Below are 72,089 nucleotides of genomic sequence, written 5' to 3'. Positions count from 1 at the left end.
CATGTAGGGTAATCAAAGGAATGGAATGCCCTTTCGTTTGGGCAAAAAGTTTTTACCATGTGATAGTAAAAAAGAGAGGTAGTATTTTGTATTGTACCCTCATGGATCCCCCGAGCGACCTAGGCTAAAAGTGTTTAGGCTGGGGTGCTTTTATAGGAGAAAGTGTTGAATAAAAGCGATAAGACCGAATTAATGGGAAAACGACGTAGTTGATCAATGTTCCAAGTGTTGGTGAGAACGTTGTCGTTGTCGTCCTTCAGTCGGTAGGCACCCGGTCGGATCACTTCGGTCACTATATAGGGACCTTCCCATGTTGGAGAGAGTTTGTGTTTCTCCTTCATTGATTAGGTCCTCCAGAGTACAAGATCACCGACTTCGAGGATCCTCCCCCTGATCTTCCTTTTGTGGTACCTATGGAGAGTTTGCTGGTAGTGAGTGGAGTGGATGACGGTCGTCTCATGGGCCTCATCGAGTAGGTTGACTGCATCTTGCTAAGCCTCCGTGGCTCAGTCAATGTCGAAAGCCTTCACTCTTGGGGCACCGTGGTCGAGGTCGGAGGGCAGAACTGCTTTAGCTCCATAGGCCAAGAAGAAGGGTGTGAACCCTATTGATCGGTTCAGGGTCGTTCTCAAGCTCTAAAGGATCGCTACGACCTCTGCAACCCATCTCCCAACGTACTTGTTGAGTCGGTCGAAGATGCATGGCTTAAGTCCTTAGAGGACCATGCCATTGGCGCGCTCGACCTGACCATTAGTATGTGGATGTCCGACTAAGGCCTAGTCGATCCTGATGTCATATCCATCACTAAAGTCCAGGAACTTCTTCTCGGTGAAGTTATTCCCGTGGTCAGTGATGATACAGTTAAGAATGCCGAACCGATAGATGATGTCGAGGAAGAATTTGACCACCTCTTCCAAGCAGATGTTGGTGATGGGTTTGGCCTCTATCCACTTGGTGAACTTGTCGATCACTACGAGCAGGTGAGTGAAGCCTCCCGGGCCCTTTTTGAGGCGACCTACCATGTCGAGGCCCTAGACTGCAAACGGCTAGGTGATGGGGATGGTTTGAAGCTCTTGTGCCAGTAAGTGAGTTTGTCAAGCATAGAATTGGCATCCCTCACACCTACGGATGACCTCCTCTGCATCTCATAGTGCGGTGGGCTAGAAAAAACCTTGGCGAAAGGCTTTTCCAACCAGCGACCTCGGGGCCACATGGTATCTGTAGATCCTAGCCTAGACCTTGAGGAGGAGCTGCTTCCCCTAGTTGGTAGGGATGCACTTCATGAGAACCCCCGATGGACTCTGTTTGTAGAGTTCATCACCAAGCATGACAAAGGTCTTAGCGCATCGAGCGATCCATTGAGCTTCAGTCCTTTTGGGTGGGAGAACCTCCTCGAGGAGGTAGGCGAGTAGCGGTGCTCGCTAGTTGGTTTGATCGAGTGCCAACACGGCGACGTCGGTAGGTGACATCGTCATGGAGGCACTAGGGTCAGAGCCCCCGAGCACCGGCTTGGCGTTGGTGTCGAAGCCCTCAGGCACTGGCTTGGTGTAGGGGTGTGTCTGGATCGGACCTTCTAGGACATAGGCGGATGGCTCATGGAGATCATTGATGAAGATCCCGCTCGAAGATGGCTCCCGCCTGGTGCCCAATTTTGCGAGAAAATCAGCGGTATCGTTGTCCTTTTGAGGGACGTGATGTAGTTCGATCCCCTAGAATTTGTCCTCGAGCTTGCGTACCTCCTGACAGTACGCTGCCATGAGGGGGTTTTTGCAGGAGGACTCCTTCATGACTTGATCAACGACCAACTCCGAACTGCTACGGACGTAGAGTTGCGTAGCACCGAGCTCGATAGTGATGTGCAGCCCATTGATAAGGGCCTCATATTCTGTGGCATTGTTTGAGGCTAAGAAATGGAGGCGGATGGTGTAGCGGAGCCTACTCCCATCCGGGGAGATCAGAACCACTCTAGCCCCCAAGTCGGGCGCCATTATAGACCCATCGAAGTACATTGTCTAGTACTCATGGATGACGTCTAAGGTCAGTAGTTGGACCTCCATCCATTCAACGACAAAGTCCATGAGAGCCTGAGACTTAATAGCTGTATGGGGGATATACCTGATGTCGTGGCCCATGAGTTCAAGTGCCCACTTGGAGATCCATCCCATGGCATCGCTGTTGAGGATGATGTCTCCGAGCGGGTATGAAGTAACAACCATGACTTCATGGTCGGTGAAGTAGTGCAGGAGCTTCTGGGTTGCCATCAACATGGCGTATATGAGTTTTTGCACCTAGGGGTACTAGACCTTGGGGTCGGTGAGTACCTCCCTGATGAAGTATATGGGTCGCTGGACCTTATGGTGGTGTCCTGGCTCCTCCATTTCGACAACCAGAGTGGTGCTCACCACATGGTTGCTCGCCGCGATGTAGAGGAGGAGGGGTTCTCCCCATTCAGGAGTGACGAGGATTGGGGCGATGTTAGTGATGCTTTGAGACTCTCTAGAGCCCATTGAGCTTCCTTAGTCTAGATGAAGGCATCTGTCTTTTTGAGGAGCTTGTAGAGTGGCATCCCCCGTTCGCCGAGCCAGGAGATGAATTAGCTCAGGGTAGCCAGATAGTCGATGAGCCTTTGTACTCCCTTGACATTGCGTATAGGGCCCATGTTGGAGATGGTCATGAACTTTTCAGGGTTGGCCTCGATGCCGCACTCGGACACAATGTATCCAAGCAGCTTCCCCTTCGAAACACCGAAAACACATTTCTCAGGATTCAATCTGATGTTGAACCTTCGGAGGTTCACGAAAATTATGGCCAAGTTTGTGATCAGGTCACAAGCTTGAGCCGTTTTGACCACTATGTCATCAACATAGACGGTGATTGTTAGTTTTGGCCGCTCGGCTTTCGGCCGCTCGGCTTGATCAGGCTAATCGAGCAGGTCGATTTGGTCGGTGAAGCATTGCTGCATATACCTTTGGTAGGTGGCGCCAGCATTCTTTAGACCAAGAAGGCATGGTTACATAATAGTACGAACCATACGGGGTGATGAACAAGGTTGCGAGTTGATCAGACTCTTTCATCGCAATCTGGTGATAGCCTGAGTAGGCATCTAGAAAGGAGAGGATCTCACATCCTGAGGTGGAGTCGACTATCTAGTCTACACATAGCAAAGGAAAGTGATCCTTTGGACATGCTTTGTTGAGGCTAGTATAATCAATGCACATTCTTCATTTACCGGCCTTCTTTTTAACAAGGATAGGATTGGCAAGCCTGTCGGAGTGGAATACCTCTTTGATGAATCCGGCTGCTAGGAGTTTGGCAATCTCTTCACCTATGGCCCTACGTCTCTTGTCGTCAAAGCGACGCAGGTGCTGCTTGGCGGGTTTTGAGCCTAGGATGAGGCACAGCGCGTGCTCGGTGACCTCCCGTGGTATGCCCAGCATGTCAAAAGGCTTCCATGCGAAGACATCATGATTGGCGTGTAGGAAGTCGATGAGCTCGCATTCCTATTTGGCCTGGAGCTAGGTCCTGATCCGCACCATCTTGGTTGGGTCAGTGGGGTTGATCCCCACTGCTTTGGTTTCCTTGAGTGGGTGGAAGGTCGTCAAGGGGGTTGGTTTGTTACAGTCTAGGACTGCGGGGGTCAATGACTTCCTGAGCCGTAGGAGCTCGAACGAGCTGATGACCGCGGTGGCGAGCTTGAAATGCTCGTGGTAGCATGTGAAGGCGTGTGAGAAGCCACTGCCCACAGTGATGATGCCGTTTGGTCCCAGCATCTTTAGCTTGAGGTAGGTGTAGTTGGGGATCACCATGAATTTGGCGTAGCATGGCTGCCCTAGGATGGCATGGTAGGACTCTAGGAAGTCCACCACTTCGAAGGTGAGGACCTCTGAGTGGAAGTTGGCTCAGTTGCCAAATGTGACGGGTAGGTCGATCTGCCCGAGCGGGTACACCTGCGCTCCTAGGATCATGCCGTGGAAGGGAGAGTCCGCTGGGTGGAGTTTCGACCAGGGGATGCGCATGTTATCAAGGGTGTCGACGTAGAGGATGTTGAGGCCGCTGCCTCCATCCATCAGCACCTTGGTGAGGCGCTTCTTGCGGACGATGAGGTCGATGATGAGTGGGTAGCATCCCAATCTAGCGATGTGGGAGGGATGGTCCCTCTGATCAAAGGTGATCGAAGATTCCAACTAGCTTAGGAAGGAGGGGACGGCCATCTCAGCGACGCATGCCTCCCTGTAGCGTACCTTGTGCTAGCACTTGGAGCAAATGGCGTCAAATCCCTCAAAGATCATGATGCATTTCTTGGGGTTGAGGAAGCTATCCCCATCCTTGCTAGTTGCACCTCCTTTCTTGGCTGCCGCCTCTTTGCCGTCTCCTTATTCTGGCCCACCGACAGTCCTTATAGAGGTGTTTGACGGGGTAGGCGTGGTTGGTGCACGAGCTATCCATGAGCTTGTTGAAGTATTTAGGTAGGCCCTGTTGGGGCTACGTGCCCACGCGATCAGCTGCGGCGACCAACGTGGTGTCGACCGGTCGGCGCCGATCCTTTTTGTTCTTCTTGCCCATCTAGGTGGAGGGGCCCTCGTCTTGGTTCTCGCGATTGGCCTTGCCTTTGTCCTGGCCTCTGTTGAAGATTTCTCCAACCACCTCCTCACCGGAGGCGTGGTTAGTGGTGACGTCGAGCAAGTCACGGGTGGTATAGGGCTTCAGGCAGCCAAGCTTGTGAATCAAGGACTCGCAGGTTGTCCTAGAGAGGAATGCGCTGATGATGTCCATGCCGACGACATTAGGGAGGGAGTTGCATCATTGGGAGAACCTATGGATGTAATCCTATAGGGACTCGCTGGGCTCCAGCTGGTAGCTCTTGAGGTCCCAGGAGTTACCAGGGCAGACATATGTCCCCTAGAAATTTCCAGCGAAGACCCTCTTGAGGTCCGCCCAGTCGCGGATGCTGTTGTGTGGGAGGAATTCAAGCCACACTCGAACATGTTCCCCCACGTAGATGGGGAGATATTGAATGATGAAATGGTCATCATCCACCCCTCCGGCTCGGCAGGCGAGCTAGAAATCTTCGAGCCAAATACCGGGGTTTGTCTTCTCAGTGTACTTGGCGATGTTGACGGGTGGTCAGAAGCGCTGTGGGAATGGTGCTCTATGGATGCACCGACCAAAGGCCCATGGTCCTAGGCCATCCTGGCTGGGACTCTGATCGTTTGGCCAGCGACCATGACTAGGGGGTGTTTCACCACTCCCCTCGATGGTCCGGCTGGGGCCTGTGTCGCCTGCCCTCGCCATCGCCCGATGGACATCATCATCATGCTGAGCCTAATGCCAGTTGCTAATGACGCTACGAGCGTCTTGGTGTGGACTAATCCATTCACATACCAGCGGTCAGTGTGGAGCAGGCGCTAGGTCAGACCACGGCGTAGCTACGGCCTCCTGTGCTGCGCTTGGTGGCTGTAGCAGTGAGCGGATAGAGCGATCCGTCTAGTGTGTCCCCACTCCCCTAGTGGGGAGAGAGGGCATGAGCCAGAGTCACGATGTGGAGCTTTTCACCTGTTGAATGGTGGCGGCTTCCACCAGCGCCTAGAGGTTCCGGTGGACTGCCCGCTCCTAGGGATCGACGGGCTCAAGAACACCGCGTAGAAGCATTGCCGCAGCGGCGATGTTCTAGCTATTACAAGCGAACTATGGGGGTCGTTCCCCTCGTTCATGATGTCGTGCTGGACCGAGCGGGCATGGCCTCGGGCGCTGCTCACCGGGTCATGCGCATGGGGTGCAATGTGCTACATTGAGCGCGCCGACATAGGCGGCGGCTGGTTCTGCCATCGTTGTCGTAGCTCCTTAGTGTGTTCTTGTGCGAGCGCGAGGGCCCCATATGAGGGTTTGGAGGGGTGTGAGTCTGTAAGGACTCTGCTACCACTGGCGGCTGTCCTAGAGCATCCACCATAGCGCACTCCTAGGACGGCCATTGGCTAGTGCCACGTCGCCGATGCTGGAGCCGTCGCTCTCAACCTTGTCATCGAGGAGTTCATGGAAAGTGGTGGGAGCATAGCTCGCCATTCCCACGAATTTGAATGTGAGAGGGGGTGGTGCCAGCGCCCTTTGGAGCCCCCAAGCGTACGCATCCATGGGGGACATGAGGCCATAGGGGAACTGGTCGTACGGTGGTTGCGGTGCAGGCAATGCGGTCCCTCCGGATAATCTGCGGGAGATAGTAAATAGTGAGTAAATAACAGCATGTACATTACTCATAACAGGGTTTGAGCAGAGAGTTTGCTTAGATTGAAGCGCAGGCACCTCATCGTCGAAGTTGTCATGTGTCCTAGAGCCGATGGAGGGCACCCCTCCAACGGGCGCCGAAACAAGTGCCTCCTCACGGATGTGTAGTACGCCGAGTTGTCGGCGACGAAGTCTAGGCTTCCGAAGAGGAAGGCCTAGGATAGCTCGAAGATGGGTGGAACCCACATCCCAACAGGTGGGAGTATGGGAAACTCCAGTGAGCCAAAGCGAGTCAAATCGTTTGAGCTCGCCATGGCGAAGGTGGTGGAAAAGCAGGCCATCCGATGACCAAAAGTGTGAACGTACAGCATCTTCCCCATGGACAGCGCCAACTATCGGTGTAGAAAGTGACCAACATGTAAATATTTGTAGTTTTGCTGTATGTTGTGATCAGAGATGGCCAAGCACTCAATGACATAGGGTTTATACTGGTTTAGGCAACGTGCCCTACGTCCAGTTTGAGTCGGTCGGTGACTTTATTCTTGAACCCAGGTGCTCAAAGTTTGGTATGGGGTTACAAATGGAAGGAAGAAAGATAGGAGGTACAAGAGGTCCAGTCGAACTCTGGTCTAAAGGGCCAAGAGTGACGGGAGCTCTGCTATGCGCTAAGTGTTCGAGCGTGTGCTCGTGGTTTGCACCTAGTGGTTCAATTGTGGTGTGCGAGTGAACTGATTCGATCTATTTGTTGGGAGAGAGCGCGTCCCTTTTTATAGGTGAAGGGGATGGCCTTACAAGCGAGAGAAAGAGAGAGTATGCATGCTACTAAGTCTTGTCGCCCATGCCATCGGGTACAAGATGATTATAGGCACCCATAACACTATTAAATGTTAGATGCATGTGGGAGGTTGCGTCGTCTTCTTTCGATATGGTAGACATCGGTGCCTGTCATACTGTTGATGCCCAGAGGCATGTAGGGGGTTTTACCATGTTCGCCTAGTATGGTAAATGCTGACGCCCACAACACTGTTGATGCCTACAGACATGTGGGGGGAGCCTTACCACGTCTGTCTAGTATGGGAGTTGATGGCGCCCACAACACTATAGGGCAAATGTCGGCACCCACAACACTACTTGGGTTCTGTCACGCTAGGTAGGTCGCATGGTACCCTTCTGACATGCCCTATTGGTACTGTCCTGTAGGTGTATAGGGTACGGTCCTCGGTATTGCGATTGACTTGAGTGCCCTACCTTACTTTCTCTGTCCACTTCCTGGTCCTCACCGAGCGGGTGTCCCTGGTCGGTTGGTCCCAGTCGGCTCTGATTGCGCTAGTCAGAGAGGAGCTATAAGCAGGGGCTCGGCATATCCCCGGTCGGAGACGTGGGTTGGAGTCGGAGGTGGTTTTGGCCAGGCCTTCAGGATAGAGAGGCCGTCTAGAGGTGGGCTGGGGTCAAAAGCGAGTGTTGTTCCTCTTTAGCGAGGCCTTCCAATTGGAGAGGCGGGCTGGAGTCGAAAGCAGGCGCCGTTCCTCCTCGGCCAGGCCAATCGGCGATTGGATCGCCCTTCTGGCCTGTCGTTTAGGTATTTTGGGCCAGCCCATCAGTTGTGCGTCGTTCACAACGTCGTCTGCTGGGCTAAGCCTTTTGCTGGGAAACTGGTCAATGAGAGACCCTGGGTTTATGAACCCGACAATATATGTCAAGAATATATTAGTTTGTAGCAACTAAATGATAGATGATGCAGTATGACTCTGTTGTTTGGTCTACTTGTATAGTTTTGGTTAAGCAATTAATTTCATGGTGATAATGAGGATTTATGTGGATGTGGTGAATACAACAGTTGTAGATAATTTCCTTATCTTGGTTGTCCTAAAATTTCATGATTTTAGACTTGATGGTTTAGGAGTTATAGATTTTAGAAGTTTGCTGTCAGGTTTTGTATGTCCTATGGATAGATCTTAATGATTATATTGTTTGGCTTATATAAACATGGAATCATGTATTGGTGATAATATGAGAGTTGTAGTTCTTTTCCTAATCTTTCTAAAATGTCTAAGATCACTATTTCTGGTGGTCTAGACCTCTAGTGATTGCTATTCAAAGTGGAATGGCAGATTCTGTCCAAATCTGTACAGAGATGCCTTCTTGATGTTGTTTAACCTTGCTAGCTATAGAGTCATCTTAATATGATAATAATAAAGCTATAGATAACTTATAAATCTTTCTATAAAGTTAAGGATCATGCTTGTTGGATGGATATAACTTGAGATATGCATTTTTGAAGTTACTATCAGTTTTCTGTCCTTAGTTGTACAAGCTCTTCTTCATGATGTATTTTGACCTTGTCATTTGTTGAATCAGCTTTTGGTGTTAATAACAAAGTTTTAGATAATTTTATTATCTTCCCAAAAAGTCTAGTATCACACTTTTTGCATGCCTAGAACTCTGGGTATGGTTAAAACAACTGACTATGTTGCTATTGTTCAGAATCTGTGTTTATACCTAAAATTGTTTCCTTCACCTTGCTTTGCTTTGTGTGTTGCTAAGTGTGGCTCATGCCTGTGATGGTGCTAAGTTAATATACCTAAAACCTTGTGAAACTTGTGTTATGCTTGGTGATGCCTTCCTTGCTATCCTAGCATGATAGTTTGTGTGATGCTTAATTAAGTAACATGGAGTGCTTATATATGTTCGGTGTAACCTTGTGCTCATCTTGAATACTTTTATGTGAGGCATCTCATATTGCCATTCTTCGTATTCATGCACTTGCATTGTTGCATCTCATCTAGGTATGCTAGATGCACCACGTGAAGGACATGATGTTGGAGCTGAACCCAAAGATGGAGTTTGGTGAATTCATCCAGAAGACGGAAGGACTAAGCAAGCACCAAGATGGGAGATGCTCGCCAAGCTAGTGTCATCTAAAAAACACTAACCTAGTGTTGGATCCCAGGCATGCCCTGGAGCATTCTAAGCCCCCTATGTTTTTACAAATATCACTTGCGTCCTTTATGTTTGATGCATTAGGTTATAAGAGTTGGTTGGAAAAACTTGATGCATAGAACTACCTTGTCCAAAAATATACCTTGAACCCTATGTAGGTCCAGGATCAAATATATGCTTAGCCATGCTTAGACTGGTAGAAGTCAGGTGATTTCCTATCACCTGCGAGATATAGGTGGATACTAAACCATGGTTGGCTATATTTGCTATCGTGTAAAAGAACCATGGATGTTGTAAATCAAGGCCGGACGGAGTCTATGTTGTAGGTTGACTCATGTGATTCAGTCTACGCCGATTAAGGACCGTACCATTTTTGGTCCTCGGTTATTTTGAACGCATGCCTCTCACTTAGCTGGCCGGATAACTCCCGGATAGTGAGAAACTTGACTGAGCTTCCTTCTATCGTAGTGTTAATGGCAAGTGGAATGGTTCTGAGAATGAAATATTAAATGGCTATGGTTATTATTGTGCTGTCATTAACAATATACTACATGTTTGGCACAGGGTAGTCGCTAATCATGAGATGAATAGCTATAATTAACTTGATGACTGAATTATAAAAGGTATAGTTGAATTAGTGGCTTTTTATGCAAAATGTTGTCAAGCTAGATCCACTCATAAAGCCTTGCATGATCCTTGGTGTCACTTTATTTCTGGTTTATGATGAGTAAGTCTAGCTGAGTACATTCGAGTACTCAGGGTTTATCCCACCATGTTGCAGGTGAAATTCTCAGCCTGAGGAAGATGGTGGCTAACCGCCGGTGGGCTCAGTGACTCTATTTATTTCTCATCTATATGCTTTTATCAGAGGAGGTCACTTATGCTAGCAATGTATTTGGAACTTATATTAATGTAATCATTTGAAAGCTATGTTGTTTCCCTTAACCGATTTTGAAACCTAAACTTGTACTATTATTTGTGAACCCATTTGTAATATTATTTCTGCTATAACTCTGTGTATGTGATGTGTATTTGCTTAATCATGTGATCTTGGTTGTGATGTTGATTTACCGAGGTCCTTCATGACACTCAGTGGACTATTGAGTTTATATAAGTGAACATATGCGCGCGTCAACGCGTTAAACGGGGATAGCCATACTTGATCTTGTATAAATTGGGTGATTTTCTCATAGCTGGTTGTCCCTGATTGTGCGGCGCTGGTCGAACCCGCGAAATGTGGATCTAAATTGTACCAAATGTGACCTAAGGTGACCGTTGATCTGGTCTGCCTTGGTTTGTGTTAGGAATAAATTCTCAGCTAGTTGAAATCGATTTGAATCGTTATCTCTCCCGGACAGTGAGAAACATGGCTAGCTCCAACATTGTAGTAAGTGTATTATGGAATGATGGTTTTGAAGAACATGGAATTACTACACCGACTATGGTTATTATTGTTATGCTACTAAATGATATACCACATGTTTGGCACAGGTTAGTTGCTAATCTAGAGATGAATAGTTATAATTAACTTGATGACCGAATTATAACTGTATACTTGAATTGGTAAGCTTTTTATGCAAAATGTTGTCAAGCTAGCTCCATTTATATAGCCTTGTATAATACTTGGAGTCACTTTATTTTTGGTTTATGATAGGTAAGTCTAGTTGAGTACCTTCTTGTACTCAGGGTTTATTTCCCATTGTTGTAGATAATATGATGTATCATGGTTACTGTAAGAACTGCTTTTGTCCTACCGTGGACAAGGAGTAGGGCCCTAGGCAAGGCATTTCTCGTTAATCCCTCTCTTATGTTTTGTGGAATTGTGATCATGAGTTGGCACCGTATTTGAACAATGATGGAGACGTTGGTTTCAAACTCTATTTGCTTTCGCTACTATTTTATCTGAACTTGGTTTGTAATAACTTTAATCTACTCCAATGTATGGAACTGTATTTGTGAATTTTATGTAATGTGTGACATGCATGTTGAATCATGTACGATATTGGTTGTATGTTGATGGTTAATCGAGACCCTTTGTGGTACTCGATGGACTACCCAGTTTATATGGGCTCAAGTATGATAGTGTGACCGCTTGCGGGCTGCCATTGTACTTGTGCTCTTATAAATTGGACGGTTCTGCTATAGCTGGCATCAGAGCAAGATTCAACATTAATTGCCACATGTGTATTTAAAACAAAGGTTTTTGTTTTCAAAACCTATTTCTAGCAACTTATATATATAGGTGTTTTAAAAAATAAAGTTTGAATCTAGAGTATGCCAGTGATCACTTCCTTTATGCCCAGTTAAGGATTTCAGGTGGCTAATTAAGTACTAACTTGGTGGTTTTTTATTTCTGTCGTCCATACGGTGTGCTATTGTATGGATGCCATTCACTTGAGTGGTAATATATGGATCAAATGCCTCTACGCCCAAGGTAAGATGATGAGTGACATGATCGCAAGATGTGAGCGTGTGGTCTAAGGGGAGAGTTAGCTTTGATACTAAAGTATATATATGTCTCATATATATACAGAGGTATTTAATTGTGGGTTAGCTTTGATACGACTGTATATGCATATTTATATATATATGGGACGTACTTACTTTCGGGTAGCTTTGATACGGAAGTATATATATGGGTGTATATATATATGGAAGTATTTAGCTGGCAACCTAGAGCCCAGATTTTTATTTCTACATATATACTTGTGGGGTTGGGCTAAAATGAAATTCTTGTGCAGGTACATGAACAGTGAAACGTGTAGCCCGACTAGCTATGTTATATATAAGAAAACGCATGTATGCCACCGTGTATGTCGTTAGAAGTTTAATTTTACTAAGTTTGTGAGGACATATGAAACGTACATGCATTATGATCAATCATTCATTACACACTTTCATTGTTCCTCCCCTTATAAGTTTCTTATTCGGTTAAGTAACTCTTTTCTATTATAATGTTGTTCTCACGAGAGTTGCACCATTTTGTTGGAACAGATGGCAGCATCAATTAGGAGTGAGACTTTCCTGGAAATGTTTGGCACCCCTGCCCTACTTTGGAGGGTCCTACATTATGCAGGATATAACGAACTGCCTCTCTATTCCTAGAATAAGGTATACCTGGAAGGATAGCCATGGTATAAGGTGCAGCTAACCATACCAGCTCGTACCCAAGCACCCCTGTGGCAGGAGTGGAAGGCAAAATCTGAAGGAAAAACTCCTTGGGAAGGCGCCCAGGTAATTGCTTTTGAGGTGCTGAGCCAGATATGTCAGCAACACGGGGATGAGCTTACCGGTAGTGTCGCTGGTACTTTTCCTTGGGTGGATCCATCCATAGCAGTTTGGGCATAGCACAACTGTAATGCATTGATCCGAGACTAGGATGAGCAGGCAGATAGTTTTAGTCCCGCTATGAGTGCAATGTTTGTCGTGATGAAGATGTTCTATACTCATCAGGATACCTGGGACTTCTGGCAGGAGTCCTAAACCACTTGCATGGATAGGCTCATGAGGGCCGAAGCTGCACAGCGTAAGCTGAGGAAGTGTGTTCACCAGCACAAAAAGGCAGCAAGTGAGGCTTAATGGGACACTGACCAAGCTTATGTAGCATTGAGAGAACTCCACACTCAGATGGAACAGGTCGATCAACAGAGAGCTGCTGCCCAAGCAACAAGAGCTGATGATCAACTAGTGCTAGCAGGACTATAGGAGCAGCTGGAGGCCTCTCGCGCTGAGGCACTCACAGCTACACACCAATAGATCTAAGCAAACAACCATGCAGCAATGGTAGAAGCAGCACGAAACAATGCTAAAGCCTTAGCCGCGTAGTAGGACTGAGTCGAAAGGGACTTGCGCCAGTAGCTTACACATACCTAGAATGTGGTGGTTGATCTTTAGCATGAGCTGCATTATCTGAACAACCATCTACACCCGCTCCTTGATGAGGAAAAAGATGATTCGGAGATGTTAGTTGAAGATGATGGTTGGGAGGAAGAAGAAGTGGATCTAGAGGATGAGGATGATGTATCTCCGACCTCGACAGCAAGCACGCTGAAGAGTAGAGCCATTTAGTGACTAGTTTGAAGCGCTAGTTGTATCCCTACTACTTATATAACAGACTTGTAGTTTGAACTTCAGTACTCGTGACATAACTTCGGTGTAATATTGGTACTTTGCATGTTAATCCATGATGGGTTGAACTTTGATGAAATTCTAGTTTCGTTTTACTGGTGAAATATGACATGCATGGTTAGCGCGTTGTGAGTATGATAAGTGGTCTAATTGGTGATGTTATGTTGTGAGGATGGATTATTGTGCCTCTATTTAATAGTATGAATTAAGATTCTCTCTAGTAATTTCAGTTTGGCATGATTACACAATTCATCTACAATCTCTTGACATCATCCAATAATCACTTATCGTTGCAACTTTGCAGATGACTTGCACTCACGCTGGAGCAGGCACCAGCCAAGGTGGCAATGATGGTGACTTACCACCACCGCCGTCACCATCTGTGAATGAGTTTTTTGCAAAGTTCCTGGGAAGTCAGAGAGCAATGGAGGATACATTGTGCCTCATTGCGTAGAACACCGCTCAAGCCTGCCAGCAACATCAAGGGCCTAAACCAAATTAGTACAGCTCATTCAAAGACTTCCAAGACACTAAGCCCCTATCTTCAAAGAGGCCGAAGAATCGTGCTAGGCGGATGAGTGGCTTAACATGATAGAGCAGAAAGTTCCATCTATTCATGGTTACTGAGCATCTGAAGGCCGAATATGCATCCCATCAACAGCAGGGACTAGGAGGGATATGGTGGACCCATTTCCTATCCTCTCTACATGCGAACGCACGGGTCACCTAGGAACAGTTCAAGTTAGCTTTTAGGGGACATCACATTCCCCCGGGGCTAATGCGCATGAAATCCACCGAGTTCATGAGGCTTACTCAAGGGACCAAAACCCTTACCGAGTACATGCATGCCTTCAATAATCTTTCCTGATATGCCCCAGAGTTTGTCAACATAGAGGAGAAGAAAATAGAAAGTTTCAAGAGAGGCCTTGGCACTAAGCTAATGAAGACTATGACCAACTCAAGGTGTACCGCATATAATGAGTTTGTTAGGGATGCCTTAACCTAGGAGAACCAGAATAACTTACACGCATCAACAAAGGGCCGCAAAAGAGCAGCTAAGGCAGGTGCCTCAGGATCATCTCAGGCTAGAGCTCTAGTTGTGGCTAGGCCACAATTTCATCCACCAGCGCCTAAGTATAGGCCTCCTCAGCCAAAAGCTCAGGCTTATCGCCCCCAGAAGACATTTTGCAGGGCATTCACCATTGCCATACCTAAGGGCAATGTAGGCCAAGGAAGCTCAACCGAACCAAGGAACAACCAGGCATGCTTCAACTGCAATTAGTTGGGCCACTGGGCCAAGGAGTGTCCCCATCCCAAGAAGAATAGCAATCAAAACCAGGGTAATCAGAAATAGGCAAATCCTAAGGCACGTCCTGGATACATGCATTATACAGCCATGGAAGAAATTCCCGTGGGAGAAGTTGTGACCACCGATATGTTTCTTGTTAAGAAACATCCCACCATTGTTTTATTTGATTCTAGACCTTCTCATTCATTTACGAGCCAAACATTTGCATCTAAGCATCATCAGAAGATAATTGAGGTAGACAAGGGTGGTTGTAGTATAAGTTCAGCTGGGGCCACTATTTCTACTAATCAATTAGTGAGAGATATGCTCATCTCTATACAAGAGAGGGAGTACACTATGGATCTTATAATATTGCTCGAATTAGCCATAGATGTGATCATAGGCATGGGATGGATGAGTGATCATGGAGTTCTCATTGACACATCCACTCGAACAATTATGTAGAGAGAAGTAAAGGGGAGTAATGCTTTTCTAGTACCACTTCCCCGAAGTTTTGATCTCCAAAACTTGTCTTGTGCTATCCAAGCCACTACCCTCTGTGATATTCCAGCGGTTTGCGATTTTCCTAATGTATTTCTAGATGAATTGCGGGTCTACCGCCTAATAGGGATGTGGAATTTAAGATCGAGTTAGTGCTGGGTACGGCACCTATCTCAAGAAGACCTTATAGGTTGCCACCAAATGAGTTAGCCAAACTTAAAATCTAGTTATAGGAACTTTTGGCTAAAGGTCTCATTCAACCTAGTTCGTCTCCATGGGGATGTCTAGCTTTATTTGTAAAGAAGGACAAATTCTTGAGAATGTGTGTGGATTATAGGTCGCTTAATGCTGTGACCATTAAGAATAAGTATCCTTTTCCTCCCATCGATATCATGTTCGATCAACTGGTAAAAGCAAAGGTATTCTCTAAGATTGACTTGAGGTCAGGCTATCATCATATTAAGATCAAGCCAGAAGATATACCTAAAACAGTTTTCTCCACTAGGTATGGCTTGTATGAGTATTTGGTCATGTCTTTTGGACTGACAAATGCTCCTGCCTACTTCATGTATTTGATGAATTCAATATTCATGCCCTGAGCTCAACAAGTTCACGGTCGTGTTTATCGATGATATCTTGATTTACTCGAAGAATGAGGCACATCATGCAGAGCATCTGAGGATCGTCTTATCCAAATTAAGGGAGCATAAATTATATGACAAATTTAGCAAATGTGAATTCTGGTTGAGCAAAGTACCTTTCTTGGGTCACATCTTATCTGAAGATGGAATTTTGGTAGACCCATCCAAAGTATAAGAGGTCATGGATTGGAAGGCCCCGACTTCGGTTCATGAAGTTTGGAGTTTTCTAGGGTTAGTAGGCTACTATCGTCATTCCTGATTTTTCCAAGATAGCTAAGCCCATGACCAGACTACTCTAGAAGGATGAGAAGTTTAATTGGACGCCAGAGTGTGAAACTGCTTTTCACACCCTAAGGACCTTATTAACTACAGCTTTGGTTTTAGCACAACCCGACATTGAAAAGCCTTTCAATGTGTTCTCTGATGCATCAGGTATAGGTTTGGGGTGTTTGCTCATGCAAGAAGGACAAGTTATTGCCTATGCTTCCCAACAATTATGAAAGCAAGAAGTCTACTACCCTACACATGATTTGGGGCTTGCAACAGTTGTTCATGCCTTGAAGATATGGAGACATTACTTGTTGGGAAACGTATGTCACATATACACTGATCACAAGAGTCTCAAATATATCTTTACTCAACCTGAACTGAACATGAGGCAATGTCGATGGTTAGAGCTGATCAAGGACTATAATTTGGAAGTGCACTACCATCCAGAAAAAGCCAATGTTGTAGCAGATGCCTTGAACCAGAAGTATCATTACAATTCTCTATTGGAGGATGGGTTTAATCTGTTACATCCTGTTGTGCTGCACAATATCACCGTCAGTTGTTCACTTGAAAGCAAAATCATCAAACTACAGAAGATAGATGTGGGTGTATTTCACATCAAGAAAAAGATGAAAGAACAGGAAACCAAACATTTTAGGTTGGATGAAAGAGGTGTGTTATGGTTTGAGGATCGACTAGTGGTACTGAAAGACCGAGAACTTATAAATCAAATTTTAGATGAAGCTCATTCATCTAAGTTGTCTATCCATCTAGGTAGTAGCAAAATGTATCAGGATTTGAAAAGCTATTTTTGGTGGACCAAGATGAAGAAGGAAATCACCGCCTATGTCGCTAGGTGTGATAATTGCAGTAGAGTCAAGGCCATTCATTTGAAATCTATTGGATTACTTCAGTCGTTGCCTATTCCAGGCTAGAAATGGGAGGAAATAAGTATGGACTTTATTATAGGCCTCCCGCTGACATAACAAGGTCACGATTCTATATGGGTCATTGTAGATCTCCTTACCAAGTCAGCGCATTTTATACCGGTTAACATGGCTTATCACGTCGGGAAGTATGCTGAGCTGTACGTTTCTCAGATCATGAGACTACATAGAGTACCAAGGGCCATAATTTTAGATCAGGGACCATAGTTTATAGCTCACTTCTGGGAACACTTGCACCAGGCCTTGGGAACTAAATTAATCAGAAGTTTAGCATATCATCCACAAAATTTGGGATAGACCGAGCGAGTGAACCAGATCTTAGAAGATATGTTGAGAGCTTATGTTATATCCTCCAAGGGTTCATGGGAAAAGTGGCTACCTTTAGCCGAGTTTTCCTACAACAATAGTTATCAAGATAGCATCAAAATGGCTCCTTTTGAGGCCTTGTACGGTCGGAAATGTAGAACTCCTTTGAATTGGATTGAGCCTAGAGAAAGAAGATATTATGGCATTGACTTTGTCACAGAAGCTGAAGAGCAAGTAGACGTTATCCAATAGCATATGAAAGCAGCCCAGTCTGGACAAAAGAGTTATGCTAATAAGAGAAGAAGACCATTAACCTTCGAAGTGGGAGACTATGTGTACTTAAAGGTTTTGCCCATGAAAGGAGTGTAGAGATTTGGAGTAAAAAGGAAGCTTGCACCTAGATATGTAGGCCATACCAGATTATTGAATGGAAGGGAAATGTCACCTACAAGTTACAACTTCCTCATGAGATGAGTGCTATATTCAATGTCTTCTATGTTTCCCAAGTTAAAAAGATGTCTTCGCATACCTGATGAAGCTATTGCACCCACCAACATTAAGCTCCAATAAGATTTGACTTATGAAGAGAAGCCAATCCGAGTGCTAGAAGAAACAGAAAGAGTAACATGGAGCAAAGTCATTAAGTTCTACAAGGTGGTGTGGAATAACCACAGTGAACAAGATGCCACTTGGGAATAGGAAGATTATTTGCTGAAGTTTATCCTGCCTTTTATGAAAAATATTAGGTCTTTCAAATCTTGGGGTGAGATTTCTATAAGGGGGAGGGGCTGTAACACCCCAGTGTTAAGTATTGCATTTGGCACTTGCATTTCATGAGCACAAGCATCATCCAAGCATTCATGAACATGAGCATATGAAATTTCATCTCATTCTTATACATTGTCACATGAAATGTTGACTATATATATATGCTTATGCTTGTAATCATGTATGACCAATGTGTGAAATAGTTGAAAGGTCACTACAATACCTTAGACAAATCTAGGATGGTGAATGGAACAACTTTTGTATTCATGACATGAACCAATTTTGCTTCTAAGTGTTGGTTTAATTTGAAATGTCAGTTTCATGATGCTAGTTTGCCCAAAGTTGAATAGTAGCTTAGAGTATTTGCATGGCTATGTGCCCTAAATAAAAGTTGTAGTTCACATCAAGGGTAACAAACTTTATTTAAAGGTCATGAGCTAAATCAATGTCTAACTTAGTCAAACAAAGCTCACAAAAATCAACAAAATGTTGTGTGTAACTTAGAAAATTTTGCTAAGTCCTAAACTGGTTTTCAGTTTCAAAGTACCTTGCATTGGAGCACTGTAGTTTGAAAACCATTGGGAATTAGGCCAAACTCATTTAAGAAATCTTGTAGTACTCATGTAGCTCTACACTTTGTATTAATGAAGTTTTCAAAAATTCGCCATGGTTTGGGAGATGTGTAGGTTCAAAAACATTTTGTAAGTCGGCTCCTTCACCTGTTTGAATCGGTCGGGGCTGCAGCCGTCGTGGCCGACCGGCGTAGGCCGCGTACGCTGCATGGTGGTCGTACACTGACGCTGGCCCCACCCATGAGGCTAGAGCGGGCAGTAAAGAGCACCGCATCACGCACACCCGCTCACACGCACTCACTCTCACTCTCGCCTCCTCTCTCGCCCGTGCGCCGCTCCAAAGCGGAACCACAGCGCCACACCATCACCGCGGACCTCCACCATGCCATTGTCCAATTGATCACGCACACTTCTCCGACATCCCCTCCTCCACCTTCACGAGCCGCTAGCCATACCAATCGTGCTCAAGTAAAGCCGTTGTTTGAGTTCACCACCGCCGCGCCATCACTGGAGCTCCGCCGAGCTTGCGTTCGCCATGGCCGTGCTCCACCGAGCCGTCTCACGCACGCCTTTCTCTTGTTAGGGTTAGCCAAGGGTCAGGTCTAGGTCACGCCGCTGGCCATTGAGCCAACGCTAGCACACCAGCGCTTGAATGCGACTGCGCACAACCGTGCTTTTGCTGCCGCCATGCCACGCACATAGCCAAGCTTCACCATCGCTCCATGGTAGCTCCAACCTAACCCTAGATCTCCGTTGCACCACCAGGACGCTATTACCGAGCTCGCCTAAGCGTGCCATGGCCAGAAATGACGGGTGCACCACCGCAGCGCCGTCACCGTCCACCATTAGCGTCGCCACCATAGCCAACCACCATTAGGGTTTCACCCACTTAGCTCACTAGGTGCGGAACGAGGAGGGGCACACGTCGATGGTGACCTCATCGCCGGTGACCTCGCCGGTGACGAGTTCTCGCCGATCAAAGCCGACGTCCTACCGTTGTCTCATTGGCGTGTGGGACCAAGGTTGACTACGGGACCCACATGTCAGCGCCTGAGGGTGTATAGACCGGGTGCACCTAGCAGTTAGGGTTTAGTTGTTTTTGTTTATTTTTCACAGATTTGAATAGTAACTTGCAAGAATTATATCTAGAGCTAGGAGTATCCAAATGAGGTCAACCAAATTTTGTTGGATTCATCATGAAGAGTACTATTTTATAAAAATATGAAATCTTCTACTTATGGTATTTTTCTGGGAGAATTAAATTGAGCAAGATAAGTGCTTTTAAAGTAGTTTATATCTTGTAAAATACATAACTTGAGCTAGGAAAGTGATAAAATTCTGATTATAATTTTGCTGGTCTTGTGTTGACATGCTCTAGCTAGGAAAAATACTATACCTATAGTAGACATACTTGTAATATGGTGTTCCTATTTAATCTTAATTAATTGCTAGATTCTAGTGAAATTAATTGGGGTAAAAATACATAACATATGATCATACAAATTTTTACACGGTATTCTATTGCTAGGAGAAAAGTAAGAAAAATATTAAATTTGTTGCTTGACACTTTTCACTATGCTAAACTATTTTTGCTAAAATAAGCATATGTAACTTGTCATTTTTGTAGAGGTAGATATACTTATCAAAATGGCATGAAATTTGTACAGTAGACTACTAGCGTCATGTATAGCCTACTATAATTTTCTCGGAACTTATTGAGCAATGGAAATATTTACTCTATAAATCACCTTATTATCTGAGACAATTAATAAATGAATATAAATAAATTAGTCAGGCGTAACCATGATGTTTTATGTGGTGTGTGTGATGCATATAATCTATTGATACTGTTAGTGAGGCTGAGAAGTATTTGTTCATAGCCAACTAGTTAATTATTGCTTTATAATTCAACTAGATGGTTGTATGTGTAGTTTCTATTATGGTGATGATTTCATGATGATAATGATATTTTCTGTAAAGATGGTTAATAATAAAGTTGTAGATAACTTACTCATCTACCTTGTGTTAAATTTTCATAGTCATAGGCCTTATGGTTTGAGAATTATGGTGGTCGGAAGTCTACTATCTGAAATGCTTGCTCTCTAGACAGATCTGAAAGATTGAATTGTTTGACATAGACAACTGCTTAATCACATTAAGATGATTAAAACAAAGTTGTAGAAAATTTCATAACATTTCCATAAAGTCCACAACCATATTAATTAGATATGTATAACTCCTGTTATGGTCAAAACAAGTGGCTGCTGCCTTGCAGTCTAGATAATGATCTACATAAGTGTTTATTTAGTTACTAGAGAAGAGATATGCACCTACTCAGTAAAAGAAAATGTAACTTGTTATCACCTTAAGGCAATGTTGTTGAGAACACTTAGGAGGATGCATTTCATCACACTATATCCTATGCTACTTGTCATTATATATGCATCTATGATATCTTATTTCGTGCTCATGCATATAGGATCGTCCGAAGGGATAACTCTGTTGGAGTTCGAAGAAGAGCCGGAGGAACAATAGGAGGCACCTTAGGCCATAGCTCCAGAAGGAGAGGAGCAAACTCTTGAAGACTTACCCGAGTGCCCAGACCATAGGCCAACTTCTTTTATCAAAGGCAAGCCCCAGAGCATTTTAAGCCTCCCATGTTTTATAAAATATCACTTGAGTCCTTTATGTTTGATGCATTAGGTTATAAGAGTTGAATTGGAAACACTTGATGCATAGAACTACCTTGTCTAGATAAATATACCTTTAACCCTGTGTAGGTATAGGATCAAATATATGCTTAGCAATGCTTAGACTGGTAGAAGTTTGGTGATTTCCTATCACCTACGAGATATAGATGGATACCGAAGCATGGTTGGCTATATTTGCTATCGTGGAACAGAACCATGGGGTAATGTAACTGCCAACTGGAGGCTGGGTGGAGTCTATATATAGGTTGACTCATGTGATTTTGTCTATGCCAGTTAAGGACCGTACCATTGTTGGCACTTCTACCGAGATTGAACACATGCCTCTCACTTAGCTAGCCGGATAACTCGTTCCGACCGCAAAGCCAAGTAGCTCAACTTAGGCCAGGCCCCGTTCTGTAAAAGTGCACACTCTGGATGGTAGTAAGGATGTGTGGGGAGCCAAATGTGAGCCCAAGGGTAGGCCGGGCCTAAACGTCCTGGCAGCTAGTTATCCCTGATTGTGCAGTGCTGGTCGAACCCATGAAATATGGACCTAAGTTGTACCAAAGATGACCTAAGGTGACAATTGATCTGGTTTGCCTGGGTTTGTGTTAGGAATAAATTCCTAGCTAGTTGAAACCGATTCGAATCGCCGTCTCTCCCGGACAGTGAAAAACATGGCTAGCTCCAACATCGTAGTAAGTGTATTATGGAATGATGGTTATGAAGAACATGGAATTACTATACTGGCTATGGTTATTATTGTTATGCTACTAAATGATATACCACATGTTTGGCACAAGTTAGTTGCTAATCTAGAGATGAATAGTTATAATTAACTTGATGACCGAATTATAACTGTATACTTGAATTGGTAAGCTTTTTATGCAAAATGTTGTCAAGCTAGCTCCATTTATATAGCCTTGTATAATACTTGGAGTCACTTTATTTTTGGTTTATGATAGGTAAGTCTAGTTGAGTACCTTCTTATACTCAGGGTTTATTTCCCATTGTTGTAGATAATATGATGTATCATGGTTACTGTAAGAACTGCTTTTGTCCTACCGTGGACAAGGAGTAGGGCCCTAGGCAAGGCGTTTCTCGTTAATCCCTCTCTTATGTTTTGTGGAATTGTGATCATGAGTTGGCACCGTATTTGAACAATGATGGAGACGTTGGTTTCAAACTCTATTTGCTTTCGCTACTATTTTATCTGAACTTGGTTTGTAATAACTTTAATCTACTCCAATGTATGGAACTATATTTGTGGACTTTATGTAACATGTGACATGTTATGTTAAATCAAGTACGATCTTGGTTGTATGTTGATGGTTAATCGAGACCCTTTGTCGTACTCGATGGACTACTGGGTTTATATGGGCTCAAGTATGATAGTGTGACCACTTGTGGGCTACCATTGTACTTGTGCTCTTATAAATTGGACGGTCCTGCTACACGCATATACCATGCAAGATGTGTAGAGACTTTGGACATTTAGGGAACGACTGCCTCAAAACCCAAGTAGATGTGTGGTACAACAACTACAATGGGTTCTGTCCACAAGGAGATCCAGGGTGGAATCAGTCGCACCCACAAAATCAGGAAGGTAACTATGCTCATTCAAATTTTGTAAATCAACCTTCCTTGAAAGAACTTATGTTAGGGCAAGCTAAAATAAACAAAAATCTAATTATGAATCTTGCCTCTAACAATAAATTTTTGGAAAACAATAATTCAAATTTAGAAGGCTCAACCTTTTCCTTCAAAAATCAATTAAGCCATAATAAAATGTTTGAAACCCAACTAGCTCAAATTGCCACTACAATTCCTGCTTATGACTTTGAAAATATCTTGGGGCAACCCAAAATTTCATTTGAAATGTCAATGCGGAAATCACGAGGGATGGTAAGTCCACTTGTGATCTACCATATCCTAACCATGCAGGAAAAGCCAAAAAAAGCACAGGGGTGCAACCCCAGATCTCAGGCTTTGAGCTAGCTGGGGGAGGACCCCCACAAGGTAACTTGTATCTTGCACTCTCACCACTTTCTGTTACCATGCACAAAAATAAATAAATAAAAACTTATGGTTCCATTGTTCACCATTAAATGTTTTCACCACTGTTGGATGATTATTGTTTATCCTTTCATGCTTCCTCTCTCTATATTGACATGTTTTGGTTTGGGAGTATTGGTTATACATCTTTTAAATTAAGCATGGTGCCTAGTTTGAAGCTTGGATGTAATGATCATACTCCTATAGGCTTTTTAATTTAAGTATGGTGCTTAGATTAATTAGCCTACCTTGATCAAATGAGACATGGTGTCTAGTTTAATCATTGAATCGAAAATGCTAGTATAGATTTTGGTTGATCATATGGACTAACCCTTGCAGGAATTTATCAACTTCATGAGAGTAAGTCTTCAAGATGACAACAGAGGTGAAAGCTTGTTTGGTGACCCTTAATAAAAAGAAATAATAATAACAATAGTCATAATAATAACTAAAATAAAATCAACCCATGAGTTTGCCTCTGTCCTATAATAAAAGCAACCAAAGGACCGTAAACTTTGGGCAAGCTTGGGGGAGGACCCCCACAGCGGTAACTTTTACTTCGCATTTATTTATTATTTAGCTTCAAAAAATGAAATATGATAAAACAACAAATAATATTTATTCCACTCCACATATGTGTAGTAAAAATGTTTAGTTCATCCTTGTTGAAATGATGAATAGTTGCTCTATCTTATATTTTGACTGTGTCTAGTTTATAACTTAGCTTTCTCCAAGATTTGAGTTCACTGGCTAAAAATATCTCATCCAAAAAACTTGAAACTTGTGGGTTGCAAATGCTTAATCTAGTCTAAGTTGTTGCGTGGTATGATATGGTGCAATGGAAATTTGCTATAACTTTGTTCTAAGAAAGACTTGACATCCAGAGTATTATTTTCAAAAATGCTAAAAATTAAAAGTTCCTCAATGATTTATATTTCCTAACAAAGCCATATGACATGTTCTACAAATACAAAACCTTAGTCATATGCTGCTTGTTATCATATTGAGCTTTGTCAAATTGTTGTGACCCTTGTTGAGATTCTCATCATGCAACCATGATCAAGACACACGTACACCCACAAATAAAATTGTTGATTCTTACACTGAGAGTTACGCAAAAACATATTTTTCGTCCACCAAATAAATACTCCATTCATATTTTTCATGAGTCTCTCTTTCAAAAAGTTTTCAAATGCCAAAAGTAAGTATGGGTTATGCTAAAAACAAGAAAAAGAAAAAAAATATTCATGCTAAAAAAGCATGAGAGAAAAAAATGCATGCCAAAGAGCATGAAGAAAAAAAGAGAGAAAAGAAAAGAAAGAAATAAGATAGCCCATACTTTCGAATAAAAGGCACCAATCCAAAAAGAGAGTCATGATCAAAGGAGTACAATATATATATATATATATATATTAGCATTAGGAACATTATAAAAATTCCACATACTTGCACGTCTTGATCAAAGTGTATGACTTGCATCTCCTTGGGGTCCGATTTTTGACTTAGCAATATTATGTGAAGCAAGTATGCCTTCTTTTATACCTACCCAAGATCCACATAAGCCATTTAGTTGGTAAGATGAAAAGAAAGGCAAACATAAAAAGCCTTTGGTGAGAATCATAAACTTCTGAGTGACCGAGTGAATCATTTGAGGAACTTAACTTTATTTTTTTTTAAAACTTTCAAAACCTCCAGAAAGAAAGTCAATAAAAGAACAAATGATACGCATTTCTATGAACCATTCTATCTTGCAGCCACTTAAGACTTGGAGAAGGCCAAAAAGCCCCATAGGTAATGAGATAATAAAGGGTGGATAGAATGCCAATTCATTTACATCAAGGAAGAAAACTTTGTTATAGGCATGGCACTTTGAATTGTAATCGCTATTGAAGCAACTCCTGATTAACATCCAATGTTTTAGCTCTTGCTCGGGACAAGCAAAGGGTAAGCTTGGGAGATTTTGTTGGCAGTTCTTATCGACAAAATCTAACCATCAACTATGATCCAAAAAGGAGGAAACTACGTGTTTTTACACACATATACCTTTACTATTGGCATAGTTCCACTTGTATTCGAAGACCAATGTTTTGCAGGACATGTACAAGAATATGGTGGAAATATAGTCCAAATGCACCATCAGAGAAAGCATAACACAGATTCACTCAAAGGAAATAGAAGAATGCCCATCCAACTAATCCAATCGGGCCAAGCACCACCATGGCAAAGACCTAGGACCACCTAGGAACCCACATGCGCAAGGCAGTGGCGAGGTAGGCCAGCAGGTGGTGCACCCGCACCGCCCCTAGCATGGCTTGGCGCACCCTTACTCTAGCGGTTGCATGGCAGCATGCAATGATAGTGCAAGGCGGTTTCCTAATTTATCTACACCCAAACCGACCTCACTCATGTATAAATATAGGGGTGGAGCTCTCACACCACACACACCACAATTGAACTCTCTCTCCCTCCACACTTGTATTCTTTTTACTATTTTTAGTAGTGTTTGGAGCAAGGCAAGCTTCATTGGAGAGCTTGAACCTCTAGGGGCAACCTTGGTATGAATAATATGAAGAATTCCCTTATGTTCTTGTTCTAATTTTATCATTATAGCTATGTTATGAAATTAGAGCAAAGTTCTTATGTTATTCATTTAGCATATGAAACTTTATGCTTAATCTTTCATACAACATGCATATTTAGACCATGACCTATATTGAGGTAGTGAGTTCTACTTTAAGATTAGTTTTGGTCATTATATTCTTGTGGGTTCATCGTCCGTCCCCAAGGCGGATGCTCCAGTAGAGGACTCCTGATAAAAATGGATGTTCCTAGCTGACGCTAGAGTAGTAACTGATACCATAGACATGGTGTCTAAGCTAGAAGTTACCTTTGTTTGCCTCATATCCCCCGGTTGAGGGGAAGGCGGCAGGTGGTGATAGCCCTATCCGTCCTTTGTAATCCCCCATGTTCGGATACGGCGTAGAGCTGTAGGCAGGCATCGCCTGGCAGACCAGGTGCAACCCGACGCTTAAAGCAAGTCTATAGTGACCAAAGCTATCTTAGCTTAGAATCTCTAACCTTAGAAACTCATGTATTTGTATGATCATCTGCTCATCTTAGCATAGCTATACAAGATAAGCCTGCTCTAGTTTAGGTATATTCTTTATTCTTTATTTTATCTTTATCCTTGAGATTGGCTTGAGTGTGTGTGTCACACTATCCAATATTTATCCTAGCTTACCCCATTTATGAACTTTGGTCTATTATATAGTCATGTTATTTTGACCATGTCCCTACTAGAGACTTTTACACCATGCTTTCCTTTGGAAAAATATAAATGAACGATACATGAATACTTTTGGGTGAAATGCTACAACGATATATCCGTACGCTTGCGGATTCCTTCTCCATCCGTTCAGAAATATCGTCAAGGTGTTTCTGGTGCCATTGCTAGGAAACACCAATCCTAGTGGTGATGCTGAGAAACGCCAACAAGCATTTCAGCGTCATTGCTGGGGAAGGCACTTGTTAAAAGAATCTTTTAGGACATGTTCATGATAACATGCTTGTGTAGTAGCCACTGATCATAATAGGATAACTTTGCTTGTTTTCTCCTATTATGGATGAAAATAAGATAGTGTAAGACGATTTCAACTTGCCGACGACCTTCACCAAGAATCCAGAGTCATTCCTAAAGTAGGGCTAGCCGCGTGTCGATCCTCCTTACGCTACTCCACCGGTAAATGAACCCATCACCCTAGTGTTGGTATTCTTAACGCATATATATAAATCTGCAAGCATACAGATACCGCTATAGCTTTCACCCTGAGGTATTCCAAGTATCATATCCATAGGGAAACATGTGAGACTAACTATGGTCTAACTTAACTAAGGGTAGCAACAAGGTTAGGATAAATAGGAGCATAGAGAGGATAACTAAAGTTCTCTAGTTCTGACTTGGGTAAGCTTATGTCTTCTACTATTCAACTAGGGACATTACTAGGGACAGACACCAGCAGAGGATGCTTTCCATCACAACCGCATCCTACGTGCACCTACAGATGGGAGGTGGACTACAAAGGATCAACGAAGCTATATAGTACAGGCTATATAGAACTTATGTCACTCACACGATCTACCACCTTCCGTAATGCAGGGTGCATCCATGATTAACCTAAGTCTAAGCACCATGCTTACACTTATGATTAATACTCTACTCCTCCTAGGAAGAGAATAAAGCACTCAAAAGAGAGTCATGAACCTGAAGAACAATATAAATAAGATGGTTACTTGAATCAAAAGTTGATTACCAGAAAAATCTCAGATGCAAGCTCATATAGAACTTGAATCCGCCAAGGTACAAGCTGTAGAGAGAGCATTGATAGGCCGACACCTCCTCCAAACTCTTCTCTCACTCTCTATCTCACTATTATTTATAAGACTAGATCCTATGGCGGACTAATCTTCTCTTGATAGCTGGCTCTGATCCTCATGGTATGAATTAGGGTTTTAGGATGGCTCTAGGGATGGTGGCGGGGCCTAGTATATATAGGTCAGAGCATCCAACATGAGCCCTTGGATCAAACTAACTTAAAGGACGGCATAGATGCAACATAGGAGGCAGTGGAGAACCGACATAGCAACGAGAGGCTGACATGGGGGGTCCATAGGTTGAGCGGCCTCTAGGTGGGGTCGGCCAGCCCCACATGTCAGACACGGGCTCCACTTCGGTGATTCGCCTTCTAGAGTCTTCTAGAGTCTTTCCACATCGATTAAGCGGTGGAATTCTATAATTTCCTTTGATGAATAGGTCCCCCTTGACGGTTTTCTCGATAAACCCTGCTGAAAACACAGATTCACCAAAACTCATGGAATTTATTAGCTTAAACCCCTATACCTATGTTTGGAGATGGAATTAAGTATAAATACAGGTTATGTTGATGGTTTATAATTGATGTTAGTGACCATCAACAAGTTCCCCCAAGCTTAACCTTTGCTAGTCCCTGAGCAAAGCTAAACTCAGCAATGGATCAGGAGTTGCTATAATGTTTTCACTCCTCAAAAGTACACATGCGTTCAATCAAAAATTCTACTCCTGATTAGAATAAACTGATCTAACTTTAAAACTTACCCTTATTACCTTCAACCATGGGGCTTCTTAACGTTCACTTGGGTCTTGAACAATTGAAAGACAGAACGAGCAAGTCAAGCACTATGTCTCAAGTTCTTTGTTTCACCATTGTTCCGGACTTTTTATAAGTTTTCAAAATAAAACTCAAATATTCCATTGTATGACACTCTCAAGTCTCTCAATATATGTGATATTTGTGGATCCTCACCAAAGGTAGTAAAGATGTTATGATCCGCATGTTAGAGACACGAGCTCTACTTTGGTGATTCGCCTTCTAGAGTCTTCCCACGTCGATTACGCGGCGGAATTCCATAATTTCCTTTGACGAATAGGCCCCCCTTGACAGTTTTATGGATAAACCCTGCTAAAAACATAGATTTACCAAAACTCATGGAATTTATTAGTTTAAACCCCTATACCTATGTTTGGTGATGAAATTAAGTATAAATACAGGTTATGTTGATGGTTTATAATTGATGTTAGTGACCATCAACACCCAGCACCATCTATACCAAACACCATGGCAAACAAGATGTTGCACGAGTACTCCGTCCCCATTGTTGCCAATGTGCCCGTTGGGCCTACCGTTAACATGGGCGACGTGAACTTTGAGCTGAAGACCGGCCTAATCATGATGGTGTAGGCAAATCCATTATGTGGATTGCCTAGCGAGGACGCCAACGCACATCTCCATCACTTCATGGAGCTGTGCGACACCATTGTCATGGAGGGTGTCACATTAGAAGTAATTAGACTCCTCTTGCTCCCATTCTCCCTCCAGGGGAGGGTGAAACAGTGGTTCTACAAGGACCGGGGAGCTATCGACACATGGAACAAGTGTTCCACGGCATTCCTTGCGAAGTTCTTCTTGATGGACAAAACCAATGCCCTTTGTGGAAGAATTTCCAACTTCTAGCAGATAGCATCAGAATCCATCCCAAAAGCATGGGAGAGGCTGCAAGAACACATCCTTGCCTGCCCACACCATGGGATGCACTACTATACTTGCACCTTTCATAGTCGCATCGTAACCCACATCGCAGTCCAATTTTGGCCTCGGCAGTAAGCTATCGGCAGTGATACTCATAGCCATCACCGTCAATATCTAAGACTAACTAGGGTGTACACTACACTACCGTATTGGCTAATCATCCGTCTATGATAAGGTCCTTACTTCGGTCGCATTGAAACACAACCCGCATGTGTGGGTATGCACTAACACCGCCGCAAGGCTTATGATCCGTCCGGGATCAGATCCTTATTCCATCGCATTGGAGCATGACCCGCCTGTGTCAAGGCAAACATCACCATTGCTTCAGCATATGAATCATCTGGTCATAGGGCATGGTCACCGTCATGTTGCAGTATGATCCACCCATGATGAACCTTTAGTCGGTGTTGGGTTACTAAATGATTCGGCGGTGATGCACTATTGACCCCTACCGCATTAGACGAATAGCGGTGGTGATGGCCGTCTACTTCACCAAAGACGAGTGGTACGGCGGTGATGAAACAACAACCAACAGCCCTTACATCCAACAGTGATAGAATTGCATCCGGTTTTCACAATGTATTTACTAATTCATCTGGGCCTTAATAAGCTACTGAACATACACCATATAGATATAATCATTACACATCATTCATCATGTCCACAATGAAGAGTACTTGTTATAATAACAATGCTCGACACTAACATAACAACTGTGTCAACTAATAAATTAACACAAGCGGTATATAGATAGCATAATAAAGGTTCTGCTTCCTACAGACTTACATAAGGTAGATATGCTCTGCTCCTTTAGATTGGCACTCTTTGAGCAACTTGGCAGCCAATGCAGCATGCCCTACTTCCTCCCATAGCCATTGTAGGAAAATTGTTCAAAAGCACTGAGACTCCAAAACCTACACAACGCAAAGCAGCAGAATTAATAATATTCAACATACCATTGGTTTAGTTACCAAGCCAAAATTGAACTATATATAGGCTCAAAACAACTCCCTACCTAAACAAAGACATGTCCTAACAACAAAATACAGCATGTGCACCTTTACTGCTCTACTAATGACTCCACGAACAAGGGAACATAAGGCAGATAGTGAGGTCTGTTCAAATAAATACTCTAGGTGCTTTTAGGAAAGCGGATGACTCGAGCAGGAAGGACATGAACTTTTCTATGGCTCATGTCATATGTCATCAGTGTTCTGTCCTCCCCAACAAGGAAAATCAAATTCCATTCAAGGTGAACTATAATCACTATGTAGTCTGCATTGGCAGCCTCAAAACTGTAGGATCTCTGGTTGGTCTAGAGGGAGGTGAATGGGCCTGTCAAAACAAACACTCAAACTTTTATCAAATTCACCCTATAGCACTGCCACTCTAGAGGGTGGCACTGCCGGACTGCGGCACTGCCGGACCAGAACAGCGGCACTGCCGCACCTACAGACAACTTCGAGTCACAGTTCAAAATCAGTGAACGAAAACTTAGATCGGAGAAATTTCTCAGCCTACTGCAGGTATGATAGTCATAAATCAAGAGCTAGAAGTTGTAGGAACACCACACACAAGTAGATTGACTAGAAACCCTAGAAATCACCTCAACCAACAATATGAAATGCAAGTAATGTAAATCAAGCACAAGTGACACAATGATTTATCCCGTGGTTAGACTCGCCTCCAAGGCTTACCTACCTTCACGTTGTTGAGGTTAGCCACTAAGGCTTAGGGCTTTCCAACCCTTCCTCGTTCTCAAGTCAAGAGACTTAACTCTTGAGATGAGGGGTGAATTTACTAGCTTCAAGAGATGGTTACAAACCTCCCGAGGCTGCCACATAAGTTGGCAAGCTCCATGGGCGACGCTCTAGCCGGCTAGGAGCCAAGCTCCAAGAGTAACAAACACAACCATCGGCCAAAACGTGAACCAAGTGCTCTTTTGAGCTGAGGAATTAATGGAGCTGCTCTCTAATCGAGTTTTGGACCCTTTTCTCTCAAGGATTGTTGGAGAAATCAATGGATTTGCTTGAGGGCTCAAGGTCACTAATGGAGGGAGAGGGAGAGGCTCCTTTCTATTTTGGATGAGCTAGAGTGAGGAAGAAGAGGCAGAGAGACATTCGGGAGGAAGGGGAAGGGTATAAATACCCCCAGCCCCCAACGGTCACTTAACTCGCGGTAGCGCCATGGCTCAAGTGCGGTAGTGCCGCAGTGTGGCAGTGCCTCTCTTCAAGTGTGGTAGTGCCTCACCACGCAAGATAGCAAGGGTAAGAGTGAAGTATAGACTATCTTGGCTGTGAATCTAAGGATGCATGTGTATGTTTGAGCACTTGGTAGCATATATTAGCTTAAGCATTGTGTCTCCCTTTATAATACAGCTTTTCCTATACTCAAATTCAAAATATAAAAGAATTTAAACCTCCTTTCACTTTGAAGCCATCTACATTTGTAATTGGGGGCTCCTCCATTTCGTATAGCATCATCGAACATGAATTCCCTGCTTGTCATCTCGATAAATCTCATTAGTTCTCTAATTACGTGGTCATTATCACCAAAACCCATAATTAGGGCTTGATTACACTTTTAATCTCCCCCTTTTTGGTGATTGATGACAACCCAATTAGAGCTTACAAAAGATATGAAATAAATACTGAGATTTTTGAGCCATGGGTGTAGAGCCTCCCCCTAAGTATGTGAATAGAGAATTGAATTCTCAAATTGGCATAAGAAGCCAAGATTCACATTTTATTAAAAGTGATGGGGCTCCCCCTACATCCATGCTCCTGTGGGGTGCTGCATACTATGTCAGGTATGTAAAACATGATGCAAATGATAGTTTATGTACAACATGGTTTGCTATTGCAGCTTGGTGCGACGCTACCGCACTAGAGTGCGGCACTGCCGCACTTACTGTAATATTATAGATCAGCACAGACACCACACAACATGTGATACATATAAAGATATACATTCTAGCATAATTGTATCACAAGCGACAGCATAGATTAATATATGTCCATATCCCACACATATATAAAGTACTTAAGTAGCATTATTAAATAAATAGAGTTTCTAATGGACTCTTAAACTCTCACCTAACGAAGACTACTCTAAACGGATACGAACGTGACTCTAGCTACAGCAACCTCCTCTCCATGGCATTGAAAAAGTTGTTGACCCCTCTAATTTTCTCTCCCTTTGGTATAAAGCACCAAAAAGAGAAGAAAAGAAGAAAGACCAACACTCACTCCTCATCCTCTTGGATGGTGTCCCAATCGACATCATCCCCACCAGCAACTCCACTAGCACCTGCAATGTCCTCCTCTCCACCATCATCATCATCGTCATCGTTGGAGGAGGAAGAAAAAAACACCACTGCCCTCCCTTGGTGATGAGTGGTCAAAGTGTGGTGCTCACGCTGGTGCTGCTCATGGACTGCAAGGTGGACCTTAAACTCGTGTGAGGATCAAGCTCTAGCTGCTCCTACTCCTCCTCCTCATCCTCTGAATCTGTCTCAGAAAGACAAGGGAGGTCATCAAACCTCGGCGGTGACTGAACTGGAGAAAGAGGTGGTAGCCCTACACACTCTCTAGCCTCTCAGTTGGCTTCATAGTTCTCCAACCGATCCTGATATGTGGTCTTCGCTGCATAGGTGCAAGTGGTGAAGATGGCCTTGATCCATCTTCCAAACTTCTCCATCTTCTTTTCCTTGCGAGGCCTAGATCGGGACGACTCAGGCATGTCGTCAACTGATGGAGAGCGTCTCACTACCCCGCTAGCACCTGCCCCTCGGGTCTTCTCAATTTTGTAGACAGTGTGAAGACCATCTTTCTCAAATATGTAGCCATTGACCCTCTCAATCATAAACATGAGATAGGGGGCATTGGATATCCCCTTTCTCCCATCCTCCATGGCATTCCTCAGCTCATGCCAAATGAAGCGAGGGACATTAAACCTGTCACCTCCAGGAGCAAATCTAGCAAGTACATTCCTAACATAGCCATTAAGATCAGAGGCTACGCAATCCTAGGGATTGATAGTGTGCCTAATCAAATTATTCAGAATGTAATAATAGCTCTTTAGGCCACTAACCTTCCCATCTGCACTTCTCCTATCAATCCACATATAGGCAATATCACGGATCTCAGCTCTAGCCTCATCATGAATGTAAATGAAATCCCCACTCCTCCTCTCCAAAATCAAGGATTCGGCTAAAAGTCACAAAATCAACTCTATAATGACGTCCCTCAGCCATGCAGTGAATATCATCAATGTAGATGCTACAGAAGAAAGTGGAATGGAACTGGGCTAGCACTTCTTCATTCTAATTATATCTAAAGGTCATAATATCAGTGAGGTCAAACAACTCACAAGCCTTGATCACCTTATTGAATTATGGCTCATTCTTTGCCTTCATCTCCTCCCAATCAACATACTACATCTTCACAACCTTGGAATTCTTGGAGTTAAAGTTCACACATGCATAGAAGTTGAAATGAAACTCATTCCAAAACCTATAGTCAATCTCCAAATCCTTTGGTTGTTCATAGGAATTGTTCTCACGTGCTTCTTCCACCATCTTTAGCTTTTTCACATAGTTGAGTACGGGATGAGCACGTGTGTCAACAGGATGCCTCATGACTACATCCTTAGAATACTCTCTGATGTAGCTCCAGTCAAACTCCTCAAGATGAGGTAGAGTATCTGGGCAAGCATTGGAGGAATGACATGGCTAGCCCTCTCCAGGTTCTCATCCTGGATCATCTAATCTCTCCTCCCCCTGTCTCTAGCAACATCTCTACCTGATGCACTGTTGCTGCCCCCTGTGGTCCTACCACGACCATGACTAGGCATCTGCTTATCCCAAGGCTCGATCATCTTCCTCTTCCCCCTTCGATCATCATCACCTCCAGAGGACATCTATGCAAACAAATCTAGGTCCAAATAAGAAATTATACATAAGGGGTATAGAAGAACACTTGTAAAACACTCTGGATAGATGAGATGATTCAAATCTTGAGTTAGGAAAGCACTCTGAACAAATCAGGTCAGAGGGTGCAGCACTGCCGCACCCTAGGAGCGGCACTGCCGCACCTAGTGCTTTACCTCTCCCATGATTCAATTCTTCTCAACTATTTAGACTATTTCTCAAACATTCTCCAAAACCACTAGACAATCTCAGAATGAGTAGACCTAAACAAATACATGGAGATGTCTACAATGTAGATAAAGTGGCTACATATTTAAGATAGAAACAAATCTGGTGCACAAATCCAACCAAAACAGAGAGTCATCGATGGAACAACATCTGCATTTACAAATTCAATCTTTTGAGTGCAGTACTACCGCACCCAACATGCGGCACTGTCGCAAGTACATATGAGGCTCAACCAATGAATCATTGTTTTGATTCAATTCATCCATCAAACTAGTTTTTACCCTAATCATGCAGTCACTAGAAACCATCTTCTAACAAATATAGAACTCCATGGCATAGATCGGGATTAGGTTAGGGTTTCACCTTGATTCATGTGAATTGAGGAGGAAAGGAAGAAAATGGCGCCGCCCATGAGCTACAGCTGTTGTTGGTGATGATGAGCAAGAGCAGCAGCAGGGCGCGACACAGCTAGAGGCGACGGTAGCGCTGGATAGAGGCATGGCGGCTGCATGCGGTGAGAGAAGAGAGAGAGGCATTGGCATCAGGTAAGAGAAGAGGGCTACCCTGGGGACCAGGTGAAATAAGAGGTAAGAAAATGGGCCTCCACAGTAACTACTATCATGGGCCGAATTTTAGTTGAAATTCAAAGTACTGCACTGTCGTAGGGCAGGCGCGGCACAGCCGCACTCCCCAGTACAGCAAATTTAGCTACTAACTAAATACCTCTCTATATATAGGATTGTGACACATATCTCAAGCACACTATGATCAGCAACAAATAATCAATACAAACAACGATCATAATGCACATGTTTCTTATGATAAATATTTTTAGGCACAATATTTAAACTTTTGCAATTCATTTCTCCTATCCACGCTAATTCATCAATCAAGGTGTGCTATAGTTCAAACCATGTTACGAGAATCAAGTATATTTAGCTCATTACACAAAGCACAAAACCTTGACTCATCAAGAGGCTTAGTGATGATATCAGCTAGTTGCTTTTCGGTGCTCACATGGCGAATTTTGATATCTCATTTGGCTTCATGGTCTCTCAAGAAATAATGTCGGATGTCTATGTGCTTAGTTCTTGAGTGGCTTATGAGATTGTTGGCTAACTTTATGGCACTTTTGTTGTCACACAAGAGTGGGATTTTAGTGAAGTGACATCCAAAATCTTAAAGGGTTTGCCTCATCCAAAGTAGTTGAGCACAACATGCACCGGCTGCAACATACTCAGCCTCGACGGTGGAAAGGGCTACACAATTTTGCTTTTTAGAACTCCAAGACACTAGGGACCATCCAAGGAATTGACATGTCCCCGAAGTGTTTTTTTGATCTACTTTGCAACCGGCGTAATCGGCATCCGAATACCCAAGTAGATCAAACCTAGAGCCCATAGGATACCACAAGCCAAGGTTAGGAGTGTATACTAAATATCTCAAGATTCTCTTAATAGACACAAAGTGACACTCTTTTGGGTTAGCTTGAAATCTATCACGCATGCATACACTAAGCATAATATCAGGCCTAGATGCGCACAAATAAAGTAGAGAGCCAATCATGGAGCGATATACCTTAGTATCCATGGCTTTCCCTGCATCATTGAGATCTAGATGTCCATTTGTTGGCATGGAAGTTTTGATAGGTTTGGCATTCACCATGTCAAACTTCTTGAGCATATCATGGGTGTACTTCATTTGGCTAATAAAAGTTCCATCCTTCACTTGCTTGATTTGAAATCCAAGGAAGAACTTCAATTCACCCATCATGGACATCTCACATCTCTTGGTCATGATGCTACTAAATTCCCCACAAAAAGAATGATTAGTACTACCAAATATTATGTCATCAACATATTTGACACACAAATATATCTTTGCCAACTTTGTGAGTGAAAAGGGTAGGATTGGCTTTGCCTATTTCAAAGCCTTGTTTAAGCAAGAATTCCTTAAGGCAGTCATACCATGCTCTTGGTGCTTGCTTAAGCCCATAGAGCGCCTTTTGGAGTTTGTAGCCATGGTTGGGAAACTTGTGATCTTCAAAGCCCGGTGGTTGCTCAACATAAATAAGTTCTTGAATAGGGCCATTGAGAAATGTACTCTTCATATACATTTGATATAGCTTGAAGTTGTGATGAGCGGCATAGGCTAGAAGCATTCGAATTGCTTCAACTCTTGCCACTGGTGCATATGTTTCTTCAAAGTCCAAGCCCTCTACTTGAGTGAAACCTTGAGCAACCAATCTTGCCTTGTTCCTTGTCACCACTCCATTCTCATCTTGCTTGTTGTGGAAGACCCACTTGGTGCTAATGACATTAGTATTGGGTCATTCCACCAAAGTCCACACTTGGTTTCTTTCAAAGTTATTGAGCTCTTCTTGCATGGCCATCACCCAATACGGGTCTCCAAGTGCTGGTTCTACCTTAAGAGTCTCCAAAGAGGAAATAACGAGCAATATTGATAAAAGTTTGCTAAATGTGAACGAGTTGTTACCCCCTTTAGAAAACTCCCAAGGATGTTATCAATGGGATGATCCCGTTGTATTGTTTGCCTTAGCCTTGGATGCTCAATGGCCTCTTGTTCATCTTTAGGATCTTCATCATCATCTTGCTCAAATATGGGTTGTAGGTTTTGTCCACGAGCTGGAGTTGAATCAGCTGCTATTGACTGTGTAGGTGTGGCACTGCCGCCTTCAAGTGTGGCACTGTCATGCTCTAGAGTTGCATCAGGTGTTTGCTGTAGTGTAGCATCAGGTATGTCAGCAGAAATTGGTGCAGCACCAACTTGAGGAACCTGAACTTTAGTGGCTTCATCTTCTTGTGGTCTAATATCACCAAATGTCAATTGCTTGATTGCTTCACATGGTGGATCCTCCTTTCCTACAACACTTGAATCAACTTGCTCTACTTGAGAGTCATTAGATTCATCAAATGTCACGTCTACCACAATCTCAACTCTCTTGAAGGTTTTGTTGAAGACACGGTAGGCATGCTCATTTGATCCATAACCAAGAAGAAAACCTTCATCAACTTTAGGTGCAAACTTAGAGATTTTGGGTCTCTTGTTAAGTATGAAACAGTTGCACCCAAACACTCTAAAATAAGACACCTTAGGCTTGTTACCGGTTAGAAGCTCATATGAAGTTTTCTTCAACTTCTTGTGTAGGTAGAGGCGGTTGATGGCATGACAAGCGGTGTTGATGGTGTCACACCAAAAGATGTCTGGCGTCTTATACTCATCTAGCATTATCCTTGCCATGTCAATGAGTGTATGGTTCTTTCTCTCTACTATACCATTTTGTTGAGGGGTGTATGGAGTTGAAAACTCATGCTTGATACCCTCTTCATCAACAAACTCCTCAACTAGAGTATTCTTGAATTCAGTCCCATTGTCACTTCTCACTTTCTTGATGGGAAGACCAAACTCCTTTTGAGCTCTTCTAACAAATATCTTCACCTTTTCTTGAACTTGGCACTTGTCATGCAAGAAACATACCCAAGTGAAACAAGAATAGTCATCAACAATAATAAGACCATATTTGTTACCCTGATACTTAGGTAGGTGACCAGTCCAAAGAGATCCATATGTATTAGCTCCAATGGTTGCTTGGTGGTCATGATGCTCTTTTGTGGGTGAGGTGCTCCAACTTGCTTTCTGGCTTGACAAGCGCTACAAATACTATCTTTCTCAAAGTGAACATTTGTTAGTCCAAGGATGTGTTCATCTTTTAGAAGTTTGGCTAAGTTCCTCATCCCAACATGGGCTAGTCGGCAATGACAAAGCCAACCCATGCTAGATTTTGCCACTAAACAAGTCTCAAGCTTAGCTTTACTTTTGTTAAAATTAACTAAGTAAAGCTTGTTCTTTAATTGACCTATAAAGACAATAGAGGAATCCTCCCTTCTAAAGACTTCCACACACTTATCCGAAAAGAGACAATTGTAGCCCATCTCACACAATTGAGAAACGAACAACAAATTGTAACTCAACGAATCACATGTAATACATTTGTAATTGAATGCTCAAGGGTTATAGCAACTTTACCGAGACCAACCACATCCCCCTTTGAATTGTCTCCAAAGACTATTTTCATTTGAGTGCGTCATTAGGGAATATGATGAGAACATACTCATTTCTCTAGTCATATGATTTGTACATCCACTATCAAGCACCCAACTTGATCCACCGGAGGAGTATGCCTACAAAATAAGTTTAGTTGCTAGATTTAGGTCCCCAATTTGACTTGGGGCCTTGCATGTTAGTCACAAGAATCTTAGGAACCCAAATAAAAGTATTCCTATATATGTTGGTTTCCTTTCCAACATATTTTACAACCACTTTCCCACTGCTATTGTTCCTCAAAACAAAGCATAATGTCAAGCTTTGTCGAGGTGCATAAGTCTTCGGTTGATAGGCATACTTATTCTTCGTGGCCCACACTAATTCCTTAGGCTTCTGGAAAACCTGTTTCTCCTGGTACACCTTCTTCTTGGTCTTAGTTTGATTAGGAACAGAATTGGTAGCCTTCCCATTTTTGCGGGGCGCGGCACTCCTGCCCTTCACCGTGGCATTGCCGTTGCGCGGCACTGCCACTCGGGGACACTGCACTGCCATGGTCTGTGTAGGTTGATCTATACCAATTTTGCCCTTCCTCTCAAACTACACTCACTCATAGCCATTCACTATCCTGTTTCCATTTGTCTTGGCTCCTTTTGTGTGTCCAAGCCCATGCTTGATTGAGGGATGCCTTTCTTGCTTGAATTGTGGCCCTTTTGATTCATCATTCTTCTTGTCATTGGATTGGGTCTCACCGATCCACCATTTTCCAATGATTTCATTAAGCCTAGCAATCTCCTTTCTCATAGCCTCCATGTTTGCAAGGTTAGTGGAATAGGCATTCAAATCAAGATTAAAACATTTTCCACAACCTTGACTAGTGGAGGGAGTAGAGGTTTCCTATGCCTTAGGGAGATGTGAGTTGCTATCCCAAAGAATGTCATATTGCATCTCAAGTTCTTTGTGCTTTTCATCCAAGTCACAATACTTTTTCTTGAGAGCTTTATTTGCTTTATTTGTAATAGCATGGTCCTCTTGCTCTTTGGCCAAAGCCTTGCGCAAGGATTCCACCTCACTTCTCTCTAATGCAAGAGCTTCTTTGCTAGCAATGTAGAGATCCTATTGTTGGATAAGAGTCTCTTCTCTAGATTCTAGCTCGTCTTGGACACTCTCTAAATCCTCTATTAGCTTAGTGATGAATAATTTGGTCTTTCCATCCAAATTTTTAGTTATCATATTTATTTCTTCATCACTAGATTCATCATCACTAGAGCTATCACTAATATCACTACTAGAGATATCACTAGGAGGTGGAGGAGATTTGGCCTTTGATTTGGATTTTACCTTCTCACCCTTTGCCATGAGACAAATGTGAGGGGAGTAGTAGTCATCGTCGGACATGTTGAAGAGCCTTGGTGTAGGGGATGACTTGTGAATAGCAATGGTTGCAACCTTCTCATGCTCCTCACTTGTGCTCTCTCTAGTTGAGTCCCATTCATGCCCAATATAAGTCTCTCACATGTACTTCTTGCTCTTTCTATGGTCGGTCTTCTGCTCTTTCTTGTCCTTCTTGTATTTGTTGTCCTTGATCTCGAATGAACACTTGCCAATGAAGTGATCGGTGCTTCCACAATTGTAGCATGTCCTATTTTTCTTGTTTGGAAAGCTTCTCTTCACTACCTTGTAGCCTTGCTTCTTTAGCCCCTTGTGAAATCTCTGCATAAAGAGAGCAACATCATCAACTTTCTCATATTGATCATCATCATTTTCACTTTCACTTGAAGATGATGTGGTCTCTACTCTTTCTTGAACTTGCTTGCTTGATTTGGGCTTGCTAGTTGAAGCTTGTTGGTTGATCTTGGACCTGCCTGTATAGCCTTGCTTGCTTAATTTGTTGGCCTTGAGAGCTACATCTTTGGTCTTGATGCCCTCTAGCTTTGCTTTCAATTCTCCAAGTTTCTTCCTCTCATTTGCTTCTTCTCTTTGCATGTCAAAGGTCAAGATCCTCCCAAGTACATCATTTGGTGTGAAGTACTCAAACTTCTTCTTGTCTCTAATTAGAGTCACTACGGTCTCATTTCTAGGTGAATAAGCCTCCAACATAATCTTGACAACTTTATGATCATCTAGCTCATCACAACCATAGCCTCTAGTCTTGCCCACAATTGTCATCAACCTATCAAACATCTCTTGTGGCCCCTCTCCATCCAAGATTACAAACCGTTTGAGCTTTGACATCAACAAGTCAATTCTTGTCTTTCTCACTTTGTCAACCCCTTCATGTGCTAGGTGCAAAGTGTCCCATATTTGCTTGGCAACATCAAATCCAATCACTCTATTGTACTCATCACTATCTAAGCAACACACTTGTGGCTTGACCATTGAGGTGAATGATTCTCATCTCTTCTAGTGTTGGGTTCTTGGGATCAACCGGTGGCTCAAATCCATTACAAACAATCTCCCAAATACTGGGGTGAAGGCCTATAAGATAGGCTCTCATCAAGTGCTTCCACTTGGCAAAGTTAGTCCCATTGAAATGAGCTAACTTGCCCATGGGCACATTGATGAAAGACCTTCGATCATGGTTAGTCATAGGAATAGAAGAATAGTTAAAGGATACGACGGCATATTTGTTGTTGTCGGCCTTGCCCTTTCCTTTCTTCTCCTTCTTGTTCCCCTTTGACACTTCGTATGACTCATCATCATCTTCATCTTTGGAACTACTTGAAATGCTTGATGATGCACTTGTTGCCTTCTCTTCTTCTTCCTAGCTTCTCTTTTTTTTCTTCTTGCTTCTCTCTTGAGCCTTCTTTCTTCTTTCCTTTGCTTCTTCTCCTCTAACCGCTGCTCCTCCTTCTTCTTCTCTCTTGATTCTCTTTTTAGCTTTCTTGCCTCCTTCCTTCTTCTTCTCCCATTCTCATTGAGAGCTCCTTCAGCATCGGTGGCCTCAAGACGTGGTAGCGTGGTGTTGCTTGCTGTTGATGCACTCAGCTTGCTACTATCCGTGTCGACATCCACCCGCTTCATGCCACTAGTTTCTCCTCCGGGCTCCATACCTCACATGGTGAAGCGCATATGAGGTAACCTACTCTGATACCACTTATAGGATCTCTGGTTGGCCTAGAGGGGATGATTAGGCATGTCAAAACAAACACTTAAACTTTTATCAAATTCACCATGAGGCACTACCGCTCTGGAGGGTGGCACTGCCGGACCAGAACAGCAGCACTGCCGCACCTGCAGACAACTTTGAGTCATAGTTCAAAATCAGTGAATGGAAACTTAGATTAGAGAAATTTCTCAGCCTACTACAGGTATGATAGTCACAAATCAAGAGCTAGAAGTTGTAGGAACACCACACACAAGTAGATCGACTAGAAACCCTAGAAATCACCTCAACCAATAATATGAAATGCAAGTAATGTAAATCAAGCACAAGTGACACAATGATTTATCCCGTAGTTCGGCTCGCCACCAAGGCTTGCCTACCTCCACATTGTTGAGGTTAGCCACTAAGGCTTAGGGCTTTCCAACCCTTCCTCATTCTCAAGTCAAGAGACTTAACTCTTGAGATGAGGGGTGAATTTACTAGCTTCAAGAGATGGTTACAAACCTCCCAAGGCTACCACACAAGTTGGCAAGCTCCATGGGCGATGCTCTAGCGGCTAGGAGCCAAGCTCCAAGAGTAACAAACACAACCATCGGCCAAAACATGAACCAAGTGCTCTTTTGAGTTGAGGAATCAATGGAGCTACTCTCTAATCAAGTTTTAGACCCTTTTCTCTCAAGGATTGATGAAGAAATCAATGGATTTGCTTGAGGGCTCAAGGTCACTAATGGAGGGAGGGAGAGAGAGAGGCTCCTTTCTATTTTGGATGAGCTAGAGTGAGGAAGAAGAGGTAGAGAGCCATTGGGGAGGAATGGGAAGGGAATAAATACCCCCATCCCCCAACAGTCACTTAAGTCACAGCAGTGTCACGGCACAAGTGCGGTAGTGCCGCACTATGGTAGTGCCTCTCTTTAAGTGCGGCAGTGCCGCACCACGCAAGACAGCAAGGGTAAGAGTGGAGTGTAGAATGTCTTGGCTATGAATCTAAGGATGCATGTGTATGTTTGAGCACTTGGTAGCACATATTAGCTTAAGCATTGTGTCCCCCTTTATAGTATAGCTTTTCCTATACTCAAATTCAAAATATAAAAGAATTTAAACATCCTTTGACTTTGAAGCCATCTACATTTGTAATTGGGGGCTCCTTCATTTCATGTAGCATCCTTGAACATGAATTCCCTACTTGACATCTTGATAAATCTCATAGTTCTCTAATTGGGGTCATTATCACCAAAACCCACAATTAGGGCTTGATTGCACTTTCAGGAACCAAGTTCAATATTGTTCAGTCCAAATAGCTACAACGTGTTCACCGTATGCTTCAATATCCATTTACTAGTACCATAGTCTTCAAGGATCCAGATTGAAAGGTTAGACATATTGAAAATATCAGCAATACATAGACACAACTGACCCTGATCTCCATGGATGGACATTGCAGGACCTAGTGGCCTAAGAATTTTCCTCCATGTTTTTCCCTCCATATCAACAGCAACTATATGGGACACCTCCAGCATGTGCATAAAACCATTAAGAAACATAGTTCCTGAAAATTTGCATACTAGAATATCCTCTCCCCATTTAGATTCTTTACACATCCATGCTCTAGTTTTGGATGAGTAGATGCTGACAACTAACACCCTAGGTGACCTTACCCATAGTTCTACCATATGGAAGTGTGAGGAGATTGTGGGATCGAACCCCAAGCAAGCTAAACCATAACAAAGGTTGCTATGTGGTAGTACCACTAATTTGCTAGTCAGTAGATTGCAGACAACATAGCAAAGTCCAATGCACCAGCAGAGGAAGAGGCCTATGCAACAATCTAAGATGACTAAATCCTGAATGGGTAAGGGCAAGAAGGAAAAGGAAGGGTATTCACCGGCGAAGCTGGCGAATTGGCGTTTGCCTTTTCAGTTGCCATACATGAATTCGGTGACAAACTGGGGCAGCTCCTTATGGTGCTCAAATTCAAAGATGAGGTAGTACCAGGAGCGACACACACACTTGCAATTGCATAAGGTGCTTGGATCCTAGTGGTGATGCTAAGAAACACCAACACTTATGCAAGAAGGTCGAGTTATAGATTATGCTTCAAGACAGTTAAAGAAACATGAAAAGAATTACCCTACCCATGACTTGGAGTTGGCAGCTATGGTTCATGCTTTAAAGATATGGAGGCAATATATTCTGGGTAATAGATGTGATATTTACATGGATCACAAGAGTTTGAAATACATATTCACTCAGTCCGATCTTAATCTGAGGCAACGTAGATGGTTAGAATTGATTAAAGATTATGATCTTGGCATACACTATCATCCTGGAAAAGCAAATGTTGTAGCAGATGCCTTGAGTCAAAAGAGCTATGCTAATATGGCTTTTGGACGTCAGCTTCCAACTGAGTTATGTAAGGAGTTTGAGAAACTTAACCTGGTATGGGTCACAAATACTCAAGTAGTGACCATGGAGGTTGAATCAACCTTGGAGCAGGATATTCGCAAAGGTCAATTAGAAGGTGGGAAGATAAAGGATATTGCTGGGCTCATTAAGATAGACAAAGCACTAGGATTTCATATGGATGAATAGCGAAAAGTTTGGTTCAAGAAACGAATTTGTGTGCCAGATTTGAAACCAATTCGGGAACTAATTTTGAGAGAAGCCCATGAGTCAGCCTATTCCATTCACCCTGGTAGCACTAAGATGTATCTAGACTTGAAGGAGCAATATTGGTGGTATGGTATGAAGAGAGATGTTGCCGAATACATGGCCTTGTGTGATACTTGTCAAAGAGTTAAGGCAGAGCATCAGAGGCCAGCAGGATTGTTGCAACCACTACAAGTACCTGAATGGAAATGGGACGAAATCAATATGGATTTCATAGTGGGTTTACCTCATACTCAAAGTGGTTATGATTCAATTTGGGTAGTCATGGATCGCTTAACTAAAGTTGCATATTTCATTCCAGTGACCCTAGAGCAAGACTTGCAGAGCTATATATGTCAAGGATTGTGTGTTTGCATGGAGTCCCTAAGAAGATTGTGTCAGACAGAGGCACTCAATTTATGTTGGTGTTTCTTAGCGTAATCACTAGGATTAGTGTTTCCTAGCAATGGCACCAAAAACACCATGATGATATTTCTGAACACATGCTGAAATATTTCGCAAGCGCACGGATATATCGTTGTAGCATTTCACCCAAAAGTATTCGGGTATCGTTCATTTATATTTTCTCAAAGGAAGGCATGGAGTAAAAGTCTCTATTAAGGGTATGGACATGATAACATGACTACGTAGTAGACCAAAGTTCATAATAGGGGTAATCCAAGATAGATATTGGATAGTGTGACACACACACTCAAGCCAATCTCAAGGATAAAGATAAAAGAAAGAATAAAGAATAAAAGAATATTCATAAACATGACTAGGCTTATCTTGTATAGCTATGCTAAGATAAGCAAATTATACAAATACATGAATTTCTAAGGGTAGCGATCCTAAGTTAAGATAGCTTTGGTCACTATAGACGTACTTCGAGCACTGGCTTATGCTTAGTCTGCCAGGCGATACCGGCCTCCAGCTCTACATCGTATCGAACATGGGGGATTACAGAGGATGGATAGGGCTATCACCACCTGTCTCTGACCCCTCAACCATGGGATACGAGGCAAACAAAAGTAGCCTCTAGCCTAGACACCATGTCTATGCTATCGACTACTACTCTAACGTCGGCCAGGAATATCCGTCTTTATCAGAAGTCCTCTACTAGAGCATCCGCCACGGGGATGGATGACAAACCCATATGAATATAACGACCAAAACTAACTTAAAGTCAAACTCACTACCTCAGTTTAGGTCTTGGTCTAAACATCTATGTTATATGAAAGATTAAGCATAAAATTCTATATGCTAAATGAATAACATAAGAACTTTGCTCTAATTTCATAACATAGCTATATTGATAATATGAGAACAAGAACATAAGGGAACTCTTCATATTATTCATACCAAGATTGCCCCTAGAGGTTCAAGCTCTCCAATGAAGCTTGCCTTGCTCCAACAAAACTAAAAAGATAAAAAGAAACAAGTAGAGGGAGAGAGGCTCTTGAGTTGTGGTGTGTGTTTGGGAGATAGCTCTACTCCTCTTTTTATACATGATTGAGGTCGGTTTGGTGGGGGCAAATTAGGAAACTATCATGAACCGACCCTAGGCACCATAATTGCACCATCGGACGAATGTGGGCCCAAGAGGTGGGGGTGGGGGTGCGGGCGCACCGTAGGTGCGGCCACACCTGGGCTGGCTCTGCTCGCCACTGTCTTCGCATGGTTGCTTCCTGGATGGGCCTAGGTCCTTGCCACATCAGTGCTTGGCCCATATTTGCAAGGTACATGGTCCTTTCTTCTATTTCCTTTGAGTGGATCGCACCTAGGCTGGCTCCGCTCGCCACCATCTTCATGTGGTTGCTTCCTAGATGGGTCTGGGTCCTTGCCACGTCGGTGCTTGGCCTAGATTTGCAAGGTACATGGGCCTTTCTTCTATTTCCTTTGAGCGAATCTGCTTACGCTTTCTCTGATGGCGTACTTTGACTATAATTCCACCGTATACATGTATATGTCCTTCAAAACACTGATCTTCTAATACATGTGGAAATATGTGAATATGAATAACATATGTGTGTAAGTTATGCTAGTTCTCCTCTTTTTGTATCTTATTTGGCGATCGAATTTGGTCGATAAGTACTGCCAACAGTTTACATCTCATTTTAGGGGAAAGCTTCATGAATCTCTGGGAACAAAGTTGAACTTCAACTCAACCTATCATCCTCAAACAGATGGACAGACAGAAAGGATAAATTAGATTTTGGAGGACATGTTGAAAGTTTGTGCTTTACAGTATGGTGCTAGTTGGGATAAGAGTTTACCTTATGCAGAGTTCTTTTATAACAATAGTTACCAAGTTCGTCTCAAGATGGCCCTATTTGAGGCTTTGTATGGTAGAAAATGCAGAACTCCTTTGCTCTAGAACCAAACAGGGGAAAGCCAAGTGTTTGGACCTGAAATCTTGAAAGATGTGAAGAAACAAGTTCAGATTATTCAGGAGAACTTGAGGATAGCTCAATCAAGATAGAAGAGTTATGTCGACACGCATTGCAGGGAGTTAGTTTTTGAAGTAGGTGAATATGTCTACAAGTGTCACCTATTAGGGGACTCAAGAGGTTCAAGGTTAAGGGAAAGTTGGCTAGCCTGCCAGTTTTTCATTAAACAGGCATGATAGTCTTCAACGACAAAAAAGTAGTGCAGAGAACTAGTAAGAATTATGCCTGCCATCCAATTCGTGATGTGGATGATCCGCCGAATTCATTACGGAATCGATTAGATGAAACAGCTCTGCAAAGTTTGTTTTTTCATAAAGGCTGCATGCAACCATGCAATTCATACTACATGGCGATATTACTCTACCACTCTATAAATGGAGGCTCGATAAGTGTCTCCACTTCATCATAAAGAAATTGAGTACTAGCACGTATGGCTATGGATGCTACAAATAGGCTTTCTGCAATTGCTGCCGAAATTGGGCAACTGCAGCATCTTGGGTTCTATACCCGATTCAACACCAGGTAAATTGGTCCATTCAAGGTTTTGGAAAGGAGAGGTGAAGTAGCATATCAGCTTGAGTTGCTTGCTCAATTATTAGATGTACACAATGTGTTCCATGTATCATAGTTGAAGAAGTGCTTGAGAGTGCCAAAGGAACAACTACCTTTGGAGGAACTTAATGTGAAAAATGACCTTACTTATATATTGAGCGTCCAATAAAGATCTTAGAAATTGCCAAGAGAATTACCTAGAGTAAGGTTATCAGGATGTGTAAAGTCTAATGGAGTCATCATTCGGAAGATGATGCAACATGGGAACATGAAGATGAACTAAAGGCAGAATTTCCCCAACTCTTTGAAGATCCATCTGAATCTTGAGGACAAGATTCATTTTAGGGGGTAGGTTTGTAACACCATAAATTTTGATTTCTAAAAATTAGAGTTAATTTGATTTAATTTTGCTTAGTTGTCTTCATTTTATAGGAAGAAATAAAGATTTATGAAAATAGATTAAAAATAAAAATAAGGTAGAAACAATGTATTGATGCATTCATGTTGCTGCATGGTTTTATATGTTTGCTCTTGTATGTCCTTAGCCTAGAGTTTTAATCAATTTTGTGAAAACTCTACTCAAAACTTCTTTTGAAAAATATAAAAGAGTTTCTTTTATTTTTCTTTTCCCATTCCATGCTTTTGCCCTGCCTCAGCTAGTGGCCTAGCCCACGGCCGGCTCCCCTCCTCCTCCCTAGTGTGCGCCTGCGTAGGCCATAGTAGCAGAGCACAGCACCAGCCAAGCCCCCTCACCACGCTTAGCCACCGATAGGTGGGGCTCGCTGTCAGTGGCCCTAGCTATAGTGTTAGCCCATCCTCTGGTCAGACTCGAGCCTGAGTCAGGCGTTGCCACTGCTCGGTTCTCTTGGCCCCGCATGCATCCTGAGGCTCACTCACGCCTTTAAATGGAGACCCCTATGCGCCGCACGGCCCCCTTGAAACCCTAGCTCAGTCGCCACCCTCGTGCCCTAGCTCATAGACGCGCCGCCACCACATCGAGGAGACCCACCGCCATCGATCTCCATGGCCACTGAGTCCCCATCAATGAGGACCATCGCACGGGCTTTGCGCCGAGGTGAAGAACCTCCTTGTCCTACCCGTGTGCTCTCCCTCCCTCTCTATGCGCCGCAGTCGCTCGTCGTAGTTGCGCTGCCGTCGCTTGTCGCGCCATCACGTAGCCAGCCGCCTCTAGCTGCTCTCCGTCGTGGCGAAGGTGTGCGTCATGCTCGCCTTGCCTCGCTAAGCCGCCGCTGCGAGCTCACGCCGGCCATCCATGGCGCGCCACCACCAACCCGCCACCGGCCCTACCTCGGTCCACCGTGGACCGGTGGACTTGGTCCACGGGGCTAGTCCACGGCTGGTCCACTGGCCCCGGCCAACCGTAGGCCGCCGCGTGGCGGTCAAACCAGGGCGCCGCCGGTCAGCCCTATGGTTTTTTAAAAAGGCCCCTACAGTTTTTGTTAATTAACCCGCGGTCCACTCTAGTTTAAAAGTAATTAGATCTGAGCCCTATTTTTAGCAGTTTGGCCCCTGCAGCCGTCGGTTTTTGCACCTAAAGTCCAAAACCCTTTTCTAATTCAGTTTTAATTATTTAAAATGCGAATTTAGTTCGGTTTCATTGCAACAATACCACCAGTAGCTTAATTAGGCCATAACTTAAGCGTTTTAGCTCCAATTTAGGTGGTTCTCGCGCCTACTAGTTCGTCTCAGCTTTGTAAGATTGTTTATCTCTGTATCATGTATTGGTACTGTTTTCTAATTTAGTGCATGTTTTGCTTATATGTGCTCGTGTACCGATGCTTGTCGCGTATAGGAGAAGAGTTGCACGTGAATCTACAAGAGCTTGACTTTGAAGACTATGAGCAGCACCAGCTTGGGGAAGGCAAGTGCAGGATCCTTGACCATATTCTTTTCCTATTCACCTTTAATCACATTTTATGCATGCATGTGTCTAATATATGAGTACCCTAAGGATATACTAGAATTCCATATATTCCTTGTTACCTGGCTTATATAATGGGTAGCAGTGCTATGCTTAGCAACTTTACTTTTATACCAATGTCACATGATGATGATATGCTAATGTTGACTTAATGAATATGGAACTATGATAAAATGTTGGCTTATTAGCAACATGGAACTTAGGGACTCGGGAACATGGTATGTCTTGGTGGTTATGTAGGTGATGATGTTTTATGATAAGTTTGGATGGTGGCCTATATTTTATGCCCGGGTCCTTCTTAAGGACCGGTTCATGGAGCAACCACCCAGGATTACAGTACAACCTCGAGAGCTACATGGCTCTAGGCTTGGCTAATCAATTAGAGGATTCTAGTGTGGTGTTAATCGGGCTATTCCACGAGGGAGGTCCTGAGATGTGACAAGGTCCTAGGGGGTCCTCTGCGTGCTTCGGCTCTAGTGGAACCTTAGGAGATTATCGCTCGCTAGATGACTCTTTGTAAAGGCCTCGTAGTGAAACCCTGCCTACTCACCTTGGAAGTGTTTTGGGGTATGGCCGCCCCAGGCAAATGGGAATCATGACTTGAGGTGAAAGTGTACAACATGCAGAGTGTAAAACTGATATATCAGCCGTGCTCATAGATACAAGCGACCTGGACCCTCACATGATTAGAAATGGATCAGTTGGACATAAGACGGTTCGGTTGAGGTTGCTACCTCGGTTCGGTTGAGGTTGCTACCTCAGTTTGATGGAGGTTGCTACCTCGTGTTAAGATAATGATATTAATGATGTTATTATACACTCTTAAGGTTGGGATCTTATACTCATCTGTAGTAATCAAGTGCTAATAAAACATAACCAACTAAAATGATTACCGTGGTCAACCAAGTCAGCCTATCCTTTGTTCAAGCCTTCATATCATTTACTTTCGCAAGTACATGCAGAGTTCGACATGGACTCACCCTTGCTATTTCCCCACACCCCCTGTGGGGTGTATAACCCTAGATACCCATGGCAGACTACATGGGCTGCGCCCCTAGGGGTGGCCCAGCCCACAAGAAGAAGCCTTGCGAGGCACGACTCTGCTCGATGCCTTCCGCAAGACATCGGAAAGATATCCTGAAGATAATACGAGATCTGTTAGGATATGTATGATCCCAAGATTCCTGTAATCAGTTATTACTTTCTGGTTATCTTTTAGATCTAACCGACTTGTAACCTTGCCTCCCAGACTATATAAGGCGGGCAGGGACCCCCTCTAAAATCACGGCATATCATACGATAGCTAATACAAACCAACAGACCACAGGAGTAAGGTATTACGTCATACTGATGGCCTGAACCTATATAACTCGTGTGTCTTTGTTTCCTTCTTGTTCTTGATCTCGCGCTCCTCTACCGATCAATCTACCTTCGTGGGATACCCCTTGGAGGACTATCGATGATAATCTGTCGACAGTTGGCACGCCAGGTAGGGGTTGTGCATGCTGTTTCCTTGTCGAACAAGATAGCTTTTTCCGTAGGCTCCTCGTCCCTTCCATAGCCCGGCCAGATCTTCACGGTCAGATCCATCTCGTGGGTCATCAACGCTGACAGAGTCGGAGAGCTCCTCGAGCCAGAGCAGATCGGTTCTGCCCCGACCATCCCTGCACCTGCAACTGCAGATCCGATCTCGGAGGTAATTTTGAGGTCTCTTTCGGCAACAACTCGCCATCCGCTTCCTCGCTACTAGAGGAGGCCAATCAACAACGACGATCTGATCGAATCCATCGATCGAGTTGGACTGAAGCTCGCCGATTGTCTCTCTGTCACCGAATCGGCACTAGACACTCTGGTTCAGTGCCGACCACCCTCCGATCTGGATCTATCGAAGGGTGCTCAGGAAACTGCAAGGGCTACGGCCCTACCTTTTGGATTCTCCAACACCGCCGCTGCTTACCAGCACGCCCTAAGGGGTAGAGTCGCCGACCAGATCGTCGTCCAGCTCCCACCGGTTGTCAACACGCTACACTTAGGCTAGAGCCTCGGGGTGCACCTCCAGACCATCCTAGAAGAAACTCTGGGCTTCGAGTCTCAGGGCTCTACGGACATCCTCGCCAAAACCTTCTTCGATCAATTTCTCCTCCCACCCTTCTGGGGTGGTGCAATCTTCAATGTCAGCATCGATAGCCCTCCTCAGAACGGCGAAACTGAGGAGGAGCGCACTGCTCGGGAAAGCCGAAACATCAACCGCATGCAGCGGTGAGAAAATGAGGCAGCCATCGCAAGGGCCGAGGCTGCTCAGAACAATCAGCTTGACTCTCAAGGAAGACCGCTCCAGCTCTACCACGACCTCGACGAAGAATTTCTCCGCGTCGACGGCCACGACATCTTCAAGACTCCAAGCGCTAATTTGGTAGTAGCCGCCAACGAGCTCGCTCGTTTCCCTCAAACGCCCGAGCTCGCCAAAATCGCCGCCATGCTTAAAGCGACTCATTGTTAGGTCAATGAGATCCACGAGGACCAGAGACCTTTGTGCTCTACGAGCATGATTCACCGATCAGCTGTGCCGAGGTTCAACCGCCGCCCAAGTCAAAGCTGTTTCGCTGACCAGTCATTACCTCTCCAAGGGGTACCCGGGGGGCATCGCGCCGAACACCATCACCAACATGACCAGGAGGTCGAACAGAATGCTAGAGTACATCTCAGCAACCTCCGGGATGCGTGGCGACATATCGAGCACCGTCGCTTTGGTCGCCATGAAGACAAAGTATGTCGCCGCCGAGATTACGAAAGGGAGTACGGCAACCCAGACTCAGCCCTCGAGCCTATCCCCGACCACAACGCCGCAGATTATGATGTCGACAATCCTGAGGGGCCTCTGGCTTTCACAAAGGATCTTCGAATGCTTCGATGGCCCCGTGGTTTTAAGATCACCGGGGTAGGGCCCTACGAAGGAAGAATGAACCCAACTCAGTGGCTGTAGGCTTATGCCACTGTCGTCTGTGCCGCGGGAGGAGACACTGGCATTATGGCAAATTATCTCCCCATCATGCTCATGCCACCCACCATGAGCTGGTTCACCAGCCTTGCGCTGGACTCCATCGGCTCGTGGGAAGAGTTGAAGAAAGTCTTCACCGACAACTATATGGCCACGTGTACTTGACCAGGCACGAAGCATGATCTCAGCCGCATCAACCAGAAGCCATCCGAGCTCCTCTGCAGCTACATCCAGCGTTTCTCCGAGATGAGGAATTCTATCCCCAACATCATGGAAGCTGAAGTCATCACTGCCTTTATCCGAGGACTCCACCATCGCGAACTTCGCTCCAAATTTAACCGTAAGCCGTCGACCGGTATCGGCGAGATGATAACTACCGCCAACCAGTATGCTGATGCAGAGGAAGCCGAGGTGTGCTTCAACGAGGATGTGGGCACTCAGCGACCACCTCATCGATACGACGATCGCCCCGATGACCGACGTCATAATGACCGCCGCCCCGACGACCGCAGCTATCATCGCGATAGCGGCCGTGATCGAACAGGAGGACACAGGCGAGGCCAAAATCGCCGCCGCCGGCCAGAACACATCTTCACCACCGCTAGTCAACCTCGTGCCAAGCATAACTATGACGAGCAGTACCAAAAGATACTCGACGGCATGTGCCCTCTTCACAAGAACGCCAAACACAAGATGAAGGACTGCATTGGTCTAGCCAGGGAGTTCTAGGACAAGAGGCTCGACGATGATGCCAACAATGGAACAGGAGGTCACCGACCACCGGGGAACAATAACAACACCTTTCAGGACCACGATAAGGTTGTCGCCACCATCTTCGGGGGCCTCGCCTCCACTGAGAGTCGAAGGGAACACAAGCTTGCTACTCGACGAGTGCTCGCCGTCGCTTCAGAAGAAACTACCGCCGACCCCAGCTATCGTCCATGGTCCGAGATCCCCATCACCTTCAGTAGGGCCGACCAGTGGGTAGACATACCATATACAGGGCGTTTCCCCCTCATCCTCGATGCAACCGTCCAGAAGGTGCTATTCAGAAAAGTCCTTGTCGATGGTGGCAGTGCTTTAAACCTACTCTTCGTCGGAGCCCTAAGGGAGTTGGGCCTCGCGCTATCAGATCTCACACCCTTGGACTCCTCCTTCTGGGGTGTGGTACCTGGAAGGGTATCCAAGCCACTTGGAGAGATCACCCTACCAGTACAGTTTGGCACGGCAAGCAACTACCGCATTGAGCATATCAACTTCTACGTCGCCGACTTTGACACCGCCTACCATGCCATACTTGGCCGGCTAGCTCTGGCCAAATTCATGGCCGTACCACACTACGCGTATCTGGTGTCGAAGATGCCTTCGCCTATAGGAGTCCTGGCTCTGCATGCCAACCTTTCCATCGCCTATGCCTACGAGACAGAGAGTCTCGCACTCGCTGAAGCCACCGACCTCTCCATCCAGATGGCTAGCATGGTCACCGAAGCCAAGACAGTACCCGCCAATGACATGGAGATTCCAGAGCTTGAGCTTCCCCACACCTCCGCCAAGTCCAAGGAAATAAAGGAGGTCGGCCTCGGCCTCAATGACGCTTCCAAGACCATGAAGATTGGGGCTCACCTTGACCCCAAATAGGAAAGCGCGCTCATCTCCTTCCTACGTGCCAACGCCGATGTGTTTGCTTGGAAACCTACAGACATGTCGGGGGTACCATGGGAGAAGATCAAGCACTCCTTGAATGTCTCGCCGACTGCCAAACCGATCAAGCAGAAACCACGCCGATTCATGCCAGACAAGGAGGCTATTAGGGTTGAAATAAAACAGCTCTTAGCTGCCAGGTTTATAAAAGAAGTGTATCATCCAGATTGGTTAGCAAACCCTATTCTCATTCAAAAAAAGAATAAAGAATGGAGAATGTGTGTTCATTATACTGATCTTAACAAACACTGCCCTAAAGACCCCTTTGGCTTGCCTCGGATAGACGAGGTTGTAGACTCTACCGCCGGCTATGAACTACTCTCTTTCCTTGACTGTTACTCCGGCTATCATCAGATCACCCTCAAGGAAGAAGACTAGATAAAGACGTCATTCATTACACCTTTCAGAGCATACTGCTACAAAACTATGTCCTTCGGACTCAAGAATGCTGGGGCTACCTATCGAAGGGCCATTCAGATGTGCCTCGACCAGCAAATCGGCCGCAACATCGAAGCATACATCGACGACGTGGTCGTCAAAACCAAGACAACCGACAAGCTTATCGCCGACCTCGAAGAAACCTTCGCCAATCTGAACAAGTACCGATGGAAGTTGAACCCTTCAAAGTGCATCTTTGGAGTTCCATCTGGTATACTACTGGGCTACATCGCCAATGCTTGAGGCATCAAGCCTAATCCTGACAAGGTCTCCACCATCACCAATATGAAATGGCCAACATGTGTCAAGGATATACAAAAGCTTACAGGTTGCATGGCTGCTTTAAGCCGCTTCATATCATGCCTCGGCGAGAAAGGGTTACCCTTCTTTAAGCTTCTTAAGGCCTTCGAGCACTTTTCTTGGTCGGAGGAGGCAGACTCAGCTTTCGAGCAGCTCAAGTTGTTCTTGACAAAGCCGCCAATCATGACAGCGCCAAGGCCAGATGAGACTCTGCTCGTATACATCGCCGCCACTTCTTGTGTCATGAGTACAGCTATCGTCGTCGAACGCGAGGAAGCCGGGCATGCTTACAGGGTGCAACGTTCAGTCTACTTTATCAGTGAAGTACTCAATGAGCCAAAAACTCATTATCCTCAGGTACAAAAGCTATTATACGCAATTCTGATTACGTCACGCAAGCTTTGACATTACTTCGAATACTACAAGATCGTCGTGGTCACTGAGTTTCCCCTGGGGGACATTCTTCGCAACAAAGAAGCCAATGGCCACATCATTAAGTGGGCTATTGAGCTCGGCACCTATTCCATTGAATTCAGAAGCAGACCTACCATTAAGTCACAGGCGCTCACCGACTTCATCGCTGAATGGACCGAGATCCAAGAGCCCATCGCCGCTGCTTGTCCCGAGCACTGGGTGATGTACTTTGATGGCGCTCTTAACGTCAATGATGCCGGTGCAGGCATTCTGTTCATTACGCCGACCAAGGATAAGCTACATTACGTTCTTCGGATACACTTCCCGGCCCCCAACAATGCCGTAGAATATGAACCATGTCTCCATGGTCTTCATATAGCCATTGTGCTCGGCGTCAAATGCCTCATAGTGTACGGAGACTCTGCGTTGGTTATCAACCAGCTCAACAAGGACTGGTCCTGTTCCAGTGAGAAGATGGACGCATACTATGCCGAAATCAGGAAGCTTGAAGGGAAGTTCTACGGTATCGAGTACCACCATGTGGTACGAGATCAAAATCAACCAGCTGACCAGCTCTCAAAAATAGGTTCATCTCGCGCCACGGTTCCGCCAGGGGTCTTCGTGCAAGATCTCCTGGCGCCATCTAGTAAAGAAGAAAAGGAAGTTGAGGAGGTTCCCCCTACCGAGTAGTTGGTACTTACGGTGCCTTCGACGGTCGCCGATTGGAGGGAGCAATTCATCAAGTACCTCACCAACTCTAAAGTGCTCGCCAACAAGACCGACACCGAATGCCTAATCCGCCGAAGTAAGCATTACGTGTTGGTAGACGGTAACTTGATGAGGAAGAGTGCCAAGGAAGGGGTATTGCAGAAGTGCGTCCCTCAAGACGAAGGAGTGAAGCTGTTTCATGAAATTCATTCTGGTTCCTGTGGCAATCACGCGGCCTCGAGAAACCTGGTTGGCAAAGCTTTCTGAGCTGGCTTCTACTGGCCCACGGCCATCTCCGACGTAGAAGACCTCGTCCGGCGCTGTGAAGGATGTCAGTTCTTCGCCAAGCAAATACACATACCGGCACAGGAATTGCAGACCATCCTAGCTTCTTGGCCATTCGCATGCTGGGGACTGGACATGATTGGGCCTTTCAAGCCAGCACCAGGAGGTTTTAGGTATGTGTACGTCACCATTGATAAGTTCTCCAAGTGGATCGTGTACAAACCGCTTGTTTCAGCCACTACCAAGAAAGCAGTCGACCTCTTTGAAGATATCATACGCAGGTTCGGCCTCCCGAACAGCATTATCACCGACCTCAGAACCACATTTACCGGCCATCATTTTTGGGACTTCTGTGAATACTGGTGCATCTCCGTTAAATATGTTTCCGTTGCTCATTCTAGAGCTAATGGCTAGGTTGAGTGGGCTAATGGTATGATCCTTGATGCCCTCAAAAAGAGGCTATATCAGAAAGAAGAAAAGCATTCGGGCAAATGGCTAAAGGAGCTACCGGTTGTGGTCTGGGGACTGCGTACTCAAGCTAGCCGTAGTACCGATGTGTCTCCATATTTTTTGGTCTACGGCTCAGAGGCCATACTACCAGCAGATGTTGCCTTCCGAGCACCCAGGGTGGAAAATTATGTTGAAGAGCAGGCGGCGGCTGTTCGGACAGAGGACATTGACCGGGCCGAGGAAGAACGCCTGATCACCTGTGTCCTCACAGCCAAGTATCTAGAAGTCCTGCGAAGGTACTATAACCACAACGTAAAAGGTCATTCATTCACCATCGGCGATCTCGTTCTCCGCAGAAAACAAAAGACCGAAGGGTTGCACAAGCTTTCTTCCCCTTGGGAAGGGCCCTACATCGTCAAAGAGGTCACCCGACCAGGATCTTATCACTTATGTCACCTAGATGGGATTGATGTTCCAAACTCATGGCACATCGAGCACCTTATACGTTTCTATCCTTGAAATGCTTCAGATATGTACTCTCCATTTTATGATGAATAAAGTTTTGGTCTCCATAAATTGTGTCCATTTTTTCCCTTTAACTTTCGATCTCCGCGTACGGTCGCCGAACCATTACGATACTCCATAATGATCTCCAAATCACCGAACGGTTTTCTCCAAAATCACCGAACGATTTCTCCAAATCGCCGAATGGTTTTCTCCAAAATCACCGAATGATTTCTCCAAATCGCCGAATGATTTCTCCAAATCGCCGACCACGATTTCGCCGAATAAAGTTCTCCGAATCGTCGAACGGTTTTCTCCAAAATCGCCAAACGATTTCTCCAAATCGCCGAACGGTTTTCTCCAAAATCGCCGAACGATTTCTCCAAATCGCCGAACGATTTCCCCAAATCGCCGACCACGATTTCGCCGAATAAAGTTCTCCAAATCTCCACAATCGCCGAACGATTTCTCCAAATCGCCGACCATGATTTCACTGAATAAAGTTCTCTAAATCTCCAAAATCTTCGAACGGTTCTCTCCAAAAAACGCCGAACGATTTCTCCAAAACGCCGACACATTTTCGCCAAAAAACGCTGAATAATTTTTCTCCAAACACGTCTCCTCCAAATCGCCAACGTGTCTTGCCACATGTTTTTCTCCAAACCGCCAAATAAATCACTGTAAATCTTTAAAGATATTTCACCGATCAGCCAGCAGCTTACTTTCTTTTTTGTTCTCTTCGGAGAAGACCCAGCCTTCGATCTCTCCCTACACAGGCCACGGGCTTCGCGCTCTGCGTTATGGGTGGTCGGCTGTGGTTCCTTGGTCACGCCTGTCTTTTCTTCACGTGCACGAGCTCTGCACTCGACGTTATAGATTATGGGGTATCCAAGGCCGAGAGCTCAGAGCAGAATTTATTGCTCGGTCGCCGTTTCCGCCATCTACAGCCATTTCAATAACCGCCAAGCAGCATACGTTTCGCTCTTTTCCTTATCGAGAAGACCCAGTTTCTAATCTCTCTCCACACGTGCTACGAGCTTCGCGCTCTACATTATGGGTGGTTGGCTGTGGTTCCTTGGTCATGCCTTTTCCCCATACACATGCTCGGGCTCCGCGCTCGACGTCATGGACTATGGGCTAGCTGAGGCCATGGGGGTTAGTAGCAAACTAACTGCTTGGACTCTACTTATACTCCGTATAAATATCTTATGGTCATAAATACGACGATTTTTTCGCCGAAATACAATCTAACTGCATACACATGCACTTTATAACATTTATCGTATATATAAGTTTTCTTGCGCTTTCGCGCGTTTTAATTGCATTGCGCAGAAATTACAGATGATATCAGCCAAGCAGATCATTGGGTTACGTCACTGCCATCCGTCTCACCAAACAGATCTATGTCGCCGGCCAGTTTCTTCGCTGCATCCTCCAGCTTCTGGGTCTCCGCATCGCTCAGTCCTTCGGCAAAACCGCCCCCTATCGACTGAACGTCGATGGTTGGGTAGTGGGACCGAACAACCACAAGGACATGAGTAGCAATGGTCACAATGGCGTTGTGATTGAAGATCTTGAAATTCTCCCACGCTGCCTTGCACCTCTGGATGATGGTATCTGACCCTTGCCTCCTACCGTCAAGTCGGGGTGCCGTTTCTGGGTCGATGCAGTCAAGCACCGGTTTTATTGCGGTAACTAGAGCATTGAAGTTGTCTTTTTGGACCTGGGCTTCCTGCACCAGCACATCGAACTGTGCCTTGGCTTTACGGCGATAACCTGCAAACGTTACAATGTTCTGTCATACCAGAAAAATACTTCAGCGGTAATTCCGACCAGGAGGTATTCACCTTTTAGCTCCTCGGCCAGTTTGTTTGCTCGCTCCGACTCTTTTGCTTTCTCTTGTTGGATTTGCTCGACGGTCTTACGAAGTTGGCCGAGCTCCGCGTTTCGCTCTGCAAGCAAAATAGTTATCACCTAAAAGATGGTTGTTCCACCAAATACAAAGTATATTCGCCAATAATCATACCAGAGTTCTGATCGGTTAAGCTTTTCAGCTGCTGGATTTTCTTTTCCAACTGGTCGGAAGCATTTTTCAGTTGTTCTGACGCTATGGCCAGCTGCTCGGTTTTCTTCTGTAGATGTTCGGATGATGCTGCCAGCTAATCGGATTTCCTCTGCAGCTGCTCGGTTGCAGCTGACAACTGCTCGGATAGAACCCCCTTCTAATGTTCTAGGTCCCGCGAATTGGACTCTTCAAGGTCTTGCTCGCGTCAGGACCTCTGGATGTTCTTCTCATATAGGTTCATTGCCTCCCGGAGTTTCTTGTTCTCTTCGGCAAGGGGCTCCATCATCTTTATCAATTGATGCCGCTGCTTGGCTGTATGCGTTATACCCTGTGCATGTACAATGCTAGTGATGAACTTCGATCTCCAACACCATTTATTAATATTACAGTTGTACTAACCTTGATTTGAGTCATTACTCTAGCTACCGCGGATTTCAGCCTCTTCATCTCCCTGGTGGTGTTTTCTTCCTTGATAATTACTACTTCTTCCTCGTGTTTTCGGATAATCTGGACGGACTGGGGTTGAGGTTCGGCTCGCTCGATCTCCTCAACCTCGTCCTCGGAAACCGTCGCTCGAGGCACCACTGGGGGGCTCTATGGCCAGACAGTGGCTCTGACCATTCCTGGAGTCATTTCGAGTGGTCCAGTTTGCTGCTCGGCCATCGATGGAGTTGTTTCCCTAGCCTCCGGTGCATCAGTAGTAGCTGTAGCTTCCAAAGTACCGACGGTTTCAGTCGTAGCCTCGGTCGCTATCGCCGACGTGCCTATTGTTTGCGCCAATGGCTCGGCAACGCCGGGACCGCCGACAGCGGCAGCTGACCTCTCTTCTAGTTGCCGAGCACTCGGGGACTCCGGGACGAGAGCAGTCGATGTTGTTTCTACCGTGGGTGCAGTCCTCGGCGTTGCTCTGCATAATGTCAACTTGTCGGTATTCAAAAGAGGTTAAGGAACAACATTACTACTACAAGACAACTATACTCATGGTTTGGTCTTTCGGTTCAACTTCTTGAACCAGCGATACCTGCCTGATCCTCCAGGTGTAGCTGCGTGGTCCGGCTCAGTGCTCTACTGGGGAGGTTCCTGCTCTTCAAGGGAAGACCGCCGATCTGTTTGGTGTTCCAGATCCCTCTCCACATGCTGCTCCGAGGTTACTCTCGTTTGTTGCTCGGGGACTCCGATCATCTGCACCGCTGGGACTTCTATCGTCGGTTGTGCAGGAATCTCTTTCGCGCTATGAACGGGGACTTCAGCGCGGAGCGGTGGCTCCTTCATGCTCGGTGGACGCGTTGTTAGGTCTTCATCATTGTCAGACCACTCCAACACTGCAGTCCTTCACGGTCAAGTAGCCTGGTCATCACCAAGTGAGATGCCGCCCGGTTTGTAAGAAGTAGTGCCCGCCATCTTTCTCCTCTTCCGAGCCGGCTCGTCTACTGCTGGCCTTTTCCCACGAACTTTCTCTAATACTGGGGACGCACCATCCGACGAGGTGCTCAGCCCCTCCTCTTTGGGCTATAGCGGTTGTCGGCTGTCTACTCCAGTCGGCCATTCACTCCTCGGTACACCCGAGAAGTATACGACTCTATCCTGCGAGTGGATCTTTTTATAGGTGAATGAGTCTAGATGTTTGGAAATGACGATAGATTAAAAGCATCAGGAATATAATGCTGAGACGTTTACCTAGGGTGGCTGGTTTCTGCAATTAAAGGGTTTTGAATACCCTGGCATGTTGAACGAAACATGCGAAGTGAACAGCTCTGCAGCTCGCTCTTCGATAACCTCCTTCAATAGCATATCCGTTTTCTCCTGGGTACCATCGGTTTTTCCTTTGAATTCAAAGGTAGGATGAGCTCTCTCCTTGCAGGGTTGAACGCGGTGCGATATAAAACTTACTGCTACCAATCCACCGTTATATTCACACCCCGGATCAAGTCAAGAAGCTCTTTCACTTGGTCCATATTAGTGTTTCTTGGCATCTCCGACCAGCTCTTTTGGTTCTCCAGGATATGGTCAGGGTCACAGAGGATGGCTAGGTCAGTCTGCCTTATGTAGAACTACCTTGTGTTCTAGTTTTTCAATAATGTGTTTAGTGGCACAGTAAGATATTCACCTGCCATTCTGTCACGTAGTTGAAGGTATACTCCGCCGACCACCTTGGAACCACCACCGCCTCTCTTCTTCAGCCAGAATAGATAACGGAAAAGGTTGAAGTGGGGAAGGATACCAAGGAATGCCTCACAGAAGTGGATAAATATAGAGATGTGAAGAATGGTATTTGGGTGGATATTGCACAAACTAACTACCCATAGATCCAACAAATCCCTAAGGAATGGATGAACAGGGAATCCCAACCCACGCCAAAAGTAATCTTCAAATACCACAACTTTGTCGGTATGAGGTGTTGGGAAGGGCTCACCGAGGGCCGGCCGCCATCTGGCGGTCGCGCGGTCAGGAAGAACGCCTGCCTCAACCAACCTGTTCAGCTCCGCCTCTCCAGTGCGCGACGGCACCCACTCTTCATCCCTCTGGGCCTCGGTGCCCGCTTTCTTCGGGCTCGTCTTCTTCGGTTTCACGGCTCCCTTCTTCGGCGCCATCCTTCATATTCTGATTAGGGTTTGGCGGCGAAGGCAGTTGTGCCTGTGAATCTGGAAATGCGAGAGTATTGGAGAAAGACGAAGTGGCAAGGGTGGGAGTGGGGACTGTGGCGGCACAGTTATAAAGCACTTTCCCCACCCCTTTTTTGCATCCGAGGGTTTTTGGGAAACCGTTCCCACGATCTACGCCACTCCGAATTCTCCAACGCGGTTTAATGGGCCGCACCTGGGCTTTCACGCAACCATAGCCCACGTCATTCATTTATTGCTGCTGTTTGTTGTTACTCGCCGAATGACCGCATTTTTCTCCGCAAATTATCGAGGCTTAGTAACCGTTACTATACAGCCATTACTCTTATTTTTCGCTAATGTTTGATTGCTCCGGTATATCCGCTCGCAGCTCGGGGACTGGCTGACTGCTCGGTTAGTCGTCTGTTACTTCTTCTACTTTGGACCCTGGCACCACGTGACTACATCACCTACTGTTAGGCTCGGGGACTAAGTGGGCACACTTCACCTTGCGGTGAATGTGTTTCGTCTTGTTTCGGAGCTATGCCCGGGGACTAGCTGACTGCTCAGCTGGTTGTCTGTTACGTCTTCTACTTTGGACCCTAGCACCACATGACTACATCATCTGCTGTCAGGCTCGGGGACTAAGTGGGCACACTTCACCTCATGGTGAGTGTGCGGGATTTTTTCTCGAAGACTGCATGCCTACAGAGGAAGAATGACTCCTATAATTTTGTTTAGACTCTAAGTGGGCACACTTGACTCACTGTGGAGAAATTTTCGATTCTGAAATTGAGCTCCTTACACCCTTATGGCAAGCTGTACTTGGTTCATACTGCCCGGCGACGATTCACGCTGCTCGGCAACTGGTCGTGCTGCTCGGCCACGGTTCACACTGCTCGGCGACGGTTCACGCTGCTCAGCAGTACAGCATGGTGGTCGGACCATGAGCTTGACTGCTCGGCGTAATTCACACCTGGTCAGACAAGCTCAAGACGGCGTTGCACAATGGGTACAAGGCGCTCGAGGACTAGCTATGGGGTGTACGACCCTGGATACCCATGGCAGACTACATGGGCTATGCCCCTAGGGGTGGCCTAGCCCACAAGAAGAAGCCTTGCAAGGCACGACTCTGCTCGACACCTTTCGCAAGACATCGGAAAGATATCCTAAAGATAATACAAGATCTGTTAGGATATGTATGATCCCAAGATTCCTGTAATCAGTTATTACTTTTCGGTTGTCCCTTAGATCTAACCGACTTGTAACCCTACCTCCCGGACTATATAAGGCGGGCAGGGACCCCTCTAAAATCACGGCATATCATACGATATCTAATACAAACCAACAGACCACAGGAGTAAGGTATTACGTCATACTGATGGCCTGAACCTATATAACTCGTGTGTCTCTGTTACCTTCTTGTTCTTGATCTCGCGCTCCTCTACCGATCAATCTACATTCGTGGGATACCCCTCGGAGGACTGCTGATGATAATATGTCGACACCCCCATACTAGAAGCAGCTGCTCAGAGAATTGATGAAGACGACATGGAGTTTTCTAGAAGACCTTCATGAGTGCTTGGCGTACGGAGCCCCCAGTCAACCTTCCTGTGGAATGGAGTTCGGCTACAAGTTTAGAGTTTCTGTTTGTGCTCTTTTGTAAGACCTGGTGTCTTCTGTGTAATAATATTATGAGTTATATAATGAACATTGTTTTGATGTACACTGATGAAGTCACTATATGTATGAAATTGATCCTGGCATACATATAGTTTGCATTTGATTTTGTCCTTTAAAATCGGGTGTGACACTCACCCTCTCGCCCCTCTCCTAGATTTGGCAGTAATGGCGGGTTGGATCCTGTGTAGGAGGCACCCTCTCTCCCTCTCCATCAACGAGATGTTAGCAGGTTAGGCGAGGGGCGACAATGCGAATCTAGCAGAGGAAGCAGCATGGTTAATGGTGTGATAATAATAGGTTCAATATCGGACTTGACTACCCCTTTTCTTGATTTTTGGATCCCTTTTTGGAGGTGAGCATGCAACACCGCCTCTATTATCTATGATTAACACAGACCTTTAGAAAGAGGCAGGTGGGCATCACTTCTAAAAATATTTTTGGATAATCTCTGATAATGTTTTCATAGCAATGCATGTACATGATATATTAAGTATTATAGTAAGAAATGACACAAAATATAAGTCGATTTGAATTAGTAGTTGTCCAACATAAAGTGTCTCCTATATAATACGTGTATGTAAACAACCTATATTATGGATAATGAATGTTTCGATTAAATTGTCACTCAAGTTTTTTAAAGAAGAAAAGAAACGACTTGATCCCGTTTTTGCAATGTGAGAGCATCTCTACCACGCAATCAAAATTGCACCTTCCATATCTCAATTTAACTATCAACTTCATAAGATACCCTCCACATCTTAGCACCCTCCAGTAAACTAGCCAAATCTCGTTCTTCAGATCCTATTAATCTACATTTTATTGATACGAATTACTACATATACATTATATTTATATATTTCTCCTTGAATTTATTTGACTTAAAATTTTAACTTTGAGAAATTTAAATTTAAATTTTGTAAGAGATGTTAAGTTAGATCTAGTTGAAAGCATCTAGGCCCCTTGTTGGGTTTCGGTGATTAATGACAATACAAGATTACTATGACTAACGTGTGTTTTGCAGAGGCAATTAAGTTAGGTCATGGTAATGGAGATCGATTGGGCAAATCAAGGTTGTCATGCCCCTACGATGGAAATCGTTTCGGTTTTCAAAGGATGGACGACAAGGTTAAGGATGACTAGTTCTAAGTGTCGATTGGAGTTGGAGTGACACTTAGAGTAGTTTAGGACTTTGTTTTTCCTTTGGTCATACTATTAAGGGGGGTATGGACGGGTAGCTTGACCTAGGTGAGTCTAGTGAGTTAGGTGTGGTGCACACTTGTTAAAACTAGCTCTAGGTAGCTCCTACGAATGCCTAAGATCCTTTGGAGCAAACTTCATTCACATATGTTCGAGAGTTGGAAGTGAATGGAGGGTCAAATGCTGACCGGACGCTGGCCCCGGTGCGACCGGACGCTGGCCGCAGGGTCCGGTCAGTTCATTTGATCAAGAGACTGTGTTCGGTGCGACTGGACGCTGGAGAGGTCAAGTGACCGGACGCTCAGAGGCAGCGTCCGGTCAACTCCAGTAAGGTTCCAGAGAAGGGAATCTGTGACCGGACGTGTCCTGTTAGTACTGGCTGGACCCTAGGGGTTCAGTGTCCGGTCGAGTACAGTAAGGTTCCAGTAAGGGTTTAATGCGACCGAACGCGTTCAGTCAGTGGTGACTGGACCCTGCCAGCGTCCGGTCAACACATTTTCACTAGAATGCGGGTTGAACTAACCGGAGCATCTAGTCAACACGACCGGAGCGTCCGGTCACCCCGCAGAAGCTCATAACGGTTCGTTTTTTAGGCTGCCTTATAAATAGAAGCTCTACTCGTGTGTGGAGTCACTTTTTCTCATTCCAACAGCTGAGAAACATGTTTGTGAGTGCCCAGAAGAGCAAGGTCCTAGTGAGGTGATTGAGATTTGAGAATCCAAGAGAGTAGCCTCATTAGTGAATCAAGAGTAGCCAAGTGTGCATGCATCTTCTCATTAGGCTTTGAGTGGTCAAGTGAGAGTTCATGCTTGTTACTCTTGGTGATCGCCATCACCTAGATGGCTTGGTAGTGATTGGGAGCTTGGTGATCACCCGGTGGAGCTTGTGGGTGACCCAACTCAAGTTGTGAGCGGCATTGGGTGATTTGCCGCGACGGAGTGTCAAAGAATCAACCCGTAGAGAGCACTTGATCCTTGTGCAGATCAAGGGGGAGCTACACCCTTGCGCGGGTGCTCCAACGAGGACTAGTGGGGAGTGGCGACTCTCCGATACCTCGGCAAAACATCGCCGCGTTCCTCTCTCTCTATTTACTTTGAGCATTTACTTTGAGCAGTTCAATACTTGTCTTTACATTATAGAATTGCCATGCTAGAGTAAGTTTGGAACATAGGTTGCAAGTCCTTTGTGCGTTAGAGTAATAGAAACACTTTTCTAGGCACAAGGGGTTAATTGGGCTAACCGTAGGATTTAATTATTGCAAGAAAATTTAGAATTAGCCCAATTCACCCCCCCCCCCTCTTGGGCATTTTGATCCTTTCAATTGGTATCGGAGCCTCATGCTCACATTTTTAAGCTTAACCGCTTAGAGCAAGATGTCTCACGGGGATAGACCTCCTCCTATCTTTGAGGGAGATGACTTTCCATATTGGAAAATCTGCATGGAGGCGTACTTAGAAGCTCTAGATGTTGGTATTCTTAGAGCCGCCTCACAAGGCTTCCCAAAACCTCAGGATGCTACTAACCTACAAGGCAATGAGGTTAATTAAGAAAAATGGAAAGCAAAGGCTCGCAACACCATCTTTAGAGGCCTTTGCAAAGATGTGTTCAACCACGTAAGGAACCACAAAGACGCCCATGCACTATGGTCGGACGTTTGTGCGCTCCATGAGGGAACCAAGAGTGAGCATGAGGAACGCTATCATCTTGTGATTAAAAAGCTAAATTCATTTGAGATGCTTCCCAAAGAATGTGCTAATGAGATGTATTCACGTTTGAATGTTCTTGTAGAGGAAGTCAATGGGCTTGGACTTACTCAAATGTCACCATCCGATGTTGTGAGAAAGATCTTGAGTGTCCTCCCCATTGACAAATATGGGCATATTGTGACCGTGCTACACCAAGGTGATCTTTCCACCGCTACACCGACACAAATCTTGGGAAAGATCAATGCTCATGAGATGTACATGCACATCACGCCACAAGATGGCTCATCCTCTAACAAGAAGAAAGATAAAGACTTAGCATTCAAAGCTAGCCAAGAGAAGGGCAAGGCAAGACTTGAGTATGAAAGCTCAAGTGAAGATGAAGTTAATGATGAAAGTCTTGCTCTCATGGTGAAGAAGACCGCCAAGATGCTAAAGAAGCTCAACAAGAGTGGCATCAAGTTCGATGGCAAGAAGAAGAAGTTCTTCACAAGCTCAAGAAGAAAGCCTATCTCCGAGATGGATTGCTATAATTGTGGCAAACTTGGCCATCTCGCTCATCAATGCACAAAGCCTAAGAAAGACAAGTTCAAGAACAAGAACAAGGGCAAGAAAGATGACTCAAGCAATGAAGATGAAGATGAGAAGAAGAAGAACAAGTCATACAAGAAGAGAGATGGCAAAAAGAGAGACTTCCACAAGAAGAAGAAGAGTGGAAAGGCCTACATCGTCGGTGATTGGCTCATGGACATTGATTCATCAAGTGGATCATCCGATGATGATAGTGACAATGAGAAGGTGGCCGCCATTGCTATTGATCTTTCATCTTCACCGCCACCATCGCCATCATCCTCTACACACCTATGCCTTATGGCGAAGGGTGAACGCAAGGTATCAAATGATGGTGATAGTAGTGATGATGAGCAAGCTAGTGATGATAGCGATAGCGATGATGATGATTCACCTTCATATGATGATCTTGTCAAAATACTAAGCAAATACACTAAGATTATTAGAAAGAGTAGAGCTACAAATAAAAAGCTTGATGCTAAAAATGATTCACTCTTAGCAAAGTGCGACACATTAGAAAAGGCTAATGATGAGCTTAGAGAAACTAATGATGCTATATCATCCAAACTCAAGGAGCTCAAATCTTCTAAGAAAGAGCTTAAAGATAAACATGATAAACTTGAGTGGGTGCACAATGAGCTCATCACTAGCCACAACAAGTTAAAAGATGAATATACAACTCTTAAGATCAATCATGATACTCCTGTTATTGCTCAAGAATTTTTACCAAATGAGCCACATGATGCTACTAACCATGTTGTTAAGATTGATATAGCTACATCATGTGATGATTTGATTGATGAGAGCATTGATCAAGGATCTAGTGGCAAAGGCAAGCAAGTGGTTGAGTGCAATGACTATGATGAATATGTCAAGCTCAAGAACACAAATGAGAAGCTCATGAAAGATCTTGAAGAAATGAAAAGCCACAACACCATTGTGCTAGAAACTCTCGATCATGACAAAGAGTTGATTCTTGAGAAGGAGAAAATCAAAGAAGAAAACAAGAAGCTCAAGGAAGAGAAGAAAGATGATGCTCTAAAGGAAGAAAATAAGAAGCTCAAGTTGGAGAAAGAGCATCTTAAGATTGGGTTGAGCAAGTTTGCTAGAGGCAAGCACCTCCAAAGTGAGCTACTCATGAACACCATCATGAAGATGGATAGAAGTGGCATTGGATATGTGGCAAGTGTAGAGAAGAAGAAGGCTCAAGTTCAACAACAACAATCAAAGCCAAAGCCAAAGCCAAAGAGATGTTTTGAGTGTGGACAAGAAGGCCACTTTGCTCATGAGTGTCAAACTCCACCGCCACAACCCTTGCCCAAGCATGCTAGACCCTTTGCCTTCAATGCTCACTACATGCTTAGAAAGGACTCTAGTGGAAAGATGAAAGTCATATTCTTAGGACCCCCTAACAAGAATAGGCCTAAGAAGATTTGGGTGGCTAAGTCACTTGTTGAGAAGGTGAAGGGCCCTCAACAAGTTTGGATTTCTAAAGCTTGAATCTCTTGTGTGTAGGTGAACTACAAGACCGGTGGAAGTCATTGGGTTATTGATAGTGGTTGCACTCAACATATGACTGGTGATCCTCGTATGTTCACCTCACTAGATGAAGAGGTAGATGGACATGAGAAAATAATATTTGGAGATAACTCAAAGGGCAAGGTTAAAGGATTGGGCAAAGTGGCAATATCAAATGATCATTCCATCTCCAATGTGCTCTATGTTGCTTTATTGAGCTTCAACTTGCTATCCGTTGGACAATTGTGTGATCTTGGCTTCCAATGCTTGTTCACCGAGAAGGAGGTTGTGTATCCAAGGTAGATGATAATCAAGTGATATTCAATGGATTTAGATATAACAACTTGTATCTAGTGGACTTCACCTCCGAAGATGCAAATTTGAAGACTTGTCTATTCACCAAAAACAACACTTGGGTGGCTATGGCATAGAAGACTTGCTCATGTTGGTATGAGTTCACTCAAGAAGCTTATGAAGAATGATTTGGTGAGAGGGTTGAAAGATGTGAAGTTTGAAAAGGATAAGCTTTGTAGTGCATGTCAAGCCGGCAAGCAAGTTGCAAATACTCAACCAACCAAAGCTTTCATGTCAACCACAAGAGTGCTAGAACTCCTACACATGGATTTATTTGGACCAACAACATACAAGAGTTTGGGAGGGAATCTCTATTGTCTTGTGATTGTTGATGACTACTCAAGGTATACATGAGTATTCTTCCTTCATGACAAATCTGAAGTTGCATCTTGCTTCAAGAAGTTTGCCAAGAGAGCTCAAAATGAATTTGAAGTGAAGCTCAAGAAGATAAGAAGTGACAACGGAAAAAAATTTGACAACACAAACATTGAAGCTTATTGTGATGAATTTGGGATCAAGCATGAAGTCTCCGCAACTTATACTCCTCAACAAAATGGTGTAGTTGAGAGGAAGAACCGGACTTTGATCACTCTTGCAAGGACAATGCTAGATGAGTACAACACCCCCGAAGCTCTATGGCTGGAAGCAATCAACATCGCATGTTATGCATCCAATCGCCTATTCCTTCAAAAGTTCCTTGGCAAGACTCCTTATGAGTTGCTTAATGGGAAGAAGCCGAACGTCTCCTTCTTTAGGGTGTTTGGTTGCAAATATTACATCTACAAGAAGCGGCAACACCTAGGGAAGTTCCAAAGACGTTGTGATATTGGTTTTCTTGTTGGTTACTCATCAAAGTCCAAAGCATATAGAGTATTTAATCATGCCACCAGCTTAGTTGAAGAAACATATGATATGGAATTTGATGAATCTAATGGCTCCCAAGGAGCACATGAGAATCTTGATGATGTAGGTGATGAACCATTGAGGGAGGCTATAAAGAATATTCTGGTGAGAGACATCAAGCCAAAAGATGATGAAGATGATGTACAAATCATTGATCAACCTTCTTCATCAAGTGTGCCACAAGATGGCGAGAAAGATGGGAGAGTAGAAAATGAAGATACTCATATCTCCCATGAGCAAATGGTGGTACAAGCACAAGATGTTGATGCTCCACAACCTCCTCCTCAAGTGGTCAATAGAAGAAATATATCTCTCCTACAAGATCATCCACAAGATCTCATCATAGGGAGTCCATCAAAGGGTGTAATGACTCGATCTCAAAAACTTGCTTCATTTATTGCTTATCACTCTTTTGTCTCTTGCTATGAGCCTACCAAGGTAGAAGAAGCTCTCAAAGATCTGGATTGGATCAATGCCATACATGAAGAGTTGAACAACTTCACTCGCAATGAAGTTTGGACTCTTGAAGAGCGACCAAAAGGTGCAAGAGTCATTGGAACAAAGTGGGTGTTCCATAACAAGCAAGATGATCAAGGTGTTGTTGTGAGGAACAAGGCAAGACTAGTTGCAAAGGGGTTCTCCCAAGTTGAAGGTTTGGATTTTGGGGAGACCTTTGCACCGGTTGCAAGATTAGAAGCCATCCATATCCTACTTGCATATGCATCACATCATGAAATGAAACTATATCAAATGGATGTGAAAACTGCATTTTTAAATGGCTTTATTAATGAACTAGTCTATGTTTATCAACCTCCCGGGTTTGAAGACCCTAGATATCCAAATCATGTTTATAGGTTGTCCAAGGCATTATATGGACTTAAGCAAGCCCCAAGAGCTTGGTATGAGCACCTTTGGGACTTCCTCATTGAGAAGGGCTTCACTATTGGGAAGGTCGACATCACACTATTCACCAAGAAGCTTGATGGGCACATCTTCATTTGTCAAGTATATGTTGATGATATCATTTTTGGATCATCAAATGAAGACTCATGCAAAGAATTTGGTGAATTGATGTCGAAGGAGTTCGAGATGTCCATGATTGGTGAGCTTACATTCTTTCTTGGTTTTCAAGTCAAGCAAATGAAAGAAGGCATCTTCATCTCTCAAGAGAAATACACAAAAGATCTTCTCAAGAGATTCAAGACGGATGAATGTAAGCCAATCAAGACACCAATGCCTACCAATGGACATCTCGACCTAGATGAGGGAGGTAACCCGGTTGATCAAACTCTCTACCATTCTATGATTGGTAGCTTGTTATATTTAACCGCATCTAGGCCCGACATCATGTTTAGTGTGTATATGTGTGCTAGATTTCAAGCTAGTCCTAAGGAAACACATTTAATTGCCATAAAAAGAATCCTTAGGTATCTTAAGCACACACCAAGCATTGGCCTTTGGTATCCCAAAGGAGCTATATTTGAATTAGTTGGCTATTCCGATTCAGATTATGCCAGATGCAAAGTGGATAGAAAGAGCACATCCGGAGGGTGCCATTTGCTTGGTAGATCACTTGTGTCTTGGTCCTCCAAGAAACAAAATAGTGTGGTTTTGTCCACCGCCGAAGCGGAATACATTGCCGCGGGTGCTTGTTGTGCACAAATCTTATACATGAAATAAACTTTGCTAGACTATGGTGTAGTTCTAGAAAATGTACCTCTTTTGTGCGACAATGAAAGTGCGGTAAAACTTGCAAATAATCCGGTTCAACACTCTCGCACCAAGCACATAGATATCCGCCATCACTTTCTAAGAGATCATGTTGCTAAAAATGATATATCACTAGAAGGTGTAAGAACCGAAGATCAATTAGCGGATATCTTCACTAAACCGCTAGATGAGGCTACATTTTGTAGATTGCGGAATGAGCTCAATGTACTTGACTTTAGCAACTTCACTAAAAATTGAGCTTGTGTTGTCCCTTGCATTCATTGTAATATACAACATGTTTAATTTTTGGCAATGCATATAGGGCTTGTCTAACATGGTTAAGATAACCGCCGAAAAGCGTGTGAAGAAGCTTAACCTTGGATCAAACTTGACAAGCAACTAGATTTACTTACAAAGTATTGCATATGCATGGATGTTGTTTTGTCGTTTTGTTCCATTTGCCCTCTTATTGCCTATTTTCTTAAAAAGAATTATAGCCTAAGGCAAAATATTTTGAAAAATATGAGGGTTTGAGAGAGGTCACTCACATCAGTCCCAATTAGTGTTTATTTGGATCTTATTCAAGTTGGGACTTGATTGGGAATAGGCAGCATGAAGGAACTTT

General features: G+C 44.4%; 1 non-coding gene across 1 annotated transcript; it reads right to left on the bottom strand.

Moving 5' to 3' along the window:
- Window positions 1-29,342: 29,342 nt before the first annotated feature.
- Window positions 29,343-29,449, bottom strand: LOC136506261 (small nucleolar RNA R71). Its single transcript, XR_010771485.1, has one exon. It is a non-coding gene; the product is annotated as a small nucleolar RNA R71 (small nucleolar RNA).
- Between the last annotated feature and the right edge of the window lie 42,640 nt (window positions 29,450-72,089).

This window comes from Miscanthus floridulus, chromosome 14, assembly GCF_019320115.1.
Source record: "Miscanthus floridulus cultivar M001 chromosome 14, ASM1932011v1, whole genome shotgun sequence".
In the NCBI taxonomy this organism is placed as follows: domain Eukaryota; kingdom Viridiplantae; phylum Streptophyta; class Magnoliopsida; order Poales; family Poaceae; genus Miscanthus; species Miscanthus floridulus.
The sequence above is the reverse complement of the archived record's forward strand: the minus strand, read 5'-3'. Positions and strand labels throughout refer to the sequence as shown.